Source organism: Ranitomeya variabilis, chromosome 7, assembly GCF_051348905.1.
Source record: "Ranitomeya variabilis isolate aRanVar5 chromosome 7, aRanVar5.hap1, whole genome shotgun sequence".
In the NCBI taxonomy this organism is placed as follows: domain Eukaryota; kingdom Metazoa; phylum Chordata; class Amphibia; order Anura; family Dendrobatidae; genus Ranitomeya; species Ranitomeya variabilis.
The window spans coordinates 187,834,525-187,906,383 of NC_135238.1; the positions used below are offsets into that span (position 1 = coordinate 187,834,525).

Sequence of the window (71,859 nt, forward strand, 5' to 3'; positions counted from 1 at the left end):
TACAAAGTATTCAGGATTTTGTTGTGCACAGTCCTATGTCAGAGCCTAGAATACCTATTCCGGAGTTGTTTTCTGGAGGTAGATCTAGGTTCCTGAATTTTAAGAACAATTGCAAGTTGTTTCTTTCTTTAAAACCTCGTTCCTCTGGGGATTCTGTTCAGCAAGTTAAGATTATTATTTCTTTCTTGCGTGGCGATCCTCAAGATTGGGCTTTCGCATTGGCTCCAGGGGATCCTGCATTGCTCAGTGTGGATGCGTTTTTTCTGGCCCTTGGATTGCTCTATGAGGAACCTAATCTTGAGAACCAGGCTGAAAAAGCGTTGTTGGCCCTCTCTCAGGGGCAAGATGATGCAGAGGTGTACTGCCAGAAATTTCGGAAATGGTCGGTGCTTACTCAATGGAATGAGTGTGCCCTGGCTGCAAATTTCAGAAAAGGTCTTTCTGAAGCCATTAAGAATGTCATGGTGGGGTTCCCTACGCCTGCAGGTCTGAATGAGTCAATGACTGGCCATTCAGATTGATCGGCGTTTGCGGGAGCGCAAACCTGCGCACCATTTGGCGGTGTCTTCTGAACAGACACCTGAGTCTATGCAATGTGATAGAATTCTGACCAGAAGTGAACGGCAAAATTATAGACGGCAAAATGGGTTGTGCTTTTACTGTGGTGACTCAGCTCATGTTATCTCAGCATGCTCTAAGCGCCCAAAAAAGATTGATAAATCTGTCACCATCGGTACTTTACAGCCTAAGTTCATTTTGTCTGTTACCCTGATTTGTTCCCTGTCATCTTACCCGGTTATGGCTTTTGTGGATTCAGGTGCTGCCCTGAGTCTGATGGATTTGTCATTTGCCAGGCGCTGTGGTTTTGTTTTGGAGCCTTTAAAATTCCCTATTCCACTAAGGGGAATTGATGCTACACCATTGGCTACGAATAAACCTCAGTACTGGACACAAGTGACCATGTGCATGACTCCTGTTCATCAGGAGGTGATTCGCTTTCTTGTATTGCATAATTTGCATGATGTTGTCGTGTTGGGCCTGCCATGGTTGCAGACTCATAATCCAGTCCTGGATTGGAAAGCAATGTCTGTGTCAAGTTGGGGTTGTCAGGGAATTCATGGCGACGCTCCTGTGGTGTCAATTGCTTCATCCACTCCTTCTGAGGTCCCTGCGTTTTTGTCAGATTACCAGGATGTATTTGATGAGCCTAAACTCAGTTCTCTACCTCCTCATAGGGATTGTGATTGTGCTATAAATTTGATTCCTGGTAGTAAGTTTCCTAAGGGATGACTTTTCAATTTGTCAGTGCCGGAGCATGCTGCTATGCGGAGTTATATAAAGGAGTCTTTGGAGAAAGGACTTATTCGCCCCTCCTCCTCCCCTCTTGGTGCGGGGTTCTTTTTTGTGGCTAAGAAGGATGGTTCCTTGAGACCTTGTATTGATTATCGCCTTCTAAACAAAATCACGGTCAAATTTCAGTATCCTTTGCCATTGTTATCTGATCTGTTTGCTCGCATTAGGGGGTCTAGTTGGTTCACCAAGATAGATCTTCGTGGTGCGTATAACCTTGTGCGTATTAAGCAGGGTGATGAATGGAAAACTGCATTTAATACGCCCGAAGGCCATTTTGAGTACTTGGTGATGCCTTTTGGACTTTCTAACGCTCCTTCTGTCTTTCAGTCCTTTATGCACGACATCTTCCGCGAATATCTGGATAAATTTATGATTGTGTATCTGGATGATATTCTGTTTTTTTCAGATGATTGGGAGTCCCATGTTAAGCAGGTCAGGATGGTGTTTCAGGTCCTGCGTGCCAATGCTTTATTTGTGAAGGGCTCAAAATGTCTTTTTGGAGTCCAGAAGGTCTCTTTTTTGGGTTTCATTTTTTCTCCTTCTGCTATTGAGATGGATCCAGTCAAGGTTCAGGCTATTCATGACTGGACTCAGCCTACATCTGTTAAGAGTCTTCAGAAGTTCTTGGGTTTTGCTAATTTTTACCGTCGCTTCATCGCTAATTTTTCTGGTGTTGTTAAGCCATTGACGGATTTGACCAAGAAGGGTTCTGATGTTACTAATTGGTCTCCTGCGGCTGTGGAGGCCTTTCGGGAGCTGAAGCGCCGGTTTTCTTCGGCTCCGGTCTTATGTCAGCCAGACGTCTCCCTTCCTTTCCAGGTCGAGGTTGATGCTTCTGAGATTGGAGCAGGGGCTGTTTTGTCGCAGAGAAGCTCTGATGGCTCTGTGATGAAGCCATGTGCTTTCTTTTCAAGAAAGTTTTCGCCTGCCGAGCGGAATTATGATGTTGGTAATCGGGAGTTGTTGGCTATGAAGTGGGCATTTGAGGAGTGGCGACATTGGCTCGAGGGAGCTAAGCATCGTGTGGTGGTCTTGACTGATCACAAGAATTTGATTTATCTCGAGTCGGCCAAGCAGCTGAATCCTAGACAGGCTCGTTGGTCGTTGTTTTTCTCTCGTTTTGATTTCGTGGTCTCGTACCTGCCTGGTTCGAAGAATGTGAAGGCTGATGCTCTTTCTAGGAGTTTTGTGCCTGACTCTCCTGGTGATTCAGAGCCAGCTGGTATCCTCAGAGAAGGGGTGATTTTGTCTGCCATCTCCCCAGATTTGCGACGAGTGCTGCAGGAGTTTCAGGCGGATAGACCTGACCGTTGTCCACCGGAGAGACTGTTTGTCCCGGATAAATGGACCAGCAGAGTTATTTCCGAGGTTCATTCTTCGTTGTTGGCAGGCCATCCTGGGATTTTTGGTACCAGAGATTTGGTGGCTAGGTCCTTCTGGTGGCCTTCCTTGTCGCGGGATGTGCGTTCCTTTGTGCAGTCTTGTGGAATTTGTGCTCGGGCTAAGCCTTGCTGTTCTCGTGCCAGTGGCTTGTTGTTGCCTTTGCCTGTCCCGAAGAGGCCTTGGACGCACATTTCCATGGATTTTATTTCAGATCTCCCTGTCTCTCAGAGAATGTCGGTCATTTGGGTGGTGTGTGATCGTTTTTCTAAAATGGTCCATTTGGTGCCCTTGCCTAAGTTGCCTTCCTCCTCCGAGTTGGTTCCTCTGTTTTTTCAAAATGTGGTTCGTTTGCACGGGATCCCTGAAAATATTGTTTCCGACAGAGGATCCCAGTTTGTGTCTAGATTTTGGCGGACCTTTTGTGCTAAGATGGGCATTGATTTGTCTTTTTCGTCGGCCTTCCATCCTCAGACGAATGGCCAAACCAAACTAATCAGACTTTGGAAACCTATTTAAGATGTTTTGTTTCTGCTGATCAGGACGACTGGGTGACTTTTTTGCTATTGGCCGAGTTTGCCCTTAATAATCGGGCTAGTTCTGCTACTTTGGTTTCGCCTTTTTTTTGTAATTCAGGGTTTCATCCTCGTTTTTCCTCGGGTCAGGTGGAGTCTTCTGACTGTCCTGGAGTGGATGTTGTGGTGGATAGGTTGCATCAGATTTGGAATCATGTGGTGGACAATTTGAAGCTGTCACAAGAGAAGGCTCAGCGCTTTGCCAACCGCCGTCGCTGTGTGGGTCCCCGACTTCGCGTTGGGGATTTGGTGTGGTTGTCTTCTCGCTTTGTTCCTATGAAGGTCTCCTCTCCTAAGTTTAAGCCTCGGTTTATCGGTCCTTATAAGATTTTGGAAGTCCTTAACCCTGTGTCATTTCGTTTGGACCTCCCGGCATCGTTTGCTATTCATAATGTGTTCCATCGGTCGTTGTTGCGGAGGTATGTGGTGCCTGTGGTTCCTTCGGTTGAGCCTCCTGCCCCTGTGCTGGTTGAGGGAGAATTGGAATGCGTGGTGGAGAAGATCTTGGATTCTCGAATTTCTAGATGGAGGCTTCAGTATTTGGTTAAGTGGAAAGGCTATGGTCAGGAGGATAATTCCTGGGTTGTCGCCTCTGATGTTCATGCGGCCGATTTGGTTCGTGCCTTCCATGTGGCTCACCCTGATCGCCCTGGGGGTTTTGATGAGGGTTCGGTGACCCCTCCTCAAGGGGGGGGTACTGTTGTGAACTCCGTTTTCAGGCTCCCTCTTGTGGTCACAGATGGTATTGTGTGACTTTGGTTTTTTGGCTCCCCCTGGTGGTTTGGTTTATTATCCTGCGGGTCTGCTGGATCAGCTGCCTCGTTATTCACCAGGGAGGCTCCTATTTAGCTCTGCTTCACTTCCACTTGTTGCCGGCTGTCAATGTATTCAGTGCTATTCTGATTACTCCTGATTATCTCGTTTTCTGCCTCTTCAGGATAAGCTAAGTTCTGTGTGAATATTTTTTGCTCATCTGCCTGCAATATGATTTCTGTGTATGATGAGTCTAGTCCAGCTTGCTAACATGTGATTTCTTTTTGCTGGTAAGCTCTGGGGTACGGAGTTGCTTTCCCCGCACCGTTAGTTGGTGCGGGGGCTCGAGCAATCTCTGCGTGGATATTTTGAATAGGGTTTTTTATTGACCGCACAGTTTCCTTCCTATTTTCTGCTATCTAGTATTAGCGGGCCTCATTTGCTAAATCTGATTTCATCTCTGCGTTTGTGCTTTCCCCTTAACTCACCGTTAATATTTGTGGGGGGCTATTCTATTTCTTTGGGGTCTTCCACTGAGGCAAGTGAGGACTTACTTTCCCTCCAGGAATAGTCAGTTTCTCAGGCCGTGACGAGACGTCTAGGATTTTTAGGTAACGTTCCACGGCTGCCTATAGTTGTTTGCGGATAGGATCAGGTTGCGGTCAATCTAGTTACCACTTCCCCAGAGCTAGTAGTCTGTTCAGTTACTTAGCTAGTCCGACCTGCGATCCTTGCCACTAGGATCATAACACAAGATGGATGGTTCTCTGAGACCTTGTATAGATTACCGCCTTCTTAATAAAATCACGGTCAAATTTCAGTACCCTTTGCCCCTATTGTCTGATTTGTTTGCTCAGATCAAGGGGGCTAGTTGGTTTACCAAGATAGATCTTCGAGGAGCGTATAATCTTGTGCGTATTAAGCGGGGCGATGAATGGAAAACCGCGTTTAATACGCCCGAGGGCCATTTTGAGTATCTGGTGATGCCATTCGGGCTTTCTAATGCGCCATCTGTATTCCAGTCCTTTATGCATGACATCTTCCGAAAGTATCTGGATAGATTCATGATAGTATATTTGGATGATATTTTGGTCTTTTCGGATGATTGGGAGTCTCATGTGAAGCAGGTCAGAATGGTGTTCCAAGTCCTTCGTGCTAATTCCTTGTTTGTGAAGGGGTCTAAGTGTCTCTTCGGAGTTCAGAAGGTTTCCTTTTTGGGCTTCATTTTTTCCCCTTCTACTATCGAGATGGATCCAGTTAAAGTCCAGGCCATTTATGATTGGACTCAGCCTATATCTGTAAAGAGCCTTCAGAAATTCCTGGGCTTTGCGAATTTTTACCGTCGCTTTATCGCTAATTTTTCTAGTGTTGTCAAACCACTGACTGATTTGACCAAGAAAGGTGCGGATGTGGTAAATTGGTCCTCTGCGGCCGTTGAGGCGTTTCAGGAGCTGAAACATCGTTTTTCTTCGGCCCCTGTGTTGTGTAAGCCAGATGTTTCACTCCCTTTTCAGGTCGAGGTTGATGCTTCTGAGATTGGAGCAGGGGCTGTTTTGTCTCAGAGGAGTTCTGATGGTTCTGTGATGAAGCTATGTGCTTTCTTTGCTAGAAAGTTTTCACCTGCTGAGCGTAATTATGATGTGGGCAATCGGGAGTTGTTGGCCATGAAGTGGGCATTCGAGGAGTGGCGACATTGGCTTGAGGGCGCCAAGCATCGCGTGGTGGTCTTGACGGATCACAAGAATCTGACTTATCTCGAGTCTGCCAAGCGGTTGAACCCTAGACAGGCTCGATGGTCGCTGTTTTTCTCCCGTTTCGATTTCGTGGTTTCATACCTTCCGGGTTCTAAGAATGTGAAGGCTGATGCCCTTTCAAGGAGTTTTGTGCCTGATTCTCCGGGAGTTTCTGAGCCGGCTGGTATTCTCAAAGAGGGGGTAATTTTGTCTGCCATCTCCCCTGATTTGCGGCGGGTTCTACAGGAGTTTCAGGCAGATAGACCTGACTGCTGTCCTGCGGAGAGACTGTTTGTCCCTGATAGATGGACTAGTAGGGTTATCTCGGAGGTTCATTGTTCGGTGTTGGCTGGTCATCCTGGAATTTTTGGTACCAGAGATTTGGTGGCTAGGTCCTTTTGGTGGCCTTCCTTGTCGCGGGATGTGCGTTCTTTTGTGCAGTCCTGTGGGACTTGTGCTTGGGCGAAGCCCTGCTGTTCTCGTGCCAGTGGGTTACTTTTGCCCTTGCCGGTCCCGAAGAGGCCCTGGACGCATGTTTCTATGGATTTTATTTCAGATCTCCCTGTCTCTCAAAGGATGTCGGTCATCTGGGTAGTTTGTGATCGCTTCTCTAAGATGGTCCATTTGGTACCCTTGCCTAAGTTGCCTTCATCCTCTGATTTGGTTCCGTTGTTCTTCCAGCATGTGGTTCGTTTGCATGGCATTCCGGAGAACATTGTGTTGGACAGAGGTTCCCAGTTTGTTTCAAGGTTTTGGCGGTCCTTTTGTGCTAAGATGGGCATTGATTTGTATTTTTCTTCGGCTTTCCATCCTCAGACAAATGGCCAAACTGAACGAACCAATCAGACTTTGGAGACCTATCTGAGATGCTTTGTTTCTGCTGATCAGGATGATTGGGTGACCTTCTTGCCATTGGCTGAGTTCGCCCTTAATAATCGGGCCAGTTCGGCTACTTTGGTTTCACCTTTTTATTGTAATTCTGGTTTCCATCCTCGTTTCTCTTCAGGGCAGGTTGAGCCTTCGGACTGTCCTGGTGTGGATTCTGTGGTGGACAGGTTGCAGCAAATTTGGACTCATGTAGTGGACAATTTGACATTGTCACAGGAGAAGGCTCAACGTTTCGCTAACCGCCGTCGCCGTGTTGGTCCTCGACTTCGTGTTGGGGTTCTGGTTTGTTGTCATCTCGTTATGTTCCTATGAAGGTTTCTTCTCCTAAGTTTAAGCCTCGTTTTATTGGGCCTTATAAGATTTCTGAAATCCTCAATCCTGTGTCATTTCGTTTGGACCTTCCAGCTTCTTTTGCCATCCATAATGTGTTCCATAGGTCGTTGTTGCAGAAATATATGGCGCCTATGGTCCCTTCCGTTGACCCTCCTGCTCCGGTGTTGGTCGAGGGAGAATTGGAGTATGTGGTGGAGAAGATTTTAGATTCTCGTATCTCGAGACGGAAACTTCAGTATCTGGTCAAATGGAAGGGCTATGGTCAGGAGGATAATTCCTGGGTTCTTGCCTCCGATGTCCATGCTGCCGATTTGGTTCGTGCCTTTCATTTGGCTCGTCCTGATCGGCCGGGGGGTTCTGGTGAGGGTTCGGTGACCCCTCCTCAAGGGGGGGGGTACTGTTGTGAACTCTGTTCTTGAACTCCCTCCTTTGGTCAGGAATGGTATTTCTGTGAGTTCTGTCCGTGGGTTCCCTCTGGTGGCTGAAAGTGGAGCTGCTGGTCTTGAAGTGGCTTCCTCAGCTGCATCGTTTAGGACTGGGCTGGTTCCTCTATTTAACTCTGCTCAGATCGTTACTTGATGCCAGCTGTCAATGTATCAGTACTGGTTCAGATCTCACTTGGATCTCCTGATGACCTGTCTACTTCAACAGAAGCTAAGTCCCTGCTAAGCTCATTTGTTGTTCATTTGTGTGCTGAATATATTTCTGAGTACCTGCTAAGTTTCTGTCCAGCTGGCTATCATGATATTGTCTCGCTAGCTGGAAGCTCTGGGTTGCAGAGTGGCACCTACCGCACCGTGAGTCGGTGCGGGTTTTTTTTTCCTCACTCTGCGTGGCTTTTTGTAGTTTTTGTGCTGACCGCAAAGATCCCTTTATCTATCTTCTGTCTATTTAGTAAGTCTGGCCTCCTTTGCTGAAACCTGTCTCATTCCTGTGTTTGTGCCTTGCTCTTAACACAGTCAATATATGTGGGGGGCTGCCCTTTTCCTTTGGGGAATTTCTCTGAGGCAAGGTGAGGCTATATTTCTCTTTAGGGGTAGTTACCTCTCAGGCTGTGAAGAGTCGTCTAGGCAGAGTCAGGCACGATCCACGCCTAATTCTAGTGTGTGTGATCAGGTTCGGACTGGGGCACCGGGACACCGGAGAATCCTCCGGTGGGCCCCGCCCCCATCCTCCTTCATTTGTGATTTGTCCCTGCCCTGCATGCTTTGCACGTTTATTTAGCATAGTTTATTTATTCTATAGCCGGGGCCCGGCGCACAGCAGGCTGTACCAAAGAGGAAGAATGTGATGTGATTGAAGTGCTGCGCGGCAGCTGCTCGCTCCTTCACTTGATGAAATGATCATCTTTCGCACTGCTGCCGACGGCGCCGAGTCTGTGCTCTTGATAAGAGCAGGCTGCAGCCCGTGCGCAGCGTGGTGCGAGTGCCGACCTCATCTCACTGACTTCTGCCAGCACAGTCCAAGGAAACAGCTGAGCTGACTGACTGTGTGTGTGAGTCAGAGAGGAGAAGACAGGGACGCACGCACACACTGCACTGTGTGAGTCTGCAGCACGGGTCATCACTGACCTGTTTCTTGTTACTTTGCCCGCCCTCGACACCGCCTCTCTGTCTGAGTGACTCTGGAGTCTTGGGACACAGGACAATATCCAACATCCAAAAAGTCACCCAAAACTTATCGTGAGCACACAGCAAATTATAAAGGCCACCATATCCGCATACTTTATGAAGCCGAAGATCCTTCATGAAAATGCCAGCGGCGTGTCATACTCACTAGCATGGTACGGGGCTGCTGTGCTTCACCTTGCACATTGCTGGTATCTGGTAACCGTTGGGGCTGATTTCAGCTGATTGTCTCAGGTGCCAAGTGTTGGACCACCCCCGATCTCATGATGATGCCCTATCCTACAGATACAGCAGGTCATCGGTTGTTTTGTCTCAGAACCCCTGTAATTTTGCTTGTGGTAGAGCTGTAGGGAAATAAATCATTTGCTGTCTGGTTATCCCTCTGAATACAGTGGACGGTCCTGGAGATGGAAAACTTTGTCGTCATCTTATTGTCCAAGAGCCCTTCTAACATGCAGACATCGTCCAAAGCAGACAACACCTGTACCCCAAGTCTCTATGTATTATTTGTCCCAACAGGGTAATGTCTCTTCTTATACGGAACCTGCAGCATGTGATCCCTCTTCGCAGAGCCCATTTACGCAAGAATCTAGAAATTACCAGAAGCTGTCTCGGTGTGAAGAGGTTTGATGTTGGGGTAATATGTATAAATGATACCAAGATCCGACAACTGAACAAACGTTATAGACGACAAGACAAAGCTACAGACGTGTTATCATTTCCATTTCATGAGGTACACCAAATAGCAGAGCAGGTTGTCTTTAAAGGGAACCTGTCACCAGGTATAAAAAGTAACCACTTTTGGCTCTGGTTTTATTCCTATCACTCCCCTGAGCACTCAGTTTTTTTGCTTTTTTTTAGTTGCTATACCGTTCCAGAGATATAGGCTTCTTTATTCAGTGCTAATTTTTATAGTCTTTATAAGGGGGTGTGGCTCAGAGTAATAATTCAGAGGAGCCTAAAGACACGCCCCTGAGGATCCTCTCTTGTGAGCCACGCACCCTTGTAAACACCATCAAAATTAATATTAGATAAAAAGGCCCATATATTTAGAATCATATGGCAGATTTAAAAAAAAACTGCATACAAGCAACTTTTGCTCAGGTGATAGCAACTCTTTAAGTAATTGCACTTATATACAATATGTGTTAGCTGCATCTGACTGTGTAATCCATGTATACTTCCAGAATTTGTGTCCCGGATTATTGCCTGATCCAGCATTCCCAGATGAATACAATTTAGGAGACATTTACCTTGGAGTAGAGTTTATATATCACCAGTGTGAAGAAAAGCAGGAGGATTTTAACAATGTCTTGACTGTAAGTTTTGGAGAATGGAAATCAAATGGTGTTATCATGCTATCAACAACAATTTTGTCACGACTCTGTTGTCGGGTGTCCCGGGACCAGGGGCTCCTTTCCTGTCCCTAACGCCAGGGGCGCCTTATCTTGCCTTATGCACCGAATTACTTCTTATGGTGAAGAAGCCGGCACCACATACTTTGCTTTAGCTCCTGAATCCTAGCTCAGTCTGTACCCTTTCCCCACCCAGGGAAGAGGAGAGTAGTAGTGTTCCGTAATACACCAACCAAACTAACAAGGTAGGTAATAAAAACAGGGATAAAGGAACATTCCCAGTCATACAAATATACTCACACAAACAACAGAGGTAAACACCGGGGAGTTGAGAATGGGGAAAAAAAACAAAGTAAGGGAAGGAATGGAATTATCACACAACCAAAACCTAGCAACAGTGTCCGATAAATCCACTAAACCACAAGAAACCACCATCTCGTAACCATGCAGCATAAGCTAGCTCTGGCAATGAGTGCTTGACGGGGCCCAGAATATATTGGAGAGGGGTGTGGCTACCAGTGAACCGCTGAGAGCCTTAATGCAGGAAAGCTTCTAAGAACTCTCAACTGAGCAGATTCTACACTGCTAAAAGAAACTTGTACCGCTTAATATGAAGGTGAAGTGCTTCTAAACAGTGCAGGAGTAGGAGAAATCAGACACTGCGATCTTCTGGCTCTTATCTGTCATGGTAAACCCATGGCAAATTATTTGTAGCTCAAAGGTTGGTTGTTGCGAGGTACGACATAGTAAAATGGATCTGAGCTGAGTTGGATAAGGACTTGTAGAAGATTTGGTAAAAATAAAAAAAAAGTAGAGAAGCAAAGGATTTATTACTTGTACTGATGCTTCAGGAATGTGTAAAGAGTTGTGTCCTCACTGAGAGTAGCACCTAACATTCAGGGGTAGATCTACTGGTGAAACATAACTACCCTCGCTAGTATCTGCTCCACAAGCGAGTACGTGTAGTCAGGGCCGGTTTTATGCAAAGTGGGGCCCTAGGCAAAGTTTAAAATGGGGCCCCAAATGCTAACATACGAGTATTGCGCATCATACAGAAGCATTTCGGTTGTATTTACATGCGCTGATCTCAGGCCGCTAAACGAGTGTGATCGACAATACTGAAGTCGTTGGACGCTTGTTTCCCCGCCTCTTTCCACCATCTGAGAAAGAATGAAGGGGACAGAACCATCACTAGTAGATCACTAACAGATCACCATACAGTATTATGTTATCAGCAGCACATCTACAGTTAACATCGGCGATGTGCTGATGAGAACAATGATTTTTATTCCGGCATAAACAATCCAATCACCCAATAAATATGCAGCATTTTGCTTGTTTAGTATAATACACCCCATAGTCCTCCATATATTTTAATGTGTACCATAGTCCTCCATATTGTAAAATGGACACCCCATAGTCCTCCATATAATATAATGTGCCCCATAGTCCTCCACATAGTATAATACACTCCTCATAGTCCTCCATATAGTATTATACACTTCCCATAGTCCTCCATATAGTATAATACACTCCTCATAGTCCTCCATATATTAAAATATACTCCTCAGTCCTCCATATAGCATAATACACTCCTCGCAGTGCTCCATATAGTATAATGCACCGCCATAGTCATCCATGTAGTACAATTCACTTCCCATAGTATAATGCACCCCATAGTTCTTCATATAGTATAATGTATTCCCCATAGTCTTCGATACAGTATAATTCAACCCACATATAGTATAATGCAGCCACCCCACAGAGTATACCGTATTTTTCGGACTATAAGATGCACTTTTCCCCCCCCAAAAAAAGGGGGGAAAATGGGGGGTGCGTTTAATAGTCGCAATGCAGGCTTACCGTGGCGGCAGAGGTGCGGTGGCAGAGGTGCGGCGGCAGAGGTGTGGCGGCAGAGGTGTGGAGATGAGGAGGCGCAGTGAGCGGGGTCCGTTTCCCCGATGAGGTGATGCAGCAGCCCGGTAATGCAGCAGAGCCGGGTGAATCCTGTTGTTATCGGTGCGCGCGGCCATCCTCCTGAGGCCGCGCGTGCGCAGATGGAGGTCTCTGCTGCCCGGGGCTTCAGGAAAATGGCCACGGGATGCCACGCGTGCGCAGATGGGGATCGTGGCGGCCATTTTCCTGAAGCCGAGATGCGAACTCGGCTTCAGGAAAATGGCCGCCGCGATCCCCATCTGCGCACGCGCGGCATCCCGCGGCCATTTTCCTGAAGCCCCAGGCAGCAGAGCCCTCCATCTGCGCACGCGCGGCCTCAGGAAGATGGCTGCGCCCACCGATAACAACAGGATTCATCCGGCTCTGCTGCATTACCGGGATGCTGCATCACCTCACCGGGGAAAGGGACCCCTCTCACGCCATACCTCTCACTGTGCCTCCTCATCCCAGCATCTGTCGGTAACCACTGCTGCCACCCTCCCATGGACACCATGCCGTGGCGTCGCCCACCTAAGCAGGAAGGTACCCTGCTCAGGTGCACGCCGTACCGCATCACCCCACCTCTGCCGACACCATGCCTCCTGTGATCCTGCTCTGCCACCACCAGCCCTCAGGTAAGATTCTGTAAATTCGGACAATAAGATGGACCCCCATCTTATAAAAAATATTTTTTCTGCAATTTTCACCCCAAATTTGGGGTGCGCCTTATCGTCCGGTGCGTCTTATAGTCTGAAAAATACGGTAATGCAGCCCTCACAGAGTATAATGTAACCCCCCACAGAGTATAATGTAACCTCCCCATAGAATATAATGCAGCCCCCCCATATAGTATAATGTAGCCCCCTCATAGAGTATGATGCCATCACCCCTCAAAGAATATAAATATAATACAGCCTCCCCCATAGAATATAATATACCCTCATAGTATATAGCACAGCCCACATAGTAGTATATAACAGCCCACACAGTAGTATAAAGCACTGCCCACACAGTAGTATACAGCACTGCCCACAGTAGTATACAGCACAGCCCACAGTAGTATACAGCACAGCCCACAGGAGTATACAGCACAGCCCACAGGAGTATACAGCACAGCCCACAGTAGTATACAGCACAGCCCGCAGTAGTATACAGCACAGCCCGCAGTAGTATACAGCACAGCCCGCAGTAGTATACAGCACAGCCCGCAGTAGTATACAGCACAGCCCGCAGTAGTATACAGCACAGCCCGCAGTAGTTTACAGCACTGCCCGCAGGAGTATACAGCACTGCCCGCAGGAGTATACAGCACTGCCCGCAGGAGTATACAGCACTGCCCGCAGGAGTATACAGCAGAGCCCGCAGGAGTATACAGCAGAGCCCGCAGGAGTATACAGCAGAGCCCGCAGGAGTATACAGCACAGCCCGCAGTAGTATACAGCACAGCCCACAGGAGTATACAGCACAGCCCACAGGAGTATACAGCACTGTCCACATCCCTCCTTCCCTCCCCGCCTCTCTCCTCCCGAGAATGGCCGCATAGTCTAGTTAAAAAAAAACAAAAAAAAACAAGCTCCTCACCTCTCCCCGAGCCCGCGCTGCTCCCTCCCTGCTCCTGTGTCGGCGGCGGCCGCCGCACTGCCTGACACACAGCGAGTGCGCGATGATGCGCACCCGCTGTGTCAGAGGTGTGGGAGAGGGAGCGTCAGGTGGCGCGCTCTCCTCCATCATTGCTTTGAACTGTATCGGCAGACGCTGGTATAGTTCAATGCGGCGGGGGAGTCGGCTGCGTGACTTGCCGCTAGCTGGGGGCCCCTGGGGGAGCGGGGGCCCCAGGCAGCTGCCTGGTCTGCCTGCCCCCAACGCCGGCCCTGCGTGTAGTAAGTGAATCTGCCCTAAGTCTGGCTGGTCACATTTTATGGTCTTGTTCCTTCCAGTGAATATTTATAATGTGTTTCTACTGACGGAAACTCAAATATAAATTACGTTTCTCCCAGGTGACGGCAGTGCATGGCTTATGTCACCTACTAGGTTATACTCATCATAGCCCAGAAGACTGGAGAAAGGTTAGTTTTGTGGGATTTTTCTTTTTAAATTAAGATTGTGCTGATATTACAAGGCTTTTAGCTTTACATGAGTATATAGTAATGGCTTATATTTGCAGTATTATTTTATTATAGGAAATCTGCTACAATCAGCATAAATTAGACTCTTCTGTGCAATTACAGCCAGGTTTGTTTTTAGTTTGAGATGCTCCTCCGTTTCAGAGAAAACATAGTTTAAAAGGCTGTAGAGACGTGAGTCATCTACTGCCAGGTCTGTTCATAATGCACATACATGGAGAGACCTGAAAATCAACAAGAGCAGAACAGGAACAGCACCTGATGAGCTAGCTTTCTCTCTATCCTCCCCGGCCAGCTTTTAAATCTGTGTTTTCACTAAAATGTCCCAGCATTTCACAGTTAAAGTTACATGTGCAGCCAGCATCTGATTCATACTGCTTGTAGTTCAAGCAGTATGAATCTAGTGACAGTTCTTCTTTAACGGAAAACCACTGGTTTGATCTCTTTACAGATCTCCAGTAGCTCCAGACATAAGGTGTTGTTTCATGTGCACAGGGCCGGACTGGGACTAAAATTCAGCCCTGGCATTTGAAGTCACACAGGCCCACTTGTCACATGGTGACTGTATAATATCTTTGTACACTTGTAGGCTACAAGAAGTGAGGGGAGTGTAACACGACTATATAACATATAATTACAGCTGTATCCAGCATTACAGCTCAGCCCCCATAGAATGTAATACAGCAGAGCCCCATAGAATGTAATGCTGCACAGCCCCCATAGAATGTAATGCAGCACAGCCCCCATAAAATGTAATGCAGCACAGCCCCCATAGAATGTAATGCAGCACAGCCCCCATAGAATGTAATGCAGCACAGCCCCCATAGAATGTAATGCAGCACAGCCCCCATAGAATGTAATGCAGCCAGCCCCCATAGAATGTAATACAGCCAGCCCCCATAGAATGTAATGCAGCACAGCCCCCATAGAATGGAATGCAGCACAGGTCCATAGAATGGAATGCAGCACAGGCCCATAGAATATAATGCAGCACAGGCCCATAGAAAATAATGCAGCACAGGCCCATAGAATATAATGCAGCACAGGCCCATAGAATATAATGCAGGACAGGCCCATAGAATATAATGCAGCACAGGCCCATAGAATGGAATGCAGCACAGCCCCATAGAATATAATGCAGCACAGGCCCATAGAATATAATGCAGCACAGGCCCATAGAATGGAATGCAGCACAGGCCCATAGAATATAATGCAGCACAGCCCCATAGAATATAATGCAGCACAGCCCCATAGAATATAATGCAGCACAGGCCCATAGAATGGAATGCAGCACAGGCCCATAGAATGGAATGCAGCACAGGCCCATAGAATACAATGCAGCACAGGCCCATAGAATATAATGCAGCACAGGCCCATAGAATGGAATGCAGCACAGCCCCATAGAATGGAATGCAGCACAGGCCCATAGAATGGAATGCAGCACAGGCCCAAAGAATATAATGCAGCACATGCCCATAGAATGGAATGCAGCACAGGCCCATAGAATATAATGCAGCACAGCCCCATAGAATATAATGCAGCACAGGCCCATAGAATATAATGCAGCACAGGCCCATAGAATATAATGCAGCACAGCCCCATAGAATATAATGCAGCACAGGCCCATAGAATATAATGCAGCAGAGGCCCATAGAATAAAATGCAGCACAGGCCCATAGAATATAATGCAGCACAGGCGCATAGAATATAATGCAGCACAGGCCCATAGAATGGAATGCAGCCAGCCCCATAGAATATAATGCAGCAGAGGCCCATAGAATATAATGCAGCACAGGCCCATAGAATATAATGCAGCACAGGCCCATAGAATATAATGCAGCAGAGGCCCATAGAATGGAATGCAGCCAGCCCCATAGAATATAATGCAGCAGAGGCCCATAGAATGGAATGCAGCCAGCCCCATAGAATATAATGCAGCAGAGGCCCATAGAATGGAATGCAGCACAGCCCCATAGAATATAATGCAGCAGAGGCCCATAGAATTGAATGCAGCCAGCCCCATAGAATATAATGCAGCAGAGGCCCATAGAATGGAATGCAGCCAGCCCCATAGAATATAATGCAGCAGAGGCCCATAGAATGGAATGCAGCCAGCCCCATAGAATATAATGCAGCAGAGGCCCATAGAATGGAATGCAGCCAGCCCCATAGAATATAATGCAGCAGAGGCCCATAGAATAGAATGCAGCCAGCCCCATAGAATATAATGCAGCAGAGGCCCATAGAATGGAATGCAGCCAGCCCCATAGAATATAATGCAGCAGAGGCCCATAGAATGGAATGCAGCCAGCCCCATAGAATATAATGCAGCAGAGGCCCATAGAATGTAATGCAGCACAGCCCCCCCCAATAGCTCCACAATCCAGTCATCACTCATTGATTAAAAAAAAAAAAAAAAAAAACACTCTACTCACCTTTCCTCCTGCCCCGCGCTGCTCTGGCTCTGGTCTCAGCAGTCGCAGTCTGCCCGCCCGGACACACAGCAGGTGCGCTATGATATGACGTCATCGCGCACCCGCAGTGTCAGCGGCAGGCAGAGCGGGGAATGATGGGAGAGGGGGCGTCAGCAGACGCTCTCTCCTCCATCATTGCATTCAACTGTACCGGCGTCTATGACGTAGGTATAGTTGAATGCGGGGCCGGGAGTGCGCCGACAGTGGGGAGAGTGTGCCGACAGCGGCACACTCGAGCGGCCCACTACTGCCACCGGCCCTTCTGGCATTTGCCAGAACTGCCCGATGGCCAGTCCGGCCCTGCATGTGCATTTTGGGGGAGCGCACGCTCCCTTGGCCCCTGGCTTCGTGCTTGATAGGGGCAGTGTGCTCCTGCATGATTGACAGTACAGACTAGTGGTATAGTCCTGTAATTGGCCCAAACTGTGTGCTCCAATGCTGCAAGCAGAAGCAGCTTTGCCTCCGTACCATTTGAAGACCGTAGTTACACTGAAACTTCTGGGACCCGGAGCTATTAGAAAGAGGTTGTAACCACTGCACATGCTCGGCCACCGTTGCTAGATTGCATTGATGGTCAGTAAACAAGGCAACAAGCAGTAAACAAAAAAATGAAAAATCCTCTTTGCAATTTTGCTCATTTTTACAACTTTACCCATTAATAAAGAGAATGGACCTTTAAAGACGTCTCATGTTTGATAATGGTCAAAACGGCAAAGTGCTTGTAAAAACAAGAAACTTTGCAATGTACGTCTTATTCTCCGATATCAAGAACGGGTGAATATTTAGTTATACAACTTGCTAGCACCACTCTGAAGTTGGCAGGATTGCTGGATCTGGGCAGCTTTGGTGTCCCTGCCATACCATGCTGCAAAGACAAACCTGTCTGTACTAACAGCACGGGAGAGAGCAACGTTCAGGCCAGTGATGCAAACATGCCAGTGGTGTGAACTGTCAGTCTTCATGAGCACACCATTACACGAGGCAAGCAGGAAGGCTGAAGGCAGGGAAGCGGTGCGCCCTGGCAGACAGAAGATGTGCTAGTAGTATTTGATATTTCTACTCAGGATTTGAGGTCATGCAGCAGGTTTTCATATCAGGAGGTGGCCTATTATGCTAAATATTTTCCATTCCATCCTGTCCACTAAAGAAAATGTTTGCTGCTGATCCACAAATACGTGGCCGTTACAATGCTGCTTTTATTGTTGAACTGTAGTAGCAAGGTCTTCTGGCCATTGGGGATACCTGTAGTCTCTGTGACCTGTATATTATGGTTTGTTTGTTTTTATAAAGGAACACTAATATAAAAGTTGACCCAAGGATTCAGATATTTAGGATTAATCTATGTTAATAAATGCTAATTGTTTTCATATCATTTGTTCACTTTAACAGATGTTTGAGAAGGAAAGTGAAGTTCTAATGGAGATAAACCGAGTTACTGGATCTGCACTTACGCCACTGACTTCAGAGCATTATGACCGAGAATAATCTATCACTTCCATGTCATGGGGTGCACAGATGGCAGAGAAAGCACAAATGGAATATTTGCAATTATATTTGTTTATATGTTTTCCCCGAGTTTCCTCCGGTTTCCTCCCACACTCCAAAGACATCCTGATAGGGAATATAGATTGTGAGCCCCAATGGGGACAGTGATGATGTCTGTAAAGTGCTGTGATAATTAATCGGCTGTGTAAGTAAACTAAAACAAATTATGCATCAATTATAGGATATGAAGGTATGAGCTAACTCGATAATCCTGTACTTGTATACTTCCACAATTTGTGTCCCAGATGACTGCCTAATCCAACATTACTAGTTGAATGCAATATTGGAAGCATTTCCCTTGAGATGAGTTCGTTTATTAACATTACGAACAACAAAGGGGGATTTTGATAATGTCCTGACTGTAAGTTATCATCTTTGCAAATCTTATGGTGGCCTTACCTTACAATGAAAAACAATTCTGCGCACTGTGGTAGCTTGTTGTCCAGAGGTACGCCACAGGCAAAATGAGATACAGGATCTAAGTAAACTTGGACAAGAGTTTATGAAAATCAGAAATGAAGAGAAAGAATAGTAAAAATACAAAATATTGTCCTGGGAGCAATAAGACTTAGGCAGGGGTGACACAAGTGTATGTATAATCGTTCGGTTTTCATCCAGAAACCTCAGATGATTTTCCTTGTGTCCCATTTTTACATCCGTGTGCGATCTTTTTTCGGACATTTACATTCAAAAATGTATATGATCAAATACCGTTTCCTAGGTTAAAAAAGTCAGGTGAAATACGGATGTTCTGTATAGGATCCAATTTTTTTACACACCCATAGACTTAAATAGGAGACAAATGGAGTCTTGGAAGAAAATAGCTAATTCTTTAATTTGTTTTTCACACGGACACTCTATCACCTGAATAGCCCCAAATTTGTGACAACAATGACATTACTGATCCTATCTTTTGGGTATGGAGGTCTTTGACTCACTGTGCAGAAAAGTCTCTCTACCTGCTAAAATTATTCTTCAATCAGCATCAGACTACAGATTTATCCAAGTCTAACTTGACAAACAACTCATCACCTTGATAACTTGATAAAAAATAATTTCATGGGGTTGTTCACCGCTGGGGTCAATGTTGTTGTTTTTTTTTATTTGGGGTTAAAAATCACTTTTTCAATTCGGCTTCATTCAAAATGTTGCACTTTTTTACTTTTACAGGACAATCATTCTTGTAGATGTCTTAAATAATCCAAAAAGGCCTTCATCAGAGAAAGTAACTTTGCAGGAAGTACAGGGGTTGGACTGCAGTAGACTGGGGTAAAGTTATTTAATCTGATGAAGCCCCCTTCAGACTGTTTGGGACATCTAGAAGAATGATTGGGGAAGAAAAGGCGAGCGAACAGGAGTTTCACCTTAGAACACTGCTATGAATAATGAATGGTAGACATCCTCCTAGAGCAAGTTCTCCCAATGATCCAGGTGGAATTTAGGTGATGAACAATGCTTTTCCTAGCATTTCACAAAGAGAAATGTGTTAACTGAGAGACTCGGGGAACAAAACATTGAAATTTTGCGCCAATGGCCAGGAAACTGCAAAGATTGAAAATCTGTGATCAATCCTCAAAAATCTGTCACAATTCCTCCACTCAGTGAGTGATTTCTATGCTGTCCGATGGATACTGTGTCAAAACTGTAAAGCGCTGCGGAATATGTTAGCGCTATATAAAAATAAAGATTATTATTATTGCTGGAGTGTCAGTGTATTGATTGACAGGTCAGCTGTCCAATCTGTGATTAGGAGGTGCGGGACTTTCTCCAGGTGTTCAGTGTTCTGGAGATTGTCCCAGCCTATTTACCTGATCTGTCTGCCCCTGATCCCTGTAGTTTGTGCTTCCTGGTGAGTGTTAGCCTGATTTTGTTGCCTAAGGCCAGTGTCACACTTGAAAGTGCAATGAGAGAAACTTGCATCAATACCCGGTACTGTGGCCGGCACTCAGGAGCGGAGAGTTCAGCTGTATAGATATACATGCAGCCGCACACTCTGGTCCCGAGTGCCGGGTATTGATGCAAGAGACTCGCGCTGCATTCACAAATGTGACCCCGGCCTAACCATTTGAACTGTGTTCAGAAAATCCCTTTGTCTCCTCCTTTTGCGTTGATCCGCTATTTCTTGTTATTGACCCTGGACTGTGACCTGACTTAAGGTACCTTCACACTGAGCGACTTAACAACGATAGCGATCCGTGACGTTGCAGCATCCTAGATAGCGATATTGTTGTGTTTGACACGCAGCAGCGATCAGGATCCTGCTGTGATATCGCTGGTCGTTGCTGAAAGTCCAGAACTTTATTTGGTCGTCAGATCGGCGTGTATCGTCGTGTTTGCCAGCAAAAGCAACGATGCCAGCAATGTTTTACAATGGTAACCAGGGTAAATATCGGGTTACTAAGTGCAGGACCGCACTTAGTAACCCGATATTTACCCTGGTTACCATTGTAAAAGTAAAAAAAACCACTACATACTCACCCTCTGATGTCTGTCACGTCCCCCGGCGTCCGCGCTGCTGCTCAGAGCTTCCTGCAGTGAATGTGTCAGTGCCGGCCGTAAGGCAAAGCACAGCGGTGACGTCACCGCTGTGCTTTAGGGCCGGCGCTTACACAGTGCAGGGAAGCTGAAGGCGAGGGACGCGACAGACACGGCAATGTAAGTATGTAGTGTTTGGGGTTTTTTTTACATTTACACTGGTAACCAGGGTAAACATCGGGTTACTAAGCGCGGCCCTGCGCTTAGTAACCCGATGTTTACCCTGGTTACCTGGGGACTTCGGCATCGTTGGTCGCTGGAGAGCTGTCTGTGTGACAGCTCCCCAGCGACGCTGCAGCGATCGGCATCGTTGTCGATATCGCTGCAGCGTCGCTTAATGTGACGGTACCTTTACAACTTTGTCTTTTCCCTTGGTTATGTACGTGCTCTCTTGGTATTGACCCCGCAATCTCTGACTTTTCTGCCTCACATTCTTACCGTGAGAAGTAACTAAAGTCACAATAGCGAGTGGACAAACAAAAATTGTGAAAAACTTCAAACACTGATTAGACAAGATTGTGTTGTCAGGATTTGGCCCAGAAGCTGATATCCAGACTCCTGGACGAGTTGCAGGAGTTTTGAAAAAGTAAGGGACAACGCTGTATACCGGTATATTGAGTCTTTGCCATTTGTCAATAAAATATTATACACTTTTATGAAGTTCTTGTAATTGTTCTTCAGGAACTATAGATACATCTGACTAAAAGGTCTAAAAACACTGAAGTAGCAAAATCTGAAAACCAAAATTTGTGTCGGTCTCAAAACATTTGGGCCTGACTGTTGAAAACTAAGTCAGAGCTTTCTGATTCTCCGGCTCAAACCTTAGTTCTTCTACAGCTATATAAATGATATGACATAGCTATGTATAGAGCTCAACTTAATTTTTGTGCTTTACTTCTTATTCATTCATTTTTGTTGGATGTGTTTTATATATGTTTCTCATATTTTTTGGCCTTTTCTACATGAACTTTCTTGCAGTTTGTAAATAAAACTGAAGAAATGTCCAATTTGAATCCGATTTGGGAAGTGAAATCATCCATCTTAGACCGGGGTCACACTTACCAGTGCAATGCAAGAAACTCGAGCCTCAATACCGACAATCGAGACCGGAGTGTGCGGCTGCGTGTATTTCTATGCAGCCGCACGCTCCGGTCTCGAATGAATTGAGGCGAGAGACTCGCATGAGTTTCTCAGATTGCACTCACAAGTGTGACCCCGGCTTAAGTCATTAGATCTGCGAAAAAAACAGACTAATGTTGGATCCTAGTGCTGTTTGCTTCACTTGTTTTGTTCTCCCAAAAAAATGTAATTGAAAGTTGTTGCTATCAGAAGGTGGGCATGAAAAAAAAATAATTGAAAGCCAAATTAGTCTGCGTCCTTACAAGGAATGAGGAATTGGATAGAGGATGACTTTGTCTCTGGGGGTCCTGAATGGAGTGAAGGAGCCCAGCTTGGTCTCAGCTCTGTCTCTGGGATTGTTGGAGAAAGCAGAGCACAACGCTCGCTTCTTCTGGCAGTCCTATAGGCAATGAGTGGAGCAGAGGATGAGAATTCGCACCTCTGCTCCATACAATAGGGGGCTGCGGAGCCCTTTTCTTAGGGATTCCGAGCCCCTTTGTAAGACCGGGGTTACACTTGCGAGAAACTCGCACGAGACTCACGTCTCAATACCTGGCACTGCCGCCGGCAGTCGGGTCCGGAGTGTGCGGCTGCATGTATTTCTATGCAGCTGAACGCTCCAGTCCGAGTGCTGGCGGCAGTGCCAGGTATTGAAACGCGAGTCTCGTGCGAGTTTCTCGCAAGTGTAACCCCAGCCTTAATCATGTGGTTTGACTCCAGCCCAGTGATTTTCTCCCTCCTTCCCCTACAGCTTGCACCATCTGTGCCAGTATACGTCGAGTTCCTATAGTAACGTGGCACGCACCTATGATAAGATCTTTTCAGGTCAGGCACCTGTGCACGGCCGGAGTATTGAGGTAGCAGGTGCACGCTGCTACCACTCACTGTATAGGATTCTATCCACATTTCCGATTGTGTTCAGCTCTTCTGCAGTAAGGTGCCTTAATCCCAACACAGCTCTGCTGTTCCTGGGTGCTGTGTGCACATACAACTCTGCTACAACCAGGAGCTGACAACCAACTTATCTCTGCTAATCCAAGGAGCTGTCTGCACACTTGTATGGAGGTACTTGTCCGCCTTCTCATTTCAGCTGATTCACAGTGCTGTCTGCACACTCAACTCTGCAGCATCAAGGTATCCAACAGCCTATTTGTCTGCTGTTCAAGGTGCCGACTGCATTCTTAACTCTGCTGCATCTAGCACTTCCAGCTGTGCTGCTCCTCTTGCTGCCTTGCACATCCAGCTCTGCTAGTCTTCGCTATTCACATGCTGTCCGGTGAGGCCAGTCCACTGAATCATCACCTGGCACAACGACTTAGTGGCTCCACCTCTCCAGGTGAGCCCATAACACCCATTTTTGAGGGTCCCACTTGTGGGACCTATGGAAGGAGGAGAACTTTTATTTTTAGGAAGGACCCTTTCAGGGTGTATGTCACCTACTGAGTGTCAGGGTGTTATAGAAGGGGCTAACACGTTCCTTTCACTCTGCATACCATCCGCACACTAATATGAGGTCGAGCTGTAATTGTCAATGCTATCACTACACAAAGCCGCAGCTTCTCCGTCTCCCGACAGCTCTGACCTCTCACTACGAGACCAGCTGCAGCCTGCACAACTACAGCAGCGACAGCGCTGGAAGGAACACGCTATTCCATATTTCTCATCACCCATTGGCTGGTAGCTGATGGCCCCGCCTACGTGTATACATCTATCTGCGCCGTGATTGGTTCCTGCTGCCTCTGCTCATGTCAGGATAGTGTGACGTAAATCTGGAGGCGTGGTGTTGTCTGGGAAATGTAGTCCTTTACTGTAACACTGACTAGGGCTTGGGGAGCTTCAAGAACTACAAGTCCTAGAATGCTTTGCGTTTAATGCAGTAGCCACTTTGGTTTTAAAGGATGGATCTATCGTTAGACTGTAACCAGGTGAAGCGCAGAGAAATGAGTGAAGGAACGTGAGTATTAGGCAGCTGTATGGGGACGGTCCCTGGAATCTCTGCTGCATAGGCATATGGGGGAGCACAGACTGTAGAAAAGCAAACTTTACAAATGTGCTGCCTGATCTAACACTATTGCATCATATAGCCTTGAATAGAATCAGTTTTTGGTGCTTACAGCCCCGGAGTGATTTTGTAGTATTCTACTCATGTCATCACTCCTGCTTATAAATGGGAGTTGCTATTTATGCAGTTGTCCGATATTTTAGTCCACGTACTGTAGTCATTGTAATGAAAGAAACCTAAAAAGTAATTTTGCAATGTTTTGTTCCAGGCGTCTCCGCAGAAGGGGGGGTCCGTACAAGACCGATCCAGCAACAGACCTCACACGCTGGCGCCTCTCGTGTACGGAGGGCAGGCAAACCTGGCGCTATGTGGAGGGAGAAGATCGCCCACAAACTGCCCTGGAGGCGCACTCTCTGGGGCTGGACCCGGTACATAAGACTACTTAAATTCAGCCCGTATTATACGCTAAGGATTTTAGAGCAAAAAAATGATCCAGTATTAAAATCCCTTTAAATAACTATAATATTATTTTATTATTAGAAAGTGAAACCCTCCCTTTAACTGCAGGAGAGCAAACACCAGGGGTTGTCCACCTCTGGGGACATTTTTGTCATTGCCGATCTGCTTTGAGCGCAGCCCTGTGCCCGGCGTTCATAGCAGATGAGCTGAATGTCTGATCTGTTCTAGGATCTGTTAATGGCGCTGATCATCAATAACGCGGATTTTGCTTCCTGCAGAACGAGTTTTTTAAAGACTTACCCAAGGCGCATACGGCCCACGATGGAGCAGAAAATGGACTAACTTTTTATTCTGCCTTACAAGCGGAGGATGGGCATTGGGCGGGGGATTATGGCGGACCACTGTTCTTGATGCCAGGTGAGGCTTTTCAGCGACATTGGACCACTATGACTAGATCTGTCTGCCATAGAATATACTCACGGTAAGTCCTCCTTCAGACTTCTCATAAGAGTGCTATCAGTGTTTTCCACGGATAGCGCTCGCACCTACAATAGTGAATGCGGTCAGTCATATGTCCGTGATTTTCCGGAGACCGAGTGCAACAACTGTGATCTGAGTGTCTGATCATAAACAGCACGGCAAGACTAAGGCTGCCGTCACACTAGCAGGATTTGGTCAGTATTTTACATCAGTATTTGTAAGCCAAAACCAGGCGTGGGTGATAAATACAGAAGTGGTGCATATGTTTCTATTATACTTTTCATCTATTTGTTCCACTCCTGGTTTTGGCTTACAAATACTGATGTAAAATACTGACCGAATACTGCTAGTGTGACGGCAGCCTAAGGGTCCGTAAAAAAAATGGCCAGCAGTTAGATGACATCCGAGTGTGGTCTGTTTTTACGGAGTGTTATGTTGGAAAAGAATATAGAAAAACTGATGACACTTGGATGAAACTCTGACCAAAAATCACTGATGAAACTTGGTCAGTTTTTCATGTATGTGAAAAAAACTTGTGAATGTGGCCTAAACCTGTGACACTTTTTAGGTCTCCTTATTGTATGTCACGTGACACAGACACCCCTCCCTGACGCTACCAAGAAGGAGATGGTGCGCTACCTGCGATCTGTGCAGCTACCTGATGGCGGATGGGGCCTGTGAGTATCTGACTGACTTCATATTTTGTGATCACCCATGCCGCATACATAAAGCAGGGTGCAGAATCTATGTGCGCTGTATATGCGCACAGTCAGACAGCCGTATAAATCGCACTGAGATCAGACTGCAATGCATGGACTGGCCGGTGACTCTCCCAGCCCGAGCGTGACAGGTTCATGTATTTCTATGCAGCTGTCACTCTCAGGTCAGGAGAACTGCATTCTGTCCGAGCACTGAGGTGCAATCTCTGTCCGATCTATACGGCCATCTGACTTTGCCCTTTGTATGTATAAGGGTATGTGCACACGTCTTTTTGGGGTCTGCGGATTTTTCCAAACCGCAGGTAAAAGGCACTGGGTTTTACCTGCGGATTTCCTGCAGAATTACTGTGGATTTATTTCGGATTTTGTGCGGATTCCTATTGTGGAGCAGGTGTAAACCACTGTGGAATCCGCACAAAGAATTGACATGCTGCGGAAATGTAAACCGCTGCGTTTCCGCACGTTTTTTTCCGCAGCATGTGCACTGCGGATTGCGTTTCCCATAGGTTTACATTGTACTGTAAACTCAGGGGAAACTGCTGCGGACCCACAGCTGTGGAAACGCAGCTAAAACCACAGCGTGTGAACATAGCCTAATTGTGCAGGATACCTTTAGGCCGGTTTCACACGTCAGTGTCTTCAGTACGTGTGGTGACAGTTTCCTCACGTACCGGAGACACTGACACACGTAGACCCATTAAAATCAATGCATCTGTGCAGATGTCATTGATTTTTTGCGGACCGTGTCTCCGTGTGCCAAACACGGAGACATGTCAGTATTCGTGGGAGCGCACGTATTACACGGACCCATTAAAGTCAATGGGTCCGTGTAAAACACGGACCTCACACGGACATTCTCCGTCTGCAGTCCGTGTGCGTGCAGGAGACAGCGCTACAGTAAGCGCTGTCCCCCCCACATGGTGCTGAAGCCGCCATTCATATGTTCTCTGCAGCAGCCTTTGCTGCAGAGAAGATATGAATAATAGTGTTTAAAAGACAGATCTATGTGTCCGCCGCCCCCCCACCCCCTGTGCGCCCCCCTGCTGGTCAGAAAATACTCACCCGCGTCCCACGTTGGCTGTCGCTCCTTCCTCTCTGCCCCGCGGCTTCCACTGTATGCGGTCACGTGGGGCGGCTCATTTACAATCATGAATAGTCGGCTCCACCCCTATGGGAGGTGGAGCCGCCTATTCATGACTGTAATCGCGGCCCCACGTGACCGCATACAGTAGAAGGCACGGGGCAGAGAGGAAGGAGTGACAGCCAACGTGGGAGCGGGTGAGTATTTTCAGAACAGCGGGGGGGGCGCACAGGGGGTGGGGGGGCGGCGGACACATAGATCTGTCTTTTAAACACTATTATTCATATCTTCTCTGCAGCAAAGGCTGCTGCAGAGAACATATGAATGGCGGCTTCAGCACGATGCAGGGGACAGCGCTAAACTTTAGCGCTGTCTGCACGCTCCGTGTGGTACCCACTCGCCACACGGGTGGCACACGTGTGCTGCACGTATGGCCTACGTGAGCTCACGGGCACACGGACACGGATAACTCCGGTACCGATTTTTTCCGGTACCGGAATTATCTGGACGTGTGAGACTGCCCTTAAGGTTTACTTCTAGGTTTATCTAGACCGACTGTGAGAGCACTAGCCAAAGGTTAATTGACAAGTTTCCAGAGTATTTATTTATTTTTTTAAACTTTGCATTACCATTTAATTTTTAAACAGGTATTTTGTTTGTTTATTTGTTTGTTTTTGCATTTTCCTTTATTTTTTTTTCTCCCCTTCTTCCAAGAGCCATAACTTTTTTTTTCTGTTGGATGGACGAGTTATAGTTTTGATTGGCATAATTGAGTTAACTGTATAATGGCTGAAAAAACGGGTAAAATAAAATTTCAAGTGGAATGAAATGGTGAGAAAAAAAAGCAAAAAACACAAATGTTTGGGTTTTACTGTTTACTGCATTAGGTGTGTGGGAAAAAATGACTTGACATTGATTCCTTAGGTCAGTACAATGACAGTCATACCTAGCTAGTATAGTTCTTGTTTTGTTTGTTTGTTTTAGCAGATTTAAATTTATATATATATTGTTTTCGATTGCTATTTTCTGATGCAAATAGCTTTATTTTTCTTCTGTGAGGACTTTTTTTTATGTATTGATTAGCGAGCCATAGTATTTATTGAGGTATGTATGATTTCTTTTCATTGCATTTTGGGGGGGAAGGCATGGTGACCCAAAAAATGTCAATTCTGTAGCTGTGGCAACCCCCAATCACATCGCGATTGGTGATGGTATAGGCGTGTATTGGCAACCAAACTTTTTCAATGCCGCTGTCAACGACATATACTGTATATAACAAAGCCAGCACCTGCCCTGTAAGGAACGGACTTCTACACGTTCACCAGCACATGAAGCAGCCGCTGATTGGCTGCAGTGCTCACGCGGCATAACATTAAGTGAGCCCTAGGAGACCTGATGCTGCTGGAATGGCACTGGTTAGTAGATGCTTTTTTATTTTATACTGGGAAATATATCAGCTGAGAAGGGCATGTCCGAATGGTGGACAGCCCCTTTAATGAGTTCTTTTTAGACGTGGATTTGGTCGTGAATTACTTCTTTTTGTTTTTTGTTTGCCAAAAATCAAATTGGTAATTATAGATTCTATGGGTTTTTTTTCTTTATTTATTGAGTTAGAAAAGAAGGAAAGAAATACAATCACAAGGCACTAACTGTGCCAAAATGAAGAAAAATCACGATGAGAAAGTAGTAACCATAGACAGTGTTATCATTTCCAAGGATCTGGCACCCAGACTAGGACCTCATCATAAAACATAGATTGAAGGCAGAATATTAATTCCCTAAACATAATCTGGGTCAAAGTGATCTAAAAGCAACATATGAGTAAGTTCAGAAGAAAAAGAGAGAGAAGCAGAAGAGAGAAAGAGAAGAGAGGGAAGGTGGGAGGGCAGGAAGGAGAGGTGAAAGGTGGATGTATGTAAGGATGGGGCTAGAGAAAATGCGGATTCAGTTATCCCCAGTTAGAGCCAGATATTCACCACAGGATCTAAATTGCAGCCAGTAAAACCAAGATTTATAAAAACGTTTGTTATTGATTGTAGAGGTCAGGTCCTCCATAAGCGTCACATCATTCACCTTGGCAAGCCCTTGGAAGATTGTTGGGGTGGCGCCTTTTTTTCCATAGTAGAGGAATACACGCTCTGGCAGTCGCGATTAAGTGTCTCAATATTGAGTTCCTGTGTATTTTTAATGGTACATGACAATGATGGATATTGGTTCTATGTTCCCATAGTAAATAACTCTCCTAATCGTAGGCATATTGAAGACAAGAGCACTGTATTTGGCACGGCTCTCAGTTATACCTCTCTGCGGCTTCTCGGAGTGTCGCAGGATGATCCAGATATGACCCGTGCTCGCAACAATCTTCACAGTAAGGGTAGGTTCACACGAGCTTTTAACTTTAGCACATCTCACACTTGCCGACCATTTGCAGCAGATAGTCAGTATCTATATATATTTTTTCCATGTTTGGTCTAATGCATCTTACTTTTGTTGCAGGTGGTGCCATTGGAATTCCTTCTTGGGGGAAATTTTGGCTAGCTGTGCTCAATGTGTACAGTTGGGAGGGAATGAACACGCTGTTCCCGGAGATGTGGTGAGTTTCTTTTAGAATTATTCAGACCTGATATGACACTATTGGTGGCTGTGACCATCAGAAAATTATCCATACCTTTATTAGTGGGATATACTAAAAGTCATACGACTATGGGCCTGGACCCCTGCATCAAGTTTCAAGCAAATTGGATTTCTTGCACTTAAGTGTTCGGCAACGCCAAGGGTGCACCGCACACCGGTACTGGGTGTGATCAGTCATTTTCAGGCTCCCTTCAAAAGGGTTGTCCACTATTCCGACATCCCTCTTCTGAATCCCTATGTTCCCCCCTTGTAAAATAATAACACCTATACTCCCCTCCGGCGGTGTCGCTCTCCCGGGGCTCACGTGACGTAACAATTAGACATGGGTGCCGACACCGGTTGAACGGCTCCAGCACCGGAGGTGAGTATAGGTGGTACTATTTTACAAGAGGGAAACATAGGGATTCTGAGTAGTGGACAACTCCTATTAAGCAGCACTGCTCTGCGTCACATTTAGTCACCGCCTGTCTCTTACTATCTTGCAGGGACAGTGATGTGAATTCTCCTTTACTGATTTTCTCTAACGTCCACCATTGTCTTGTAGGCTTCTTCCCCAGTGGTTTCCGGCCCACCCCAGCACCATCTGGTGTCACTGCCGTCAGGTTTACTTGCCCATGAGTTACTGCTATGCTACACGTCTGAGGGCCTGTGAGGACGACTTGATCCGCAGCTTGAGACAGGTAAAGGCATAACAAGAACTTGTATCTAGCAAACAGGCAATCCCTGCATGTGTTACAGCTGTCGAACAGCCGTGAGACATGTGTCCGCGAGGAGTCAAACCTATTTTTCGAGCACTCCGAAGACACTCTATTAGCACTCGAGCATGTTCAGATAACACCTTACCCGAGCACGTTCACTCATCACTAGTATCTCCACATCTGCTTCTCATGCAGGAGCTGTACGTGCAGGAATATAGCAGTATAAATTGGCCCACGCAGAGGAACTGTGTTGCTGCTTGTGACCTGTACACACCGCACAGCGCACTGCTGGACATTGCTTACGGTAAGAGGCACTGATTATGGTCAGAATGTTGAATGTAAGCCCGCGATGGCAGTGTCCTCGCCCCTCTGTATCAGTCTGTAATTGTTAGTTTGCTCACTGTAAGGGATGTCTGTAATTTGTATGTAGCTCCCTCTCATGTACAGCACCATGGAATCAATGCTGCTATATAAATAAATAATAATATTAATAATAATAATGTGGCATTTGCACCTATGTAATTCTGCAGATATATGTGGCTGCACAATAACGACATTTTTTAGCTATACTCTAGATATAGTATTTTATTTTGATCAGTAATTTTTGCCCTTTTATTCACAGTCCTGCTGAATATATACGAGTCGTACCACATTCCCGCCCTTCGCCGACGTGCGGTGCATGAATTATACGACCATGTAATAGCAGATGACCGGTTTACAAAGTGTATCAGCATTGGTCCAGTAAGTGTCATGGAAACATGAGTTATTTTTTTTTTATTAAAAATGTCTGGTCTTAAAAACAAATCTTCTTGTTTCACAGATCTCTAAAGTGATTAATATGCTGGTCCGGTGGCATGTCGATGGACCAGAATCTCCTTCATTTCAGGAACATGTAGATCGCATCCCTGATTACCTCTGGTAAGTAGTGATTCCCCACCCTGGGTCGAGTGTTATGATCCGGTGACTTTGGAGCCGCATGAGACTTTCTCAGGAGAAGTGGAATCTGTGCTGACAAACCCTGAACTTAACACCGCAACTAGAAGTAGCCGTGGGGTGTGCCTAACAAACCCTAGACACCTGGACACAGCCGGAGGACTAAATACCCCTATAGATAGAAATAGGAATACTCACTTGCCTCAGAGCAGAACCCCAAAGGATAGGCAGCCCCCCACAAATATTGACTGTGAATAGGAGAGGAAGGACACACACAGAGAGAAAACAGATTCCAGCAAAAGAGGCCACTCTAGCTAAACAGGGAAGGATAGAACAGAATACTAAGCGGTCAGTATTAAAACACTAAAAATATCCACAGCAGAAAATACAAAAAGTTCCACAATCTAACTAAAGACATGGAATGTATATCTGCAACTCCTGAGAATCCAGCAAGACTGAGAAATCACTGACACAATCTAAGCTGGACAAAAAAGGCACTGAATAGCACTAAATCATAAACACACGGCATGTGTGCCACGAACACCAGACACTTATCTTTGTAGATTTGGCAGCAAGGCAGAGGAACCAGGCAAGGAAAAACCTCCAAAAACAATGGACAACTGGCAAGGACTAATGAATCCTGCTAACCTAAATACCCCAGTCAGAACTGCAATCAGCAGAAACACCTGACCAGGGCTGCCACTCAGAAGCAACTGCATTACCACCTACAACCACCGGAGGGAGCCCAAAAGCAGAATTCACAACAGCCGAGATACAGGTCTTAGTGCTCGTGTTCTTAATAAGATCCTATGATTACAGCAGCCTCTGCATTATATGGGCATGTAGGTCATAGGAAGCTGAATATAATGATACCTTGATATCTGCGATCTGATGTCTTATTCCTGAGAAATCCACAATTTTCTTAGGTGTAAATGAGCTGTTAAGATCTATGGGCCGGACATAGATCTCCCTGAGAATCTGCCTCCAGGCCTTGTTTTAAATAGATGGGGGTATTACCAGTGTGACGTGTAATGGTTACCAGTGTGACGTGTAATGTCCGTTCTCTGCTCTCCTGATCTCACTGCAGAACTGTGTGTGATTATACCTGACACATCTGCAGGTTCCTCTCAGCTTCAGCTTCCATCTCACAGGCAGACAGTATTGCAATACAGCAGAGCTGTGAGAGCTGCAGCAAATGTGTAATAAGACAAAGTTCAGTTCTACTGTTCTGTGTTAGTTACACTGGTAACGCTCCCTGCCATTCAAAATTAATCTCTGGAGGCAGATTCTTATGCAGATCAGTGTCCGGCCCATAGCCTAGAACAGCTCCTTTACATATAAGAAAAACGTGGATTTCTCTGGAATAAGACATCAGATCACAGATATCAATGTATCATGTTATTCAGCTTCCTATGACCTACATGCCCATATAGACGGCTTAGGAGGGTGGATCCTACTGACAGATTCTCTTTAATAACATGTGCATTGAGAGGAAGAAGATATCTGCAAGTGCGACACACACAGCTGAGCTGTGAAGGGAAAGGCGTCTCAGGTACTGCACATGGGGACCTAAAACTATTGCACCTGTTTTCTTTTTTTATTAGAGCTAGATGTTACTGTACAATGTAGCATAAGAATTCACCTCGAAAAAAAAATATTTTATTTTATGCTGCCACATGTAACTGAAACTTAGTTCCTTTCTCCATTTTTCTTTAAACAATGATCTTCTTGCAGGCTCGGATTGGATGGAATGAAAATGCAGGTAAATGAATTCTTTTTAATCTTTTCTTCTTCCTATACACTTGGAAAATAGGAACTAGACAACCCTTTAGTAATGGGCACAGGGTGATGAGAAAAAAAATTTCTTTATCGCCTCTGTAATAATTATAGGGGATAATTCAGGAGACTCTTTGCGTGGAACAAGACAACAGGACACAGTTTTATAAGTGGTAAAGTTTATATTATCACACGGTGATTCAAGCAGGTGCAGAGAGAAACTCAAGTCCACAACACTTGGTCCAAATAATAAACGCAGCTTCGCAGTCAATAGGAAACTTCAGAGTTAGATGCAAACAAACAGAAAGTCTATGAAGCACAGTTATACTTGAGGAAACTTGACACGAATAGATCCTTGACTTAGTCCAGACACAGATAGATATGCTATTAGGCAGTTCAAATCATATCTTAGCTCAACCAGGGAGGCCTGGTTAATAGTCTCAGGTTTTGCAGAGCAGAAACAGCTTACATGTCCAGCAAATGCAGATGGAAGTAACACGAGCAGCAGATGAAGGAGGATTACTGAACACTGATGTATGCAGCAGGAACTCAGAGCAGAGTGGCAGGATCTCCAAAACAGGTTCACAGGAGCAGGTGCAAGTGCAAGGCCAGGGAGTAATAAGGAGCTGGATGCAAAGCAGAATAATCTAGCACAGACTGAAGGCTGGGGTGGAGTTTTATAGCAGGAAGACAAGTGCACATGAGACCAAAGACGCCATGTTGGAAAAGGGCAGTAATGCACAAAAGGTAAAAAATGTTCAGAGTCCTGACAGCCTCTCATTGGGGGACACAGGAACCATGGGTGTATGCTGCTGCCACTAGGAGGCTGACACTATGCAAATAAAAAAGTTAGCTCCTCCTCTGCAGTGTACACCCCACCGACTGGCATTATGCTCTTCCGTTTAGCTTAGTGTCAGTAGGAGGTGGACACGGGTGTTTCATTAGACCCTTATCTACCTCAATGTGTGTCGTTTCTTTTCAGGTTTTTCCGGAGGGATACAGGGTGAACAGTCACACCTGTAGTCCCATAATACAGACTATGAGTACGGCGTGTACTGCCACCTCGTATCCTCATAGATCCCTCTCCAGGACCAAGAGCCTAGCACACCAGCGTGCTTAGAAGTCCGGTCCTGGCTCTGTCCCCCACCCACTCGCCCACCAGAGCCTGTCGGTTGGAGGGGAAGAGGACGTCCATCACAGTTCCGTGGACGTCTCATTCCCCTCAGGTTAGTGTTATGATCCGGTGACTTTGGAGCCGCATGAGACTTTCTCAGGAGAAGTGGAATCTGTACTGACCGCAAACCCTGAACTTAACACCGCAACTAGAAGTAGCCGTGGGGTGTGCCTAACAACCCTAGACACCTCGACACAGCCGGAGGACTAAATACCCCTATAGATAGAAATAGGAATACTCACATGCCTCAGAGCAGAACCCCAAAGGATAGGCAGCCCCCCACAAATATTGACTGTGAATAGGAGAGGAAGGACACACACAGAGAGAAAACAGATTCCAGCAAAAGAGGCCACTCTAGCTAAACAGGGAAGGATAGACCAGAATACTAAGCGGTCAGTATTAAAACACTAAAAATATCCACAGCAGAAAATACAAAAAGTTCCACAATCCAACTAAAGACATGGAATGTATATCTGCAACTCCTGAGAATCCAGCAAGACAGAGAAATCACTGATACAATCTAAGCTGGACAAAAAAACACTGAATAGCACTAAATCATAAGCACACGGCATGTGTGCCATGAAAACCAGACACTTATCTTTGTAGATTTGGCAGCAAGGCAGAGGAACCAGGCAAGGACAAAACCTCCCAAAACAATGGACAACTGGCAAGGACTAATGAATCCTGCAAACCTAAATACCCCAGTCAGAACTGCAATCAGCAGAAACACCTGACCAGGGCTGCCACTCAGAAACAACTGCATTACCACCTACAACCACCGGAGGGAGCCAAAAAGCAGAATTCACAACAGGGGACATCCAGGCCGGCAGCAACCTGGTATCCGTTTTCTCGTCTGCCGTGAGTAGCTCTGCACTGCAGACTGACACCCCCCTCTGCCCCACTGTCCCTTAACCCACTCGCATTTTCTTCAGGGACCTCTTCAATATGTCTAACTCTAAAGGGGGCTGCTCTTGTCCTCCTACTTCTTCCTCTTCTGCCTTAGTCAAGTACTTTGCATGTTCGTGCTGTAACAGCAAACTTCCCTCAGTTCAGTCCTCTCCGCTCTGTCAGGCCTGCAGCAACCCGATTGTTCCCACCGCCCAGGATCCCCCGGCCGATCCACCCGAGAGTGATACCCCCATCCCAGGCTGGGCTTCCTCTCTGTCACAATCGGTGGCCGATCTAACACGGGTGTCTCAAACCCTGGTGTCCGTGCTGGACCGATTAACTCTGCAGACCCCCGCAGTAGCCAGCGGGTCGCAGGAGCCTCCGCCCAAGCCTTCCTTGATTAGCCGCAAAAGGTCCAGACAGGAACGTCGGTCTGAGTCCTCTTCTCGCTCCATCTCGCCAGTCGGTCCTCTGCGGTCGGCGTCCTCCCTCTCCTGAGTCAGGCGAGGCGTTCTCTGATGCGCTTTCGGAGGATGTTTCGGAGCTGGATTCGAACCAAATCGCTACCATGAGGGATATCGTTCAGAATCTCATTGGAGCGATAAATCTAACCTGTGGCATCAAGGAGTCCTCTACGGAACCCACAGATCAGGCGGTTTCGTTTAGACGGGCTAAACCACCTTCCAAGTTTTTCGCTCCTCACCCGGAATTCGAAGAGATTATGACCAGAGAAAGAGAGAACCCAACCAGACGCTTTCAGAGAGGAAAGCGACTTGGCGTTTTATATCCCTTTTCTCCGGAGCTCACTGCTAATTGGACTGCTTCTCCTTCGGTGGACCCTCCAGTTTCCAGACTGTCCACCAACACAGTCCTCCCACTGTCCGGCGGAGCATCTCTGAAGGATTCTAACAATAGAGTCATAGAATCTTTCGCAAAGTCAGCCTTTGAAGCGGCCTCAGCTAGTCTTTGCCCGGCCTTTGCTTCCACTTGGGTTTCAAAATCCATATCCAAATGGGCCAAACAGCTCCGTCAGGGCATTCTGGACGGGGTTCCATCTGGACAGCTGGTGGAACTTGCCAACCAGATTTCTCACGCAGGTGAATATCTGGTCTCCACCTCCCTGGACGCTGCGTCTTGTGTGGCTCAGGCGTCCGGCAACGCGGTTGCCATCCGCCGGACCGTTTGGCTTAAGGCCTGGCAGGCGGATTTGTCTTCTAAAAAGTCCCTTAACAGCCTGCCTTTTCAGGGGTCTCGTCTCTTTGGTTCTAAGCTGCACAAAATCATTAAGGACGCTACAGGGCGCACAAGTTCCCTTCTTCCCCAGGCCAAGCCTCGTCGCCCTCCTCCTAGACATCAATTTCGGTCTTTTCGGCCTTTTTGTCGCTTTGCGGCATCGAATTCCTTCTCCCAGCAGCAACAGAGGCCACAGGCACGTCATGAGAAGAAGACGGTATCCTTTAGGCCCACTCCTTCCTGGCATCCTCGCTACTCCCAGGGTAGATCTTCCAGGTCCAGGACTGGAGGAACCACCTCGGCATGACTCTCGGCTAGTCGTCAGCCCACCTCCCAGGCTGGGCCGCCGTCTCCTCTTCTTCAGGGACGTCTGGATCTTCTCAGTAGAGGACGCATGGCTCAGGGAAGTTGTATCCTCGGGATACAAGATAGCGTTCGTTTCACGACCCCAGGATCGTTTTTTCGAATCCCGATCTCCAAGAGATCCCACTCTAGTTCTGGGTTTCTTTGCAGCCATCACTTCTCTCCTCAAAGCCGAGGTAATTGTTTCCGTCCCAGAAAAAGAACGGTTCACAGGTTTCTATTCAAACCTTTGTGGTACCGAAAAAAGACGGCAGGGTGCGTCCCATCTTCTGATATTCCCGGGACATCACCGATACCTGCGCTTTGCAGTGCTTCAGGAACATTTTCAGTTCGTCGCCCTGCCGTTCGGTCTTGCAACCGCCCCAAGAGTTTTCACGAAGATCATGGTGGCGCTGATGGCCATCTTGAGGGTCAGAGGCCTGGTTCTGTTTCCATTCCTTGACGACATCCTCATCAAGGCTCCGTCCTTTTCTCAGGCCCACGAAAGCCTGTCCATCGTTCTCGACACCCTAGCCCGTTTCGGGTGGCTGGTCAACCAGAAGAAGTCCTGCCTTATTCCTTCTCAGCGCATCATCTTTCTGGGCATGCTCTTCGACACTCGTCAGACCAAGGTCTTTCTTCCCGAAGACGAGATCCATTCTTCGTCGGGACATACGCGTGCTCCAGGGCTCTCGGTCTCCCTCCTTCTGTTCGACCATGAAGGTTTTAGGGAGGATGGTAGCAACATTGGAAGCAATTCCCTTCGCCCAATTTCACTCGCGACCTCTTCAGCAAGCCATCCTGTCTCAGTGGAGCAGGTCTGTCTTCTCCCTGGACCGCCCGATCCGACTCTCTCCCCTGGTCAAACGGTCTCTCAACTGGTGGCTCACGTCACCTCTCGTCTCCCAGGGCAGGTCCTTCCTTCCAGTTCACTGGCAAGTGGTGACGACGGATGCTAGCCTACTCGGCTGGGGTGTGGTGTTTCGCCACCTGACTGTACAGGGCCGCTGGTTGGCGCAGGAGTCAACCTTGCCGATCAATGTCCTCGAGATCCGGGCCATTTTTATGTTCCTTCGTCACTGGGAAGGGATTTTCAGGGGCCTTCCAATCCGAATCCACGGCGGTGGCATATGTCAACCATCAAGGGGGGACTCGGAGCGCCTTGGCCGAGGTATCCAAGATCCTCCTCTGGGCAGAGGCAACAGTTCCGGTGATATCCGCGGTGCATATCCCCGGCGTGGACAATTGGGCTGCCGACTTCCTCAGCCGTGAGGGTCTCGCGGCAGGGGAATGGTCCTTGCATCCGGAGGTCTTCCATCAGATTTGTCTTCGATGGGGGACTCCGGACGTGGATCTCACGGCGTTTCGAATGAACAGGAAGGTTCCGCAGTTCGTCTCCAGGTCTCGCAATCCTCTTGCTGTGGGCGTCGACGCTCTGACCATTCCTTCGTCACAGTTCGTGCTGCCCTACCTGTTCCCACCCTTTCCATTACTTCCCAAACTGTTGAAAAAGATCAAAGCGGAAGGGGTGCCGCTCATTCTGATCGCCCCGGATTGGCTCAGGAGAGCTTGGTTCGCGGAGCTCGTCAATCTTCTCGCGGACGCTCCCTGGCGCCTTCCAGACAGGCCCGATCTGCTGTCTCAGGGTCCGATCTGCCACCTGAATTCTCGGTCGCTCAGTTTAACGGCGTGGCTGTTGAGACCGCAGTTCTAAGAGCGTCCGGCCTTTTGGACCGGGTGATTCACACCATGATCCAGGCTCGGAAGCCTTCTTCCAGGATCTACTATCGTACCTGGAAGGCTTACTTCCGTTGGTGCGAGTCCAACCGCATTTCATCTATGTCCTTTTCCCTGCCTTCCATTTTGGCCTTCCTTCAGGCAGGACTGGATTCGGGCCTAGCACACACTGGACGAGCGGTGGATACCGCGTCCATCTTATCTTCCACTTGTGCCGGATTTGGCCAGTTCTCAATTGACTCTCTATTGACTCTCTACTAAGAGTGGGGCTTAACCCTTTGGTGACCCATAAGCTTAAAATGCTCTAAGAGAGGTACATTGATGAAGGTCTAATTTTGACCGAAACGTCTATTGTATGTACTCTCCTTTACTGATTAAATCTTTATTGCATCTCACTACGTGTGTGCCAAGTTATCTCTAATATTATATGGTTTGGGCACCTACTTGAGCACCACAACCAATAGTTGTGCCTACGGCTTTATTTACAAATTCGCTGTCAGTTCTATCTTGGAAGGTGGCCTTTCTTGTGGCCATCACTTCTATCTGCCGCGTTTCCGAGTTGGCGGCCCTGTCTTGCCGTCCTCCATTCTTGGTCATCCACCAGGACAAGGTGGTCCTCAGGCCTCCGCCTTCTTTTCTTCCTAAGGTGGTTTCCACCTTCCACCTCAACGAGGACATCGTTCTACCTTCCTTTTGTCCAGCTCCGACTCATCCTCTGGAGCGATCGTTGAACAAGCTGGACCTCGTCAGGGCAGTGAAGATCTACCTGGATAGAAAGTCCACTTTCCGGAAGACGGATTCTCTTTTCATCATTCCTGATGGCTTGCGCAGAGGCCAACCGGCATCTAAGGTGACTATTGCTCGCTGGATCAGAATGGCAATTCTGATCCTCCTGGGATCAAGGCTCGCTCTACCCAGGCAGTCAGCGCCTCCTGTGCGGTGCACCACAGGGCTTCCGCCCTACAGCTTTGCAAAGCGGCAACCTGGTCTTCCATCCACACGTTCGCCAAATTTTACAAGGTCCATACCTACGCTTCGGCGGATGCCAGCCTAGGCAGAAGGATCTTGCAGGCGGCAGTGGTGAGTCCTCTGGCCTGATGGAAGTCTGTTTCTTCCCGCCCTTGGGACTGCTTTGGGACGTCCCATGGTTCCTGTGTCTCCCAATGAGAGGCTATAAAGAAAACAGGATTTTTGGTAGCTTACCGTAAAATCTGTTTCTTGGAGCCTCCATTGGGGGACACAGCACCCTCCCAATGTTTCTCAGTTTCTGTTGTTTTATGTTCTATGACTGTTCTCACGTTTACAGTTCTCAAGCTTGTGGTTATGGTTTTCATTTCATTTCAATGATCTTTTTATTAAATAATATGCAATATTACAAATGAACTTTTGAGCGAACAAAAAAATATTGACATATTAAGTATATTATTACATCCATTCACGTACAACTTAAGAATGTCAGACAATAAAAAAAGAACTGTATCTGTAAGTGATAGGAAGATGATGTAGGCTAAGAGGACGAGAAAAGAAAAAAAAGGTAAGAATAAGGGGACTTAGGTGGGTGTAGAGTAGGGAGGGGTGGAGGGAGGGGGACAGGAGGGTGGGCACCAAGGGTGAGTTCATTTAGCTGATACTGAACTTAAGAAGGTTAATTGAGATCTGAATTGAGTCCATGGAGACCAGACGTTAAGAAATCTGCTGTGAGTATTATTGACTCTTGCCGCTAATTTCTCCACGTAGTATAACTGATCTATTTTAAGGTAAAGTTGTTGGGTGGTGGGCGTAATAGTTGAGTTCCATTTAGATGGGATTAGCGTTTTCCCGGCTGCTAGAACATATTGAGCTAGTTTTGAAGCTTTGCTGTCTTGAGGCCAAATCGGAAGATTCAAAAAAAGGTTCTCTGGCTTCAGTGTTACACGTTTACCCAAAAGTGTAAATATGACTTGGGATACTTCTTTCCAGAAAGGACAGATCTGTGGGCATGTCCACCAGATATGAAAATAGCTTCCTTCATTGGTCCCACATCTCCAGCAATTATTAGATGAGGCTCTGTGCCATTTATGTATCTGTTTGGGGGTGACATACCATCTTGTAATAATTTTATAAGAGTTCTCTTGTATGCGGACGCAATTTGAGGGCCCATGAGAGTTTTTATAGATATACTTGATGTGTTGCTCAGTTAGAGGGATCCCTATGTCCTTTTCCCAATGGGCTAAGTATGCTCGTTTCAGGGGTGTATCTATGGTTAATAAGGTTTGGTAAATCGTTGAAAGAATTTTTCGAGGGGGTTCAAATCTGGCACAGAGGACCTCAAAGGGAGTTAGTATTCTGTTCAAATCAATTGGCCGGTTTGGTGGAGAGAAAAGATGGGCCAATTTCCCATGTTGAAGAAAGGTGAGGCCCGATAGGCCTGGAATTTTACGTAGGTCATGTAATGGGAGAAGTGACCCATCTTCAAGCAATTGCTCGATTGATATACGGGCAGCGGATATGGGGAGAGTGTCTATCAAATCGGAGACTCTGGTCAATGGGGAGAAGGATGGAGCCAGGGTTTCACCCCACTTCTTCCAGATTTTTAAGGTAGCTAGCGTAAAATTGTTTTTATGGTCCTTAAGATTTAGTATTTTATTGCGGTTTAATAAGATAGAGCGCAGTGGCATGGGAGACATTGCTTCCTCTACTTGAAGCCATTGTTGTTTTCCTTTATCATTTCTGAACCAGTGGATCGTTCTAGCTAGGTGAGAGGCTTGATAGTATTTGACAATGTCTGGGGCACCCATGCCACCTTTGTCTTTCGGTAGGGTGAGGGTTTGGAAATTAATGCGGGGTTTACATTTTTGCCATATATATTTAAAAAATAATGAGTGGACTTTAGTTAGAAAGGATATGGGTATATGGATTGGGAGCATATTGAAGACGTATATAAATTTGGGGAGAATGAGGCTTTTTAGTATATTTTTTCTTCCAATCCAGGAAAGAAAGGGGTCCTTCCAAGATCTGAGATTGGTGGCTGTAGTTTGGTATAGTTTGTTAAGATTGAGCTCAAATAAATCTTTGTGAGACGCACTTATTTGAATTCCTAGGTAAGTTAAACTTTTGGGTTGCCACGGGAAGGGGAATGTAGATTTGAGTTTCCTCATTATATTGTTTGGTATGCCTAGATTTAACATTTCTGATTTAGTCTCATTTATTTTGAAGTTAGATAGTTTGTGGTTATGGTTTTCAACCTTGTTATTTATCTCCTACTGCTTTCTCATTAACTGAAGAGTATAATGCCAGTCGGTGGGGTGTATACTGCAGAGGAGGAGCTAACTTTTTTATTTGCATAGTGGCAGCCTCCTAGTGGCAGCAGCATACACCCATGGTTCCTGTGTCCCCCAATGGAGGCTCCAAGAAACAGATTTTACGGTAAGCAACCAAAAATCCTGTTATTCAGTATACTTCCTAGACTGGCCCCACAACACTGACTATGGAGGAGAGGGGCCGGTTTTGGGAGATGAGTATCATTTTTTTTAAATTCTATTTCCTATCTCCTTTAGATCGCTACTGGACAAACCCTTAGGGTATGTGCACACGTCAGGATTTCTTCAGGATTTTTTGCGTTTTTTTTTAGGATTTCCCTGATAAAAACGCTATAATACCACATAAAAAAACGCATACATTATGCATCGTATCATTTAGAATGCATTCCGCATTTTTTGTGCAAATGTTGCTTTTTTTCCGCAAAAAAACGCAATCCGGAAAAAGAAGCAATATGTTCATTATTTTTGCGGATTTTTTGCGGATTTCCCATGAAATTGGAGTGTCTGGGAAAAAACGCAAAAATTCCGCAAAAAAAAAAAAACGCGTAAAAAACGTGCAAAAAAAAATCGCATGCGGATTTCTGGCAGAAATGTCTGGATTTTGTCAGGAAGATTTCTGCAAGAAATCCTGACGTGTGCATATACCCTCAAACTAAAGGCTGAAATCTATGTCTTTTTTATTTTATTGGTATCTTTGTTGCTTACACCACTGCACCCAGATATTTCCTGCCGTATATCGCCCTTTGGAGGTCCTGTTCGCCCTACAAGCAGTCAGGTTGCCTACATGGTAGAACACTTTATAACGTGACGTGTCAGGAGATTAGTTGGGGTTTATGAATTTAGAATCTCTAAAATTTTTACAACAAAGGGATTCCCAGCATGTTTTTGTTTTTCTCCCCGTGACGATGATGCAATTGTGTTTCTGCTAGGAGGTGTTTGAATTGCCTAACAAATGTTGATTGAGCTACCCTAGTGTTTACCAAGTTCCAGGTCTAAAGTGGTCAGGTTTTGCTCTGATTTTTATTCTCGCTGCTCCCCTGACCATTCTTTTGTTTTGGGATATTTTTTCTATATTTTTATTTTATTTTTTGTCATAAATCTGACATACAGTTTCAGAAATATAGGCCTTTTTTATTTAGTGATAATTTTCATAGTCTTTACAAGGCGGCAGGGCTCACAAGATAATTATGCAAAACAGGTTACATATGCCCTTAGATAACCCTGGGAGCAACGTCTCCTTGGTAAAGAACATAAACATTGGCATTAGATAAAAAGGCCAGAGATCTGGGACCATATGGTGGATTTAAAAAAGAAGAAATAAAAAAAAAATATATATATATATATATATATATATATATATATATATATATATATATATATATATACATATATATATATATATATATATATATAATGATTTTTTTTTCCCTTGGTTCCATAAAATTAGATCAAAAACGGACATGTGTAGAACTTCTTTTGGTCCTCGAAAATCACGGATATGTGAATGGCCCCATAGTGTATCACGGGTATGAGTGCTATCCGTGAAAACCACAAGTTGTACTCGTACGCGACAATCAGACGTCTGAATGAGGCCTGAGTGCGTGTGAGATTTTAGTGATATTTTTAACAACTTGGTAGCTTTTCATTCGTAGGTACCATGTGCTGTGTCCACGTGTGTAGCCAAAATGTAACAGTTGTCTGTTCATTTTTCGCAGGGAACAAATGGATCGCAGCTCTGGGACACGGCATTTGCAATACAGGCATATTTAGAGGTAAAGTATGTGAACTACAAGCAGTTGTGCCTCATCTCGGGGACATTTTGTAAGATTTAATTTATTTTATTTACATTAGTGAAAAAAAACATGAAAAAAAATTACAATAAAGCCCATATTTTTTTTTTCATATCAGTTTCTATAATTTGTTTCAGTATGTTTTTATTGTTTTGTTTTTTTTATTTTTTTTGCCGTCTGTCTACAGGCTGGAGCACACCGGAAAAAACTATTTGAGAAAACATTGGAGAAGGCGCATGAATTTCTTCGTATTACACAGGTGACGTTTTGGAAAATGTTAAAAGGAGCTTGAAGAGATGTGAACACTATATACATCTTTTGAACATTTTTTTTTTTATTTTTGCAGTTGATTATTTCATTAAAATGTTTTGCCTTTCGATTTGTAGAGCTTGCAGGTTATGCTGCTCTTTTTTGTCTTCATTAGTTCAGATGAGATGATGAATCTTGAAGCTAATCTTAGCTTTTATATATATATGTGTATATATATATATATATATATATATATATATATATATATATATATATATATATATATATATATATATATATATATACACACAAATAAAATTAACATAAATGAAGAATCTGAGCTTAGATTAGCTTCGGCACAGGTCACAGAGCTTACATGATGCAATGAGAAAAGTATGCTATCGAGCAGCGTGCACTGTTCTGTATTACATGCAAGCTCTACAAGTTACACAGTAGTACATTTTTAATAACCGACAACTGCAAGCCTGTTCTTTTTATTTATTGTGGCATCCCAGGAGTCATACGTTGTGGTTTTTGGGTGACAAAGTCAGATGAGGGCTTGTTTTTTTTCTGTGATCAGTTGTGTTTGTCAGTCACATACACATAATATATGATTAATTTCTTTATGTTGCAGATACCTGATAACCCACCAGAGTACAAGAAATTCTACAGACAGATGAACAAGGTGGGTATATATTATAAAGGAGTGTTCATGGTCATCTGTAGGTTTCCTGAGGGGGCAGGTGTATTTACCATACAAATTATATGACCGTACATCATTCTTCCTAACAAGTGACTCTTTTAGAAACGCAGTATCCGATATCTTGTTTTCCTTTGAGTATTTTCAGTACTATGACTTTTTGTTGTAATCCAGGGCGGATTCCCATTCAGCACTCGGGACTGTGGTTGGGTTGTAGCAGATTGTACTGCGGAGGGGCTGAAGTCTGCAATGCTGCTCCAAGAAAACTGCTCTTTCTTATCTGAACATATTCCGAGGAGCAGATTACGGGATGCCGTCGATGTGGTAAGAAACGTTCAGCCGTGTATGTGGGAATTGGTGGTCTTCTGTGATGTAACTTGATAATTTCGATGTGCTGTAGCTACTTAGTATGAAGAATTCTGATGGCGGATTTGCTACCTATGAAACCAAACGAGGTGGCCGCTTGTTGGAAAGGCTCAATCCCTCTGAAGTGTTTGGTACGTACATAGTAATGTAATAAATACATCCTGATGAGGAGCATGGAGATCACATTCAATGCTTTCACTCACTGCAGGCGATATTATGATTGACTACACCTATGTGGAGTGCACATCTGCTGCAATGCAAGCCTTGAAACATTACCAAGCCTGGGACCCGGACTACAGAGCACATGAAATCGGGTAATTTCTCAGACCTTCTTCTTCAAAGGCAATGTTACATATTCCTGATGTTCAGAAAATTATTTACTTTATATAAATTTGCCTTTCGGATTTGTATGGCAAACTCATTTAAAGGGGTTGTGTGGTCAGAAGATATTGATGCCCTATCCTCTTGACTAGGAGCTGTTCTGCAGTACCTGGCAGTGGCTGCTATACGGAGAATGAAGCTGATCAGTTTGGGTCCTGGGTATCTGCCCACCACCGATCTGATATTGATGGCCTAGCCAAAGGAAAAGTCATCAGTATCTTAAGATTAGAAAACCTCTTTCAGGTTTTTTCATCTTAAAGCACCTTCCAATAATATATTATAAATGCATGACCGTTTGTAAATGATCGAATTCTGGTATTACCGCTGCACTGGCACTTTTAGGTCTGTGACATTGCATCCACAGTACTGTTCTTCTTGTCCAGAATTCCCTTTCCAGCAGGGAAAGCAAATGGCCCTCATATAGAAAGGAGTTCTTTTTCAAAACTATGATAGGCAACTGCACTGATTTTCTTATCGGGACTTTTCTCCTTTTTTTTTTGTTTACTTAGGGAAACTCTCAAACAAGGCCTGGATTACTGTCGCAGGGTTCAGCGTAAAGATGGATCCTGGGAAGGGTAAGTATTCTAGAACTGTGTTATCATTTAGACTTTTGAACTTTTGGTAAAATCCTTCTCTCGATGAATACCTTAAGGAGCGCAGAACCTTGGGCGTAGAACCTTCCAGTAGTAGGCAGAAAAGAAGCCTTGGCTCTGTCTGGTGGGCTAACTGGCCAGCTGAGGTTTGTGCCAAAAGCAGCAAGAGAGCAAAAAAAAAAAATGTGTAAAAGTAGAACCAACATGATCTGAACCCGGGGAAGAGAGCCATGTGCAAAGGGGTCGGAAATCAACTCTGGAGAGCAGTAAAATATGTATAGGGTGGGACTGGTGTGCCCTAGTGTAGTCAACAGCAAAGGGGTTTTACAAGAAGTGTAAAGGTTTAATTTTCTCCGTAATAGCAATGGACCTGTTGGGAGGATAATGGTTTTTGTAGCAGAAAATTTGCATTAAAAAGCTGCCGTGTGAGCACGCTGCCCTCCACATGTTCTCTTGTGTGGCGCTTTCCACATCACCCCCACCAGTTTACTTTTTATTCTACCTAATATCAGCCTCCTAATGACAGATCCTGAACCAATGATGCTGGGTCCCCAATGCTAAGGACAAGAAATGTTGTTGTTTTTTCTTAGTTTAATATATTCTTCTATTTCTCCCCGTTGTCCAGGTCCTGGGGTGTGTGCTTTACATATGGCATATGGTTTGGACTGGAGGCCTTTGCTTGCATGGGATATAAGTACTCAGATGGGTGAGTGTCATCAAGGAGCCGACACGTAGATGCAAAACAATGTCTGATATGTTAGTTGTTGAGTTGTGTGCAGTCGTTGGGATTAAGGTTGTGCAAGGGGATATTATTAGTTAAAATGATTACTTTTTTATCTACTATCACTCCAAAAAAATTACAACTTGAGGGTGAAGAGGTTGACCCTGACTTTTATTTTCTTCAGTTGTCCTAAATGGGTATTCCCATCTCTAAGATCCTTTCCCAATATCTAGTAGGTGTAGTACTAATATTATCAAATACCTCCAACTAGAAATGTAGAATAGTTCTTCTGATTCGCTATGTCTCTTACCTCATGTGCAGGGCATTGCAGTAGCTTAGATATCCATGGTTACAACCACTGGCGTAGTGATAGTTGCTACTGGTCGTAACCATGGATACCTAAGCTATACCCTGCACATGAGGTAAGGGACATGACTAATCAGAAGAACTCTACTGAATTTCTAATTGGAGGTATTTGCTAATATTATTATTATTGCACCTGCTACATATTGGGATAGGATCTTGGATATGGGAATGCCACTTTAGCTCTAACAGGCATTTATGTTACCTAGAAACAAAGAAAAACTTAGCAGAGGAAGTTATTGCTGGCATTTGTGAAATGAATTGATTTCTACTAATCCGCCTTGTTGTGTCCTACACCATTCAGTTGCCCGGAGGTCACCCGTGCCTGCGATTTTCTTCTCTCTCACCAAATGGAAGATGGAGGCTGGGGGGAGGACTTTGAATCATGTGAAGAGAGAAGATATGTTCAGAGTGCCAGCTCTCAGCTACACAACACCTGCTGGGCACTGCTGGCTCTGATGGCCGTCAGGTACGACCACTTTTATGGCGACTGGTGCTGGATGTTCTCTTTGCACTGAGGTTTACAAAAGCTGACTGTGCATGTTCCCGGAAATATGGGGCCGGTTCTCGCTGTAGAGCACAATCTGCATTCACACATCCACATGTCAAGGTCCGAGCATGGATCCATGGACTGTTCACGGGTCTCCTGGCCCAAACTTGGCAGCCTCAAATATGCTTATGACGCTGTCAAGTTCGGATCAGGAGACCCGTGGACAGTCCATGGATTACGGCCCGTGCTCAGACCGTGACGTACGGATGTGTGAATGCGACATGCTTTTTATGTGCTGTACTGATTACAGGGTCGGGCTGTGTGATAGAAGCTTTCTGTTGAGCTTGCTGATCTTTTGCAGGTTTCCCAATGTTGGTGTTTTGGAGAGAGGAGTAAAACTGCTACTGGAGAAGCAGCTCAGCAACGGAGACTGGCCTCAGGTACAGCAAAATATAGAAACACATAAAATAGATTTATATCAAAGAACCTAAAAATGCTTTCATTGTTAAAAAAAAAAAAAAATATAACAAAAATCAGTAATTTATAGAAGCCTTGGTTTGATTCCTCTGTGACTCAAAATAGCCCCCAAATAATGAGGAGTATTTTCTTGAGATACAGTATGGGATATTTGGTGCCTGACATGGGGGGGGTCTTATGGTTTTGGGTAAGATATTAGACCCACAGTATGTTAAGCGCAGAGTTACCATTGCCAGACAGTGTTAATGAGAAATGCTCTTTGTTCTATGATGTAACCTTGTTATGTTGGAAAATCCTCTATAAAATTAATTAAAAAAAAATATGATGGTGCAGGGTTAAAGCTTCTGCTCATAGGATGAGCGTGTTCTGTCTCCAGGTATCAAATGCAAACCCTGTGGAGAAGACAGAAGTGGTTTATTACTGCATTTGTCTTCTTTTTCACTGGCTACATAGCTCTCAATGACCGCTGTGTAGCGTGCCGAAGCATTGGCACTGCTGACCAGTAGAGTGCACTGTCAGTCATTACATGTCTTACGCTGGTAACAGCATTTAACATGTTAACAGCCGTGGGTGGATTGCGATTCCACCCGCGGCTATTAGGGGCTCATGCCAGCTGATGAAATTAGGTAGTCCAACCACGCCCCCACCCAGGGGCGGACACAGACAGCTTGGGGCCCCTGTGCAGGAAATGTGTCTGGGCCCCCCCTCTTATAAAGGCGACAAAGCTACATTATATATATATATATATATATATATATATATATATATATATATATATATATATACAGTATATATATAGCTCCACACACATACATGTATATATATTAAATAGTCTCCTTTATTATGTATATTGCCGTCCCTTATTATACAGTGCCCTCTCCTATTATGTACTGCACTGTCCCTTACATATTGGATTTTATAGAGCCCTGTGTTTTTATTACATACCGTCCTGTCTTGTTAGCTGTAAAATGCAATGATGGCTGATGGAGCATAAGAAAGCTTCTTTTCTAAAGGAGGAGCTGATGGACTGGTAGTCTGGTCACCGGCTCCTCCATCAGTAGCCATTTTATATCTAACAAGAGAGGGGACCATGTAGTAAAAGAAGGCGCTGTGAATAACAAAAATATCAAGAATACACTATGTAAGAGACTGCACTGTACATAACAGCAGAGGAAGCTATATAATAAAGGAGGGCATCATACATAGCTAGAGAGGATGGTACGTAATAAGGGACGGTGTTATACATAACAGAAGAGGAAACTATGTAACTAAGGATGGTTTTATACATAATGAGTACACTATATACTAAGGGACTGTGCTATACATAATAAGTGAGTACACTTTATACTAAGGGACTGTGTTAGACATAATAATCGATAATACCGTCTTCCTCCACCTCCCCCTGATCCTAAATCCATTATAAATCCCCCTTCCTCCCATCCAAATCCCCCTTCCTCTCACCCCAGTCCCCCACATCCCTCATTGTCCTCCTCCCCACGCATCCCATTATTGCCCTCTTCCCCACCTCCTTAATTGCCCTCTTCACCACCTCCATTATTGCTTTCTCCCCACCACCCCATTATTGCCCATTCCATCACCTCCATCATTGCCTCCTCCCCACCACCCCATCATTGTCTTTTCCACTGCCACCATCATTTCCTCCTCCCCACCACCCCATCATTAAACATTCCAGGACCTCCATCATTTCCTTCTCCCCACCATCCCATTATTGCCCTTTCTACCACCCCCATAATTGCTTTCTCCCCCACCACCCCTATCATTGCCCTCTCCGTCAACCCAATCATTGCCTTCTGCCCCATCATTGCCTTCTCCATCAACCCTTCCTGCATGAAGGCAGGAAGACAACATATGATGTATGCAGTATGTCATATTTCGTTAAGGGCTTATACAGTCTGGGGAGACTTTTCAAAACTAGTAGTAGGCAAAATGATGTAGCTGCCTACAGTATATCAATGCATCAGTGTATAACTATATATATGAAGTGCACTCATAGTACATACCTATATAATAAAATGCATACATATACTGTAGAATATGCCCATGTATAATAAACACCTGTGTCTACTGCATATGTGACATACTATACATTAATGTATAAGGGTATGGTTCCACGGTCAGGAATCGGCAAAGCTTTGGATGCAGCACATGTCCGCTCAGTCCAAAGCGCTGCCGGCTTTTGTACGAGTGATGATTCCGCATGTGTTCATTGAACACATGCGGAATCACCGCATCCTATACAGTGGACTGTGATATTTATCTTGCGGAGACTGAGCGTCTCCGCAAGATAAATAGACATGCTACGGTCTAGAAAGATGCGCCGCATGTTCGTCTCCGCAGGGAAGCTGCGGGTGCCGCTGCTTACATAGTAGACATTGGATTCCTTGAAATCTCATGCACTATGCTGTAACATCCGGCTGCTGCGGATTGGATGCTGCGGATGTACACAGCGTCCAATCCGCAGAGTTTACCGACAGTGGAAACATACCCTTATATGTGTCTATGTATTGTACCTGTGTGTTTAATGCAACAGATACAGTATATGTGAAAAAGTCTTCACTGGGGGATGGGCTCAGGGGTCAGTCCCAGCCTGGATCTGATACTGCAGTGATGACTGGAGTCCCGTCAGAGAATAGACCCAGTGATTTAGTGACTGTGTTCCCGAGTTCTGAGCTCTCTGGTCCCTGCTGTGTGTGGATGAAAATCCTGCACTGACCAGAGAACACAAAGCTCCGGGGTCACAGTCAGTAAATCACTGCTTCTAGTCTCTGACTGCAGCCCCTGCCTCCCCTCTTTACTCTGCACACAATCCGTCACATTCAGACCGTTCTTTACCTCCTGTTCAGGGGGTGATTGAGGTCCTGCACACAGCTGCAGCTTCCTTCCAGGCATGAGTGTGCAGACGCCGTTCTGCACAGGCTGGAAGTGTGTGCAGGGAGAAGGGGATGATCTAACAACAAGCACCAGACAGGAGGAGCAGCTGTGAAGAAGACAGGAGATGTCTCACCTCTGCGCACGGATCCTATCCTGAAGCCGCACGCCGGCAGCTTCCTGTCTCGCACAGACAGCCGCAGCGCGGAATGATGATGTCATTCAGCCGCTGCTGTCTGTGTGAGAAAGGAAGCAGGATGGATTCATTCCCTGCAGAGATCCGTTGCCATTTTCTCTTGCAGGCAGCGGAGCTGCAGGGATTGCTCCCTGCCTGCCGCACATGAGGGCAATCTGGCCAGGGGGCCCCCGGAGCCTCGGGGACGGATAGACTGGCCAGATTGCCCTCTATATTAGCCGCTCTGCAGGGGCCCCCCAGAGCCTCCGGGCCCCGGTGCAGCTGCACCGGTTGAACCGGCGGTATGTCCGCCCATGCCCCCACCACTGACTGGTATCTTTCTGCCTATGCACAGTGTACATAGAAAGCTGACAATTAGTGGTGTGGCCGAGGTTATACAGAGCTCAGGATTCAGAGATCTACAGCAGAGAAAACTGATTTTATCAGAACTCCTGCACCCAGTAAAGTAAGTGGTGGAATCAGGGTCTCTGCCCCTACATCATGCTGCTGTCAGTTGGGATAGCAAAAACCTGGTGACAGATTCCCTTTAAGGCCTGGTCATTAAGGGGTTAAACATGCTCGGATTCAATCCGTCACTTATGAACTCCCCTTTACCCACAGAAACCTGTAATAATACATCTTATATTTTCTTTCCAGGAAAATATATCAGGTGTCTTTAACAAGAGCTGTGCGATCAGCTACACTTCATACCGAAATGTATTCCCCATATGGACACTTGGTCGTTTTTCCCATCTTCACCCAGAGAATCCCGTGGCCGGAGTTCATAAGAGCCGGCATGGCTGAAGGAAGGCAAATAACAGTATGAAGAAATGTCCTGGCTGCTGCCCTGCTGATATTCTTCTAAGAATTAACAGATTAATTTTCCAATTTTATTTTTTGTAGAATGATCATTTCCCGGTTCTGAGTTCCTTGGTGTGCGCAGTAGATAATTTAGGGTAATATGGGTGTTATTTCAGTTTTAGGCATTTCAGTAATTTAAATTAAATGAAGGCTCTGAGATGTTTTTCATGTAAAACCAGAACTTGAGAACTGAGCACCGAGGATGATATAATGTAATTACTTGAAACAAGAAAAGTAATGATACAAGTGAATATATCTATGAATAAACTAGATGGTGGCCCGATTCTAACGCATCGGGTATTCTAGAATATGCATGTCCAGTTAGTATATTGCCCAGCCACGTAGTATATTGCCGAGGCACGTATGTCACAGGTCCAAAAAATAAAAAATAAACATACTCACCTAACGATCCGAGGGGCCCTTGTAGTGTATCATACTCACCATTCTTGTCGCTGCTCCTATGCGTCCTGTGTCTCCTCTTCCTGGGATCCTCTTTCTGTGCAGATGGTAGTGCTCGGCTTCAGGAAAATGGCCGCGGGATGCTGCGCGTGCGAAGATCGAGATCGCGGCGGCCATTTTCCTGAAGCCGAGTTCCATTGCAAGTGCCAGGGCTGGTGGGAGCAGGACCTATGAAGACGTCGCGGTCACGTGACCGTGACGTTACGGCAGGTCATTGCCGCACACCAGCCCTGGGACGGGACCTCACCGCAAGCTGACGCTTGTAATGGAGCGGTCCGGGGAGCGTGGCGAGGAGCGAGAAAGGCGGCGGATTGTGAGTATACAGGTTTTTTTTTTAAATTTATTATTTTTAACATTACATTTTGTACTATTGATGCCGCATAGGCAGCGTCAATAGTACAAAGTTGGGGACACACGGTTAATAGCAGCGGTAACGGAGTGCGTTACCCGCGGCATAACGCGGTCCGTTACCGCCGGCATTAACCCTGTGTGAGCGGTGTATGCGGGCGCCGGGCAGTGAGTGCGGGGAGTAAGCGGCCATTTTTTTCTGGACTGTGCGCGTCGCTGATTGGTCGCGGCAGCCGAGACCAGTCAGCGAACGAATAACCGTTACAGAAAGACGGAAGTACCCTTAGGCAATTATATAGTAGACTAGATGGCAGCCCGATTCTAAAGAATCGGGAGTCTAGAATCCATATATACTTTATTTATTCAAATGTAAGAATAATTTGGTGGGCGGGGACCCTCGGCCTCCGATTTGGTTGGCGGAGCCCCACGGCCTCCGATTTGGTGGGCGGGGTCCCTCTGCCTCCGCTTTGGTGGGCGGGGCCGCTCGGCCTTCGATTTGGTGGGCGGGGCTCCTCGGCCTCCGATTTGGTTGGTGGGGCCCCTCGGCCTCCGATTTGGTGGGCGGGGACCCTCGGCCTCCGATTTGGTGTGTGCTCTGCCTGGGGCCCCATAAGCTGCCTGGAGCCACTGTGCTCTGCCTGGGACCCCATAAGCTGCCTGGGGCCCCTGTGCTCTGCCTGGGGCCCCATATGCTGCCTGGGGCCCCTGTGCTCTGCCTGGGGCCCCATATGCTGCCTGGGGCCCCTGTGCTCTGCCTGGGGCCACTGTGCTCTGCCTGGGGCCCCATAGGCTGCCTGGGGCCCCTGTGCTCTGCCTGGGACCACTGTGCTCTGCCTGGGGCCCCATATGCTGCCTGGGGCCCCTGTGCTCTGCCTGGGGCCACTGTGCTCTGCCTGGGGCCCCTGTGCTCTGCCTGGGTGTAGGACACTGGTGACGTCACTTATGTCCGGACATTAGCTCCGGACATTAGCTCCGGACATTATCTCCGGACATTATCTCCGGACATTAGCTCCGGACAAAGCCACGGAAGTTGGCACAAATTGCAGGAAGTAGTATTCTAGGCAATTATATATTAGATAAGGATTTTACAATACTAGTTCTGTTTTATGCTGAATACATGAAGTGTCTATTGGGCCAGTCTCACACGTCCAGATAATTCCGGTACCGGAAAAATCGGTACCGGAGTTATCCGTGTCCGTGTGCTCATGTGGCACATCAGTGTGGCACACAGGTGGCAGCCATGTGCCGCCCGTGTGCCGACTAAGGACCACACGGACCGTGCAGGAGACAGCGCTAGAGTTAAGCGCTGTCCCCCCTGCGTGTGGTGCTGAAGCCGGCATTCATTCCTTCTCCCCAGCATCGTTCGCTGGAGAGAAGGAATTAAAAATCTAGGGTTTTTTTATTTTTTTTGTGTTTAAAATAGTTTTGTCAGCGCCACCCCTAGGACTGGAAGTAGTACTCTGCCGGGAGGAATAAAGGTAATTTCCTCCTGGCTGGGGGCTCTCAGTGTCGGCGCTACACGGTTTCAAAACACCATTAACCTGCAGTTTATCCCCATATGTGCTGGTAAGTAGCATTATTTTACATGACCGGTTCCCACTTAACAAGGGGTTGGTCAAGTAGTAGTAGTGTTTTCCCCTTTAATTAAGACTTTGAGGTTGATATTGTCATAGTAAGTGTTTTGAACCTATGTACAAACTCTTATTAAAAGGGTTATCCGGGATTAGAGAAACAAGGCAGTTGTCTTTCAGAAACGGCGCCACCCCTGACTTTGGTTTCTGTCGGGTATTGCAGCTTTGCCCCGTTGAGTTGAATGGAGCTGATTTGCAATAACTGCACAACCATGATCAATGATTCATCGCCCCTGGGTGTCTTCTTCATGGTTTGATAGCTAACGGTAGGCAAGTGGACATTTTTTCAAACCATGCACAAAACTTCCCATCCTTTCTCAATTCAGAATTTTCCAAACTTGTTTGTATTTTTTCTTTTTAATAATTAAAAACATTGAAACCGGCTTTGTACATTTTAATAAAATACGTAATACGACCAATTGCTTTATTTGTATCTCCGTACAGTCGTTTGGCTTCTCTTATTATATTTGCGCACATTGTCAGAGGTATCTCTTGAGAATGACGACAGCAGCTCTCTCCGGTGATTCTCCTAGTAGATGTTACTGCATTAAATGAGAATAACGCTGTGTGGTCGACAGGATTCCTACATAAATTGCTCCGTGCTAAATCAAAAAGTTATTTCCTGGCTGAGCAAGTGATTTTCTAAAAGAAAATATTATTGAAAGAAAAAAAAAAGTAAATATTTCTGTACATATAATACATCATAATTAGTATTCAATTAGTATTCAATTAATATTACTAAATGCAGGGATTGCCTAACGAACAGATAATCCCTGCATGTGTTGCTGTTGTCAAAAGCCCCGAGACATGCAGCCGCGGGACTCCAACATAGTATTTGAGCAGGCAGAAGACACTCAGCACCCGAGCATGCTCAGATAACACCTTATCGCAGTACGCTCGCTGATGTGTTCCTCCAGTTCTGATTGAATCCAGAGCCTGGCAAAGGGTGGATCGTCTGATACGGCACAAGAAGGAGGAACTGCATGTCAACGTTAAATAATGCGAGATGCGCCCAGAGAAGAAGTGCAGGTAATAAAAGTATATTGAAGGGCTAGGTGATAACAACGTATTTTTGCTTTGTTTTTGGAGCAGACACTGAGCAAAAATTCTATATTTTTGGATGAGGATTTGGAGAGTTTCCGCTCAGTGGCTATGTGCACACAATGTCTAAACTCAGGTGAACCAACCAAGTTTCAAGTAAAAGACGCTTTAAGAAACGAGTTATCTCCCCCCCCCCCCCCCCCCCCCAACTCATCTTTTGGGTATGTGCACACGTTGCGGATTTCCTGCGGATCCGCAGCGTTTTTTGCAGTGCAGAAACGCTGCAGATCCGCAAGTGATTTACAGTACAATGTAAATCAATGGTAGAAAAAAAAATGCTGTGCTAATGGTGCGGAAAATTCTGTGCGGAAACGCTGTAGATTAAAAGAAGGAGCATGTCACTACTTTTTTTGCGGATCTGCAGCGTTTTTGTACCCATTCCATTATGGAAATCCGCAGAGGTAAAAAACACAGTAAATCCGCACAAAAAACGCGTCATATCCGCACCTGCGTCTTCTGCCAAGAGATGCAGAATCCGCACCAAAAATTCCTCAGCCTAATCCGCAACGTGTGCACATGGCCTTTGAGTTTTTTCGGTCATTTCCTGAACATTTTTTGGATGTTTTTTTTTCCACCTGTTTTTTTCTGCAGGGCTTTATAAAAGGTTTTCATGAAGTCTTTTTAATGTTTTCCAGTTGTTTTTTTCCCCTCCATTGAATAATGAAGACGCTGTTAGCGTTTTTTTCCTAAGCAAAAACTATTGAAAAACACTCAGACATTCAGGCGTCATTTGAGTTTTCCCGCTGACTTGAATTGTAAAGTACAGAGCGTTTTGCAAGCGGAAAAGGCTAGAAAAATTAACTTCTTTTAACTTCTTGATGGTTTTCGTTTGTTCAAGCAGTTAAAAGACATTCATAAGCCTGAAGATATGCACAGCAAGTTATTTTTCCATATTAATGCATATGTTCATTCTTTTGAACATTTGCATTTTCTTCTTTATGTTTTCTGCTGCAGAATCTGCCTGAAAAAAGACGTGTGCACGTAATTAATAAGCGGAAATTCTCCACAAAACTCTTCAAAAACTTGGAGGTTCTGCTTAATTTCTGCTCTGAAAACCCCTCAAAGAGGCCACACAGAATCTTTTTGCAGAGTTTTTAGATTTGTAGGAGGATTTGTACAGTTTTTACTTTGGGAACATAGCCCATAGGGGATTCTTTTAACGAGTTGGCGTTGGTACATATCAAAGCTGGTCAAAAAGTAGTGGAAGAAGAAAAAAATGGCTAGCAAACTATCCCACCAGACATTCAGTTGTGTCAGTATTGTTAAGCAAATCTCTCTTTTGTCCTAAAAGTACCTTCACACTAAACGATATCGCTAGCGATCCGTGACGTTGCAGCGTCCTGGCTAGCGATATCGTTGAGTGTGACAGGCAGCAGCGATCAGGATCCTGCTGTGATATCGCTGGTCGTTGAAGAAAGTTCAGAACTTTATTTGGTCGTCAGACCGGCGTGTATCGTCGTGTTTGACAGCAAAAGCAACGATACCAGCAATGTTTTACACTGGTAACCAGGGTAAACATCGGGATGCTAAGCGCAGGGCCGCGCTTAGTAACCCGATGTTTACCCTGTTTACCAGTGTAAAATGTAAAAAAACAAACACTACATACTCACCTTCGCATCCCCCGCCGTCCGCTTCCTGCACTGACTGAGCGCCGGCTGTAAAGTGAAAGCACAGCACAGCGGTGACGTCACCGCTCTGCTGTTAGGGCCAGCGCTCAGTCAGTGCAGGAAGCGGACGCCAGGGGACGCGAAGGTGAGTATGTAGTGTTTGTTTTTTTACATTTTACACTGGTAACCAGGGTAAACATTGGGTTACTAAGCGCGGCCCTGCGCTTAGCAACCCGATGTTTACCCTGGTTACCCGGGGACCTCGGCATCGTTGGTCGCTGGAGAGCGGTCTGTGTGACAGCTCTCCAGCGATCAAACAGCGACGCTGCAGCGATCGGCATCGTTGTCTGTATCGCTGCAGCGTCGCTTAATGTGTAGGTACCTTAATGCTACAGTGTATATATTTCCCAGGACTACAGACTGTTTGTATACAGATTAGGCAATTTTTCTACTTCTAAGCAAAAATGCTTTACTCTAGATGTAAAAAAAAATGTTATTCACTAACTGCAACCAAATATCTTACAAATGGATAGTAAATGCATAAAAGCATCGTATATTACAGCATGGTATAATAGTGATGAGTGAGCATGCTGAGATAAGGTGTTATCTGAGCATGCTCGGGTCCTATCTGAGAGTCGTTGGCGTGCTCGAAAAATATGGCAGACAACACATGCAGAGTGTCTGTTTTTACACAATCCCTGCATTTGTTGTGACTGTCGAACAGCCGCGAGACATGCAGCTGTGAGGATTCGAACATATTTTTCGAGCACGCCGAAGTCACAGTTAGGACCCAAGCATGCTCAGATAACACCTTATCCCAGCACGTTCGCTCATCACTATTGTATACTTTCCGGTAATATAACACTGGAAGAGCATCTTATTTTATGTGTAAAGTATAAATCTCTATAATAAAGCATGAATCGGATTGATCTTTGCCACCTACCCTGGTCAGCTCATGGTCTTATAGTGCGCTCGGGACTCTGGCTGATATTCCATCCATTACTGCGCTTAAAATAGGAAACAATATCAGAGGACAAAACGGAAGCACAAACGCACCGGGTTCCTGAGACATGACGCTGATTCATACAGTGACATGTACTGGGGTTTCCATCAAGAAATGTGCAGTTGACTTACATGTGCATTGCTGGAAGTGTAGTAGTTGGACCGGTGACATGGTGCACGGCCTGAGGAAACCCTCCCGCTTGCCCCATGCTGTTTGATGGCATCATTTGAGGCCACATAGGATATCCAATTCCCGGCTGCATTGTGGGCGCAGCAGGGGGAAGGCCTGGTGGTGTATAGTGGTGGTGATGGTGTACTGATGATGGACGCATCTTCTCAGCTTTCAGCATGACCGGGTTCCCAATATGAAGATCCTAAAATGATGAAGAACTGTTAAAAAGTGCAATAAATGGTAAAAGAGTTACACAATATTACATACCAGATATTTATGAATATATTTAATTAAAGGGAATCTGTCAGCAAATTTTTGCTATTTAATCTGAGAGCAGCTTGATGTTTGAGCAGAGACCCTGCTTCTAGTGATTTCACTTAGTGGACTGTGTTGCTGTTTCAATAAAAATCGGTGTTTTATCATCAGGAGATTATCACTGCAGGACTAGGTGTCTCCTGCCTCCTAGTCAACTGTTTTGCGTAACCCCACCCCCACCAGTGAGTGGCAGCTTTCTGTCAATATATAGTGTACACAAATCTGCCAATCAGTGGTGTGGGCACGGTTATAAAGAGCTCAGCATTCAGAGAACTGCCAGACCTGCAGCAGAGAAAACTGGGATTGTATCAATATTAAAGCAAGCAGCTCAATAAGTGACACATCACTGAAATCAGGGTCTCTGCGATTACTTCATGCTACTCTCAGATTACATAGAAAAATCTGCTGACAGATTCCATTTAAAGGGAACCTGTCATGGAAAATAATGTTAGTAACCTGCAGATATCAGATTAATCTGCAGGCTAAAAAAAAAAAAAACACAAAAGAACAAAAACTTTACCTGCAAGTAACAAATACTTTGTCAGTTGAAAAAACATCCTGTAAAATAACAAAAACTGCTACATTTTAAGAATATAGAAATATAGAAAAGCCAAAAGCGTACTTGTGTCTGAGGTGGCGCTGGTGGCGCATTACCAGCAGCTTGTGACAAGGCCATGGGGGGCAGTGCTTTTAGCATCATGTTCTGCATAATGATCTGGTGCATCTGGGCATTCTGCATAAGCATCATTTCTACCATATCTGTAAGAAGAAAAGGCGATTCTAGACAAATACAGCTAGCCAGGAGTATGATTGGGTAGTTTGGAAATAGGCTTAAAGCAGATCAGTCATTAGATTTCACAACTCAAACTATATATATTATTAAATAGATTTCTGAGACCTGACAAAACTGGTGTACTCACTATGAAAATCCAGGTTCAAAATGTCTGTACAATCCTAGTGTTAATATTACTTGGACTCAAGACATGGGTCCCAAATAAAGAGTGAGAAATAAAGAGTGCAAGTGGATTCAATCTCTACCTGCCCAGCCTGATTGACAGCTGCAGCATGTACTGAGCACTATGACATTTTAGTAACAGCAGGGAGGAGGCACACTGAGGAGTTTGCTTAATCAGGCTAAGGCCGGCGTCACACTCAGCGTATGTAAATATGGTCCGTTTTTTACGGCTGTAATACGCAGAAATGTTCCCAAAATAGTGATCCGTATGTCATCCGTAGGCAGGGTGTTGCAGCGTATTTTGCGCATGGCATCCTCCGTATGTAATCCGTATGGCATCCGTACTGCGATATTTTCTCGCAGGCTTGCAAAACCGACATCTAATGGATTTATGTGCTCAAATGTTCGTAAAAACATATATACAGTATATATATATATATATATATATATATATATATATACTAGATGGCAGCCCGATTCTAAAGAATCGGGAGTCTAGAATCCATATATACTTTATTTATTCAAATGTAAGAATAGTACAATTAATAAATAATAGTAAGAAAGAACAAAAAATGGCTGCACTCACCAGCTCTTGACAATTCTTGTTATTTAAGGTACAGAGGTACAGTTACACAGGATCCATGAACATGCTTATGAGGAGAGGGATGAAAGACATCAGACGACAACTTTGCGTGTTGTGGCAAATGCCACAACAACGGTTCTTTGCTTAACCCCTTAACGACCGCCGATACGCCTTTTAACGGCGGCCGCTAAGGGTACTTAATCCACAGCGCCGTTAATTAACGGCGCTGTGGAAAAAGTGTATAGCGCCCCCCAGAGTCGGATTTTCTCCGGGGTCTCGGTTGCCGAGGGTAGCCGAGACCCCAGAGAACATGATTCGGGGGGTTTTTACCGACCCCCGAGTTGCGATCGCCGGTAATTAACCGTTTACCGGCGGTCGCAACAAAAAAAAAAAAACGCGATGTGCCGTTTAATTTCTCTGTCCTCCGATGTGATCGCACATCGGAGGACAGAGAAATGGGGTCCCCGATGGCCCCCAATAGCCCCCCAATACTTACCTACCTCCCCCGGTGCTCCTCGTTGCTCCCCATGGGCGCCGCCATCTTTTTTCCGGGAAAAAATGGCGGGCGCACGCGCAGTACGCCCGCCGCCCGGCACCCTGATGTTCTTTGGGGTCTCGGCTGCCGGGGGTAGCCGAGACCCCAAAGAACATGATCGGGGTCGGTTTGCACCGACCCCTGCTTTGCGATCGCCGGTAATTAACAGTTTACCGGCGACCGCAAAAAAAAAAAAAAAAAATCGATCTGTCATTCTCTGTCCTCTGATGTGATCGCACATCAGAGGACAGAGAAATAGGGGGATTCGGGGACCCTATCATACTCACCCGGGGTCCCTGGGTCCTCTTCTGTCTTCTCCTGCCGGCCGGCTTTTTCCTCATGGCGGGCGCATGCGCAGTGCGCCCGCCATCTGCTGCCATCTGCCGGCCGACAGGAGAAAGAGAGAGTTGGGGCTAAAATTAGGGTTAGGGGTAGGGTTAGGGTTAGAGTTAGGGTTAGGGGTAGGGGTAGGGTTAGGGGTAGGGTTAGGGGTAGGGTTAGGGGTAGGGTTAGGGTTAGAGTTAGGGTTAGAGTTAGGGTTAGGGTTGGGGCTAAATTTAGGGTTAGGGTTAGGCTACTTTCAACGCTAGCGTTTTTTGGCTTCCGTCGCAATGCGTCGTTGGAGAAAAAACGCATCCTGCAAAAGTGCTTGCAGGATGCGTTTTTTCTCCATTGGCTTGCATTAGCGACGCATTGCGACGGATTGCCACATGTCGCATCCGTTGTGCGACGGATGCGTCGTGCTTTGGCGGACCGTCGGCACAAAAAAAGCTACATGTAACTTTTTTGTGCGACGTGTCCGCCATTTCCGACCGCGCATGCGCGGCCGGAACTCCGCCCCCGCCTCCCCGCACCTCACAATGGGGCAGCGGATGCGTTGAAAAAACAGCATCCGCTGCACCCGTTGTGTGGCGCTTACAACGCTAGCGTCGGTACGTCGGCCCGACACACTGCGATGGGCCGAGTACGACGCTAGTGTGAAAGTAGCCTTAGGCTTCTTTCACACTTGCGTCGGTACGGGGCGGTCGCAATGCGTCGGCCCGACGTACCGACGCACGTTGTGAAAATTGTGCACAACGTGGGCAGCGGATGCAGTTTTTCAACGCATCCGCTGCCCAGTCTATGTCCTGGGGAGGAGGGGGCAGAGTTACGGCCACGCATGCGCGGAAATGGCGGATGCGACGTACAAAAAAAAGGTTACATTGAACTTTTTTTGTGACGACGGGGCTAAAGTTATGGTTAGGGTTGGGGCTAAAGTTAGGGTTAGGGTTGGGGCTAAAGTTAGGGTTAGGGTTGGGATTAGGGTTTGGATTAGGGTTGGGATTAGGGTTACGTTTGGGATTAGGGTTGGGATTAGGGTTAGGGTTGGGATTAGGGTTGGGATTAGGGTTAGGGGTGTGTTGGATTTAGGGTTTTGATTAGGGTTATGGTTAGGATTGAGATTAGGGCTGTTTTGGGGTTAGGGTTGTGATTATCGTTAGGGTTGTGATTAGGATTATGGATCGGGTTAAGATTAGGGTTAGGGGTGTGTTGGAGTTAGGGTTGGAGTTATAATTTGGGGGTTTCCACTGTTTAGGTACATCAGGGGGTCTCCAAACACGACAGCCAATTTTGCGCTAAAAAAATCAAATGGTGCTCCCTCCCTTCTGAGCTCTGCCGTGCGCCCAAACAGTGGTTTACCCCCACATATGGGGCATCAGCGTACTCGGGATAAATTAGACAACAACTTTTTGGGTCCAATTTCTCCTGTTACCCTTGTGAAAATAAAAACTTGGGGGCTAAAAATCTTTGTGGGAAAAAAAAAATATTTTTTTATTTTCACTACTCTGCATTATAAACTTTTGTGAAGCACCTGGGCATTCAAAGTTCTCACCACACATCTAGATAAGTTCCTTAGGGGGTCTAGTTTCCAAAATTTGGTCACTTGTGGGGGGTTTCTACTGTTTAGGTACATCAGGGGCTCTGCAAACGCAACATAATACCCACAGACAATTCTATCAAAGTCTGAATTCCAAAATGCCGCTCCTTCTCTTCCGAGCTCTGCCGTGTGCCAAAACAGTGGTTTACCCCCACATATGGGGTACCAGCATACTCAGGACAAATTGGACAACAACTTTTGGGGTCCAATTTCTCTTGTTACCCTTGTGAAAATAAAAACTTGGGGGCTAAAAAATCTTTTTGTGGAAAAAAAAAATATTTTCTATTTTCACTACTCTGCATTATAAACTTCTGTGAAGCACTTGGGCATTCAAAGTTCTCACCACATATCTAGATAAGTTCCTTGGGGGGTCTAGTTTTCAAAATGGGGTCACTTGTGGGGGGTTTCTACTGTTTAGGTACATCAGTGGCTCTGCAAACGCAACATAACGCCCGCAGACCATTCTATCAAAGTCTGCATTCCAAAATGGCGCTTCTTCCCTTCCGAGCTCTGCCGTGCGCCCAAGCAATGGTTTACCCCCACATATGGGGTACCAGCATACTCAGGACAAATTGTACAACAACTTTTGGGGTCCAATTTCTCTTGTTACCCTTGTGAAAATAAAAACCTGGGGGCTAAAAAATCTTTATTGTTAAAAAAAATATATTTTTTATTTTCATGACTCTGCATTATAAACTTCTGTGATGCACTTGGGCATTCAAAGTTCTCACTACACATCTAGATAAGTTCCATGGGGGGTCTAGTTTCCAAAATGGGGTCACTTTTGGGGGGTTTCTACTGTTTAGGCACATCAGGGGCTCTCCAAACGCGACATGGTGTCCGATCTCAATTCCAGTCAATTTTGCATTGAAAAGTCAAATGGCGCTCCTTTGCTTCCGAGCTCAGCCATGCGCCCAAACAGTGGTTTACCCCCACATATGGGGTGTCGGCGTACTCAAGACAAATTGTACAACAACTTCTGGGGTCCATTTTCTCCTGTTACCCTTGGTAAAATAAAAATTTGGAGGCAAAAAGATCATTTTTGTAGAAAAAATGCTATTTTTTTATTTTCACGGCTCTACGTTATAAACTTCTGTGAAGCACCTGGTGGTTTAAAGTGCTCACCACACATCTAGATAAGTTCCTTAAGGGGTCTAGTTTCCAAAATGGTGTCATTTGTGGGGGGTCTCCACTGTTTAGGCACATCAGCGGCTCTCCAAACGTGACATGGCGTCAGATCTCAATTCCAGCCAATTCTACATTGAAAAAGTAAAACGACACTCCTTCACTTCCAAGCTCTGCGGTGCGCCCAAACAGTGGTTTACCTCCACATATGGGGTATCGACGTACTCAGGAGAAATTGCACTACAACTTTTGTGGTCTAATTTCTCCTGTTACCCTTGTGAAAATAAGAATTTGTGGGCGAAAAAATCATTTTTGTGAAAACAAATGCGATTTTTTATTTTCACGGCTCTACGTTATAAACTTCTGTGAAGCACTTGGGGGTTGAAAGTGCTCACCACACATCTAGATAAGTTCCTTAATGGGTCTAGTTTCCAAAATGGTGTCACTTGTGGGGGGTTTCCACTGTTTAGGTACATTAGGGGCTCTCCAAACGCGACATGGCGTCTGATCTCAATTCCAGCCAATTCTGCATTGAAACAGTCAAACGGTGCTCCTTCACTTCCAAGCTCTGCGGTGCGCCCAAACAGTGGTTTACCTCCACATATGGGGTATCGGCGTACTCAGGAAAAATTGCACAACAAAATTTGTGGTTAAATTTCTGTTTTTACACTTGTGAAAATTAAAAAAAATGGTTCTGAAGTAAAATGTTTGCAAAAAAAGTAAAATGTTCATTTTTTTCTTCCACATTGTTTCAGTTCCTGTGAAGTACGTAAAGGGTTAATAAACTTCTTGAATATGGTTTTGAGCAGCTTGAGGGGTGCAGTTTTTAGAATGGTGTCACACTTGGTTATTTTCTATCATATAGACCCCTCAAAATGACTTCAAAGGTGATGTGGTCCCTAAAAAAAACATGGTGTTGTAAAAATGAGAAATTGCTGGTCAACTTTTAACCCTTATAACTCCCTAACAAAAAAAAAAATTGTTTCTAAAATTGTGCTGATGTAAAGTAGACATGTGGGAAATGTTATTTATTAACTATTTTTTGTGACATATTTCTCAGATTTAAGGGCATAAAAATACAAAGTTTGAAAATTGCAAAATTTTAAACTTTTTTGCCATATTTCCATTTTTTTCATAAATAATCGCAAGTAATATCGAAGAAATGTTACCACTAACTTGAAGTACAATATGTCACGAAAAAACAATCTCAGAATCAGCTGGATCCGATAAAGCGTTCCAGAGTTATAACCTCTTAAAGTGACACTGGTCAGAATTGTAAAAATTGGCTCGGTCATTAAGTACCAAATTGGCTCTGTCACTAAGGGGTTAAGAACAATAATGTAAATAATAAATAATATGTATCAATAACTATGTATATTGGTATGTTCTATGACATTTTAAAATATTTCATTATTATGTGGAAGGGCTCTTAGTACCCATACTGGCGCATACTTGTGTGCCCATGAGGTATTTTCACAGTAATTTTACATCTGATGGGTTGGTATGAAACGTTTTTAATCATCTCTTGGGCTTAGCTAAGCCTTCATTTTAAATAATTCTAATAGGTACAACAGAAATAAAAGCCTTTTTGTGTACCCAAATTTTTTGTGTTTATTTTTACAGAAGTGTAAAATTTAAGAAATCAACGTTCATAGTACACCGATGGGCTAATATAAAATGCCCATCAACCACGTCACGGTAGCCTTTGAACTGATGGGTCCTAACTAACTGATTCCTATTTCTTAATACTCAGACCTCTTTCACATCTGCATGTTTCTGATATTTGCAGAAGTAATGTTAAAAACAATACAACTTCCACACTTGGCACCAAAGAACTGACCTACAACACACTTTCAGCAAGTGCCATGCAATGTAGATGAAGCTTGGAGTTAACTTGCAGTAAATGCGGCAAACGCGGCTTCGACAATTGCATTAAATGCAGCCACAACAAAAACACTGGTAAGTGGAGATTTTGTGGCGAAAACTGCAGAAACCACATGTGCCGCACCTGCCGCAAGTGAAGTACAAATTCCGTATACATTGCATGCAACTTACAGCAAGAGTGGCGTGGGTCAGCCCTTAGGCAGGAAGTGCAGAAATAGCCTTTTTTCCACCATAAATTCTCCAAATAGCAGAAAAATGTTGATGTGAAAGCAAAATCTCTATTCTTTCCCTATCTATCTAAATATGTACCTATCTATATATCTATTTCTATGTACAGAACACACCTAGAGATAGAGATGTGTGTGAACAGCCATCCCACCCGTCTCTTACCTGTTCACAAAAACCTCACCCTTTTTAAAAACAAAATGAAATCTCTCAGCAGCTATACTGCTGGAGCTTCAAATACAGGTTCCTATCACCAAATACAGGCATTTGGATGATACACATCTTACATCTTGTACTTAATGTGTGTTCTACTTACCTATAAAAATATGTATTGATATATCATATTTCTAAATTTATGTAGATATGATATAGAGTTATTAACCCTATATGCTAATGAGTACGTATGTTATATACGTATTTCCTACATAAGTACTTAAAATCTATATGTCTATGGCTACACTAATTTTTTTTTGTTTTTGTTTTTTTTCCTTATCTCTATACATAGAATTTACCTATTGCTGTCTATGTTATTAGAAAAACTGAATAATGAAAAAAAAGAAAAGTAACTTTAAACTAAAATATTTTTGTAGATAATATTACGTGTGAAGACTTTAGTACTATCAGCCAATAATTGTCCTTGAAGTGGTGTATTAACCACTTTAACCCTCACATTGCAACATTGCTTCACCCTGGAAAAAGCAACATACAATTGACCATGGGCAAAAGCAGGTTCTGGTAGATAAATGCCAACTCGATGGAGGGTCTGGCCTTGAGATTTATTTATGGTCATTGCAAATGCGGGCTTGATGGGAAATTGTCTCTGTCTTAATTTAAAAGGTAATCCAGTCTCTGATGGACACAAATCAATTCGTGGAATGAATACCACATTTCCTGCTGCTGACCCACTAATTACTTTAGCCAGTATGATATTGGCATGTAAGGCAGTGACAATGAGCCGCGTACCATTGCAGAGACCTTTGTTCGTGTTCAGATTACGTAATAACATGACAATGGTGCCAATTTTAAGTTTCAGCCGATGTGAAGGCATTCCAGTTGGTGTTAGTGAATTCAAAAACTCAAGTGGGTATTGATCGAGGTCATCAGCTTCATCAGGATCGATGGAATCATCACTGATATATTCAGTATAGTCACCTATCAATAAATCCATGACTTGGGAATTGACTTTCTCAACGTCCTCATTTTTTGGACATAAAATTGCATGAGATGCAGCTGTATTTATGCTTTCGGTGTCATTCACATCAATACAAAGATTATCTCCAAAAATTTCAATTATTAAAGAGCCAGTGCATACCATGTCTGGAGGAATTTCAATTACATCATCTCCAAGGTTATGTTCATTAGATAGTTCACCATTTCCCAGTTGAAGCAACCAACTGCTGTAGTGAGGATCAATGGAGCGCATGTTGTTAATAAGTGGCAGGCGAGTAAAATGTTGCCAGTGTTGTGAATATTTTATACAGCTCTCTACAACATCAGTTCTTGTCCCATGAGGGATGACAGGAAGACATTGTCTAAAGTCGCCTCCAAAAACAATCACTTTACCTCCAAACGGTGTTTTTTCTTTGTGAGCTACATTTGTTGTCATGACATCACGTAAAACTCTATTAATGACATGCAATGCATATTTGGATAGCATTGTGCACTCATCAATAATAAAAAGTTTAGTGCTGTGCAAATCTTTTGCTGCATCGGTATCATTCTTAATCCTGGAAACAGATGTTTCATTCACAGGAATTGGAATCCCATAAAGAGAATGAATGGTTCGTCCACCTTGTAGCAAGTTGGCGGCAATTCCAGTAGTGGCAGCAGGTGACACAATGTCTCCTTGTCCTCTTAGCTGATGTAGGAGTAGATGATATAGGTACGTTTTTCCGCTGCCACCAGGACCATCAAGGAAAAAACACTTTGCTGTAGAATTAGTGTCTTCTAAAGCTTGAGTGATAGCATCAAAAGCAAAAAGTTGGTCCTCATTTAGAGTAGCTTTCATTTCAGCAGCTGCTGATAACTCATAATCTTTATCATACTGTGGGAGGAGATGTTGTTTCTTGACTGGACGTGGCAAATTAAAATCAGTATAAGTTTTGCCATGAGCTTTAAGAACATGTTGGACATCTGTCATAGCATAGCCTTCACAATTGACACACTCCAGAGTGTCGGAGTGGTATGCATGGCAGTAGTCTTCTACAAAGTGTTCCTTAAATTCATCCCATAAGTCCCGAGGTTTAGCTGGAGGACCAAAAATACAAATGTAGGCAAACATGTCATGTAGCTGTGCTGGCATGTTGAGAATACTGGCATCAAGTAATGTATTTCTCCACAGACTATCATCAAATAGTAAGCCAAGAGCTAATGCCGCATCTTTGAAGGTTTCATGTGTGACTCCGTGTACAGTTTTTATGCTGTCAAAACTGGTTGCACCTTTGACATGTAACAATAACAATCTTAAATAGTAGCGTTCTTGGTCTTTCACACTGACAGTATACATTCGTCCAATCACAGAACCACCTGCTCGCTTTCTAACTTCCCAAGAACCTTCTTTCCAAACATAGTTTTCAGGAATTTCACGGTATAAATAAATATGAGCATGATGGTCATTCTGATTAAGCTTGAAGTAGGCCATAAGTGTAGAATTTTGATGGAGCTTTTGTTTGATGTTTCCAATAGAGTCATCCTCATGAAAATAGAGTGGCTGAGAATGCGGTAGATGTACAGCAAGGCGAATGATGCTATGAGATTGTTTATGCATTGGATATGACAATATTCGCCAAGCTGCCTCTGGTGCACTGACATATCTTGAATCCATGAATTGGTGTGTTTCATCATGTTGGATGTTAGTCTGGCAGATTTCAAGATTGGCTTTATCATGTCCTTTGTAGACGTATTTAAATAAATATTTCACAGCCTGAATGGAACCACAAACTTCGACATTTATATGGCACTTGTATTTTAATAGCAGGAACGGATTATATGGAACCACCCACGAATTGTCAATCATGTTAGAATGGTGTTGAAAAGATGGGCCAAAGTGTCTGCGATAAGTAGGATAGGCGTCCTTAGCTATGATGGTTCTTGGTTGCAAATCTTTAGGGAAACCTTTTGTACACTTCCCCAGATCCATACAGGGAGAATTTGGGTTGTGTTCTCCACACGGACCATGAATCATATGTTGGAGAACAATTTTATGTAGCTGAGGGTAGTGGGTAGGATTGGGAATTTCAGCCCACACTATATTGTCTATGTCCTCCTCAGTCCTTAATTTGGAGTTGCTGTCCAGAATAATCAAAATGTGAGCGTGTGGAAGGCCACGTTTTTGAAATTCAATTACATGAACCATAGCGCAAACTTTCCCAAATAACACAAAAGAAAAAAAGCACCACTCTATATGAATCGCACACCACTGATAAATAATGTAAAAGGGAAAACTTATTGATACAAATGTTAAAAACAATTAAAATGGCATAATGCCGTGAATCCCCCACTGGCCCGCCACAGAGATACAATCGGTAAGCAGACACATATGACACACAATTAACCTGGTAAAGCAGGTAAAAAATACAATATAATGCTAGGTGTCCGCACTCTCGTTGATACATAAGATGGCGCAAGCAATGTATAAAGATCCCCTCAGAGAGACAAGAGATAAACAATAGCACCTGGTAGGGAAATACATATGCCCCTAGTGCCCAAAAAGGTATAGGGTCCAAAGTGTTCTATGCCCCCGATCCAGCGGCAGATATGCTACAGGGATATAAATAACCAAAATATAGTGATAGTAAAGCATAAATAGACCCTGAAACAAATGGTATAGTTACCACAACAGAAGGCACTACCAGAACATGTGTCCAGCCAGATAAAAAGTGCTACAGGCAGAGTACCCAAAGGTGCCAGGAAATCAATGAGAGGGACCAAGCGCCACAGGCAGGGCACAGCATGGGGAGCAAACCCAACGCGTGTCGCCGTCACTAAGGACGGCTTCGTCAGGGGAAGGTGCAAAAAAGAACGATCAATTAGAGTTTAAATACCTTATCGTGTGGCCAGGCCGTGAGCGGAAATGACGCGGGCAGGAAGAGAGACGCCCGTACTGGCAGACGTCTCTGCCAGTACTGCACAATGCGCATGCGTCGGAGACATCCAACGCTGCGCATCGTGTAAAGGAAAAGCCCCAGTTGCTGTTTAACAGGGACATGAGAAAAAGGTGTCTGGCGCTGCACATGAAAACAGGGGAAGTGACCCAATGTACTCATATAGCACAATGCGTAATTTGAAAAATAAAAAAGATAAGGACAAAACAAAGAAAAAGAAAAAGTGACACTGACTAACTAGCTAAATAAGTGCATGGGTAAATAAAAAGACTTAAACAGGTATAATGAAAAAGGATAAAACAAAGACAAACAAACCAAAAATGACACATGAAAGAAAACATATCGGGGAACCAAAAAAAAAAAAAAGAGAGAAAATACAAAAGGAGGAGTGTATATAATGATTTGATGGTTATGACCCCTCATGAAAAGAACTAATGAGAGCGAGATAACCAAGGTGAATAAATGTACATGACTTACAACCACCAAGGAGCCCCTTGATGAAGCCTATAGATGGAATACCGAAGCAGTATATGCACCGTTGCAAGAAAAAAGTGTCTAGAAAGTACAGTAGTAAGCAGGCTGCTCAGCCGAGCAACTGAAACAAAAAAAAAAAAAGGCCGTGAACATGAATCCAGCAGTTATAATACAAGACTCTGATGGAAAGACATATAGGACTTGATCAGAAAACAAAAAAGGTAAGTATACGTGCACAAGATTTAGTACAAACAAACAGTTTGCTTTGATCCGTAATCGGCCGGTTCATGACGTATTTCTGATTCTTCAAAGATTCACTTAGTTCACAAGCGTAGACGTGACATATGACAGAAACGAAGAGCATCTCCAATGAGGTACGAGCCATAGATGTATACACCAATCCATAAGTATCAAGAAGGATAGAGGCTCGGTCCAATAACATCTAGTAAAGGAATCTGAAACAAAAGGATCATTAGTTAGCTTTAGCCCAAAAAGCCTGTATAAAGAAGATCCTCATTAATGCCAGAAGGGACCGTGGATCGCAATGAAAAAATCCAACGTGCCTCTTCTTGCAGGAGCCTATTTTCAAGAGACCCCCCTCTGCCCGAACCACAGACCCTCTCTAAGCCCACAACTCTAGCACCTGAATATTTACCCGCATGGCACAATAGGAAGTGAGCTGCCACTGTGGTGAGTATTTTGCCCTTGCAGGAGTCAGCTGCTGCAGTACTAATTGTAGAAAAATGTTTTTGCATACGCCGGCGCAGCTCCTGGGATGTTTGCCCCGCATACACAAGTGGACAGGGGCAGATCAGGGCATAGATCACATTTGATGTCTTACAATTGACATAGTTCTTCAAAATGTGTTTACTCTGGTCCAAGGGATTACAAAAGCTATCCTTCACAGGATGCATATGTTGGCAAACGTTACAGTCACCGCAAGGAAAGGATCCTTTCAGCGAGATACCCCTGTTAAGTTTGACCGTTGGCCTCGTATAGTGGGTGGTGCTCGCTCGGGCCCATGGACTGGGAGACACGCGAGGCAGCATGGAGAGCTACTTCCTCCAGTGTATTCTTGGAGGCCAATCAGGTCTCAGGGGATGCAGACTTCTCCAATCTCACTACGGAGCTGATTGCTTCGCAGAAACATGGGATTAGGTTACTTTGGAATATTAAATGTTTAGAGGAGTATTTAAAGCTAAACATAGTCCCCAGGGGACTGAGAGTGTCTATCTTTCCCGCATGGGAACCCTCTTCCACTTTCCGTGCAGTGTGGGAACAGGGTTTGATCCATTGTTCAAATATTCTGATCAATTTGCTGATTACTCATGACAGGGAACTTCTGACTACTGTTAAAACTGACATCAAGAACTTGGAGGCTAAACTGAGTAACTTTGATGAGGCGTCTCAGGTCCAGCCCTTTAAAGCCAGATTGAAAGATATACTTGATAAATATGATAAAGAAATATTACTAAAAAATGTTCCAAATTCGTGAGAGATAAGACTGACTTTGACGAGAAGGTTGCATTTTCCTGGACACATCAAGGTAACAGACGTCGAGGCACCAATCGTAGACAAAGGGGCCAAAACACAGGCAGACAGTCTCCACCTACTGATGGGCACACTTCAAGTGATTTTTTGTCATCGGCCGAAAGCGAAGTCGACCCAGGACCAGGCGAGGACGCAATAGGCGACGCCATACGGACAACCAGGGAGTTCAATTACAAGCCACCGCGTCGCAACCCACGGAGATACCAGCGGAAATGACTCCCTCTAACATGGCGACCATAGGTGAGTGTGACCAAGGAGATGCCTTACAAATTATTAATTTATCTAACCATATTTTGTCAGCACACGAGAGTTCGGTCCTTTCCAAAGGCCTAACATTTTCACCGGTTCCACAGGTGGATAAATTTACCTTAATTAAAGATCTTTTTTTGTTTTGTAGGAAAATTGTGTTACAGGTTCTTCATAATAAATCTTACACTACTCCATTTTCTGATCAGACCGAACAGAGGGTCTTTCAGGACCTTATGGATCTGCTGCACGAAGGAGAGGAGGATACGGGTAGGTCTAAATTTCCTTATAGGAATAAGTCCCGTATTTCTCCACCTTTCTCGATCGTACCAGCTGTAAGAATTTTTTTCGAAATGGCCAAAAAAGATATTATGGAGCTGCCTAGT

At 45.1% G+C, this 71,859-nt stretch overlaps 2 protein-coding genes across 3 annotated transcripts; both read left to right on the top strand.

The window, feature by feature from the left end:
• The first annotated feature begins 8,584 nt into the window (after positions 1-8,584).
• Positions 8,585-19,828, top strand: LOC143784354 (endoribonuclease YbeY-like). 2 transcript variants are annotated; one of them, XM_077272548.1, is made up of 5 exons: positions 8,596-8,798; positions 9,163-9,376; positions 9,831-9,962; positions 13,931-13,999; positions 17,920-19,800. In XM_077272548.1, the coding sequence occupies exons 1-5, from the start codon at positions 8,743-8,745 to the stop codon at positions 18,013-18,015; spliced, it is 567 nt and encodes a 188-aa protein (XP_077128663.1). In that variant the 5' UTR covers positions 8,596-8,742; the 3' UTR covers positions 18,016-19,800. The 2 variants fall into 2 exon arrangements, with proteins under 2 accessions (XP_077128664.1, XP_077128663.1); XM_077272549.1 differs by lacking the exon at positions 13,931-13,999 and having other exon boundaries at positions 8,585-8,798; positions 17,920-19,828.
• Positions 19,829-23,530: 3,702 nt separating this feature from the next.
• Positions 23,531-54,092, top strand: LOC143784355 (lanosterol synthase-like). Its single transcript, XM_077272551.1, has 22 exons — positions 23,531-23,683; positions 24,000-24,159; positions 24,469-24,607; positions 25,239-25,347; positions 28,723-28,844; positions 28,967-29,063; positions 29,649-29,784; positions 29,998-30,106; positions 30,425-30,543; positions 30,623-30,720; positions 32,470-32,497; positions 42,900-42,956; positions 43,162-43,233; positions 43,858-43,908; positions 44,098-44,247; positions 44,324-44,420; positions 44,498-44,603; positions 45,180-45,245; positions 45,889-45,969; positions 46,652-46,816; positions 47,199-47,277; positions 51,036-54,092. The coding sequence occupies exons 1-22, from the start codon at positions 23,628-23,630 to the stop codon at positions 51,180-51,182; spliced, it is 2,244 nt and encodes a 747-aa protein (XP_077128666.1). The 5' UTR covers positions 23,531-23,627; the 3' UTR covers positions 51,183-54,092.
• Positions 54,093-71,859: the final 17,767 nt, after the last annotated feature.

What these genes read in the sequence shown, in the direction of transcription:
- LOC143784354 (XM_077272548.1), top strand. Translation starts at nt 8,743, where the DNA reads ATGAAGCCGAAGATCCTTCATGAAAATGCCAGCGGCGTGTCATACTCA. An exon ending in GTGTCATACTCACTAGCATG is followed by an intron (nt 8,799 to 9,162) that starts GTACGGGGCTGC and finishes TTGTCCCAACAG; the next exon opens with GGTAATGTCTCTTCTTATAC. An exon ending in GCCCAGAAGACTGGAGAAAG is followed by an intron (nt 14,000 to 17,919) that starts GTTAGTTTTGTG and finishes TCACTTTAACAG; the next exon opens with ATGTTTGAGAAGGAAAGTGA.
- LOC143784355 (XM_077272551.1), top strand. Translation starts at nt 23,628, where the DNA reads ATGGATCTATCGTTAGACTGTAACCAGGTGAAGCGCAGAGAAATGAGT. An exon ending in TGATCCGCAGCTTGAGACAG is followed by an intron (nt 29,785 to 29,997) that starts GTAAAGGCATAA and finishes CTTCTCATGCAG; the next exon opens with GAGCTGTACGTGCAGGAATA. An exon ending in TACAGAGCACATGAAATCGG is followed by an intron (nt 44,604 to 45,179) that starts GTAATTTCTCAG and finishes TTGTTTACTTAG; the next exon opens with GGAAACTCTCAAACAAGGCC.